This window comes from Scleropages formosus, chromosome 18 (genome assembly GCF_900964775.1).
Source record: "Scleropages formosus chromosome 18, fSclFor1.1, whole genome shotgun sequence".
In the NCBI taxonomy this organism is placed as follows: Eukaryota; Metazoa; Chordata; class Actinopteri; order Osteoglossiformes; family Osteoglossidae; genus Scleropages; species Scleropages formosus.
Genome location: NC_041823.1, coordinates 14347803 through 14418710, shown reverse-complemented (window position 1 = coordinate 14418710; position 70908 = coordinate 14347803). Strand labels below are relative to the sequence as shown.

Here is a 70908-nt window from a genome sequence, read left to right as displayed (position 1 = left end):
TTACCACATTTACGTGAAGGACAAGAAAGCGGTTACATTTGGATCTTAGATTTATTGAAATAAAGTTATTGTGCTATAATGATTATTTCAGCTGTTTGCCGAAGGATTACTGAAAACAAATTTCTTCATAATCAATAAGGGGTGGTCCAGCGGTGAAGCCCCGCCCACTTGTGAAAAGTGCTTTCGGTTTCGATAACCGGGGGTTTTACTGAGACCCGCTATAACACGACGGCTGGATGTGCTGCGTGGACGTAAACATCATCACACAGATTTACTGAATTATATACAGAGAGTGAATTCTGTAGTGCTATAGGTTACAGACACACACGTATGTAGACACACTCGGTGACTCGCAGATTATTCATCTGTGCTGAACTGAAGTGGAAAAAGACACATACCAGCTAGCTTCTAAACGAGGTGAGTCTTCATGTTACTTAGTAAACTAAGTATTCGAATTTGAGATGGAATGAATGTGAATTCAATTGAATCATGTGTTCTGGTTCTCATAGTCTGAATGAATGCATGCTGATAAATATAAGGTCAACATTTGCACATAACTTATATATAAGCGTAGCAATTGCGCGTGAAAGCGAAAGCAAAAGTGTTTGATGGATAGCCTAGGTATAATAAAAGACACACACACACACACACAGTGGGGAATTCCATCTCACTGCATCGTGCGGAGCCTGTGGTCGGAAAGGCGTCCCATGTTTGATCTCTGCTGTTGGTCACTTGTTACTTTCACTTTGTTCAAATTGTTGCCGCAGTCGTTGACTGTTGTGCTTATCATTCCCTTTAAATAAATCAGTGAATGCTGAATGTGCTCACATGGGTGCTGTCTGTGTTTCTCTTTTTCACTATTAACAAGGATAGGAGCAGTATCATTACACGTAAGCCTGCGGTGTTACAGAGCTTCCCTGTGGCCCTGACACTGTACATACTGTACATGTTTGTGTGTGACAGGATGCAGAAGATGGCCTTCTCTCCGTTGCTGTGTGTGTGTCTGGATGTGCTCGTGGTGCAGGCGGTGAGGTGGGCCCAGCTGTCCCCCGCGCTCCTGCCGCACCCCTTCCTCGCCCTGTGGGCCGCGGGGGTGCTCCGCGCCTCCCTGCTCCTCCTCATGCGCCTCTCTCCAGGCTGCCCGCAGTGGCTGAGAGGCCCTGAAGCGGCCAAGACCGTGCTGGTGCACGGCTTCCTCTGCCCGGCCTACATCACCCTGCTGTGGGGGTGCGGGCAGCCCACGCTGGAGCTGCTCTGGGGCTGGCATTCCTGGCAAGGGGTGGGTGTGACACTGGTCATATTTTGTCAAATTCTTCATCATGCAAGGTGCTGCTTATGAAGTTAACAAATTTATGTGACATATAATGCAGTTCTGTCGGTAATTTGCTCCAGATATTCCAAGCGTATGGGGTCACGGCCGTCTCTCTCTTACTCTGGCAACGATACATCCCATCTCTGTCTTCTGAGCCAACCAAGAAGACCCAGGAGAAGAATGGCGCTTCCCTGCGGAGGCTTATGGGATACACGAAGCCATTTTTCGTGCAGTTTGGAGCAGTTTTCTTCTTAGTGATAATCTCCTCCCTGGGTACATTTCACTTTGGAAACCTTCTGTTGACTATGTATACTATGGTATTGGTGTAGTTTTTCAAAGATATTGTTTGAGCTTGTAGTTATGTAATAGTATTAAGCAGCTGGAAATATAATTGACTCGTTATGAATATGTCTTTAAATCGGAGGCTGCTGCAAAAGTACGTTACATGACAAATACATTTTAGGTAAGAATTTTTTTTAGGTTCCTGCCACATGAGCATTGTCTTAAAATACAGTTTAGCTATATTACATATTAGATTTGTTAAAGTCATGGTCAAATGTTGTGCCCTCAGGCGAGATGGCAATTCCCCATTACACTGGCCGAATGACCGATTGGATCATGAACGAGGATGAGCCCGAGGCCTTCACTCACGCCATCACTGTCATGTCACTGATCACCATCATGAGGTGAGCTGCTCCTGCAGGGCTGATGATGGAGATGGAGAGGGCTGGAATAACTGCGCTGTGGTTTTCTGACTGCCCGTGTCCCCATCTTTCATAGCGCCGTGTCTGAGTTTGTGTGCGACCTCATCTACAACATCACCATGAGCCGCATCCACACCTTCATCCAGGGCCAGGTCTTCAAGGCTGTGCTGAAGCAGGAGATCGCTTTCTTCGATACAGTGCATACTGGTGAGAGAGAGGTGTTATCTTGCGAATGGCCAATGTGAAGCAGAGTTTAATGATGTTCCTAAAATGTGGCACACGCAGTAGTAAAAATTCCTTCTCTGGAAGGACAGCAGTGTCAAGAGCTTCGACAGCTGACTCACCTGGTCACCAGTCCTCAGTCAGCTACTAAATATTGTGAATGATGCTTTTCAGCCAGGTCCAAGTAAAATAGTTAATTTTAAAAGAACAATCGAGTTAATTCCAGAATTCTATGTATTTTACTTACAAGGAAACTGGCCTTTTTAGAAAAAGTAAATACAAAAAGAGAGGATTCAAAAACATATTTATTTAGCTGTGATTTTATTTGTGTTATAATGCTTATGCCATTTGAGTCTTGTTCCAAGGATCACCTTACTTTTGAAAAGCTGTTAAACATATTGAATTCACTTGGAAAACCTTATTTCAAGACCAATCAAGCTGTCGGACAAACCAAAACATGTTGTCTCCTAGGTGACATTGTATCGCGCATCACCACGGACACCAACACCATGAGCGAGTCTCTGAGCGAGAAGCTCAGCCTGCTGATGTGGTACTTCATGCGCGTCACCTTTCTCTTCATCTTCATGCTGCGGCTTTCCTGGAAGCTGTCTCTCTTCACTGCGCTTGGGCTGCCCATCATCCTCGTCATACCTGAGCTCACTGGGAAATTCTACCAGGTAAATCATTTCAGCCTTTCTTTCAACTTTTTTTTTTTTTTCCATCTTTCAGTAAGGCTTTTTTTTTTTTTTTTTTTTTTTTTTTTTTGGCCATCTGGGGACCACATGGAATCTGGACCTTTACTCAGGCTTTAGCTTACACCTTCAATATTGTCTTCATTAATTCAGCAGCACACCCCTAATTCAGGTTAAGCACATGAGAACTTCTGACCCCTCTGTAAGTTTACATTGTGTGGCCTCTAGGCACAGTGCCTGCAGAGGAAGCTTCACAATGCAATGTTTCTGTCCTAGTCGCTGTCAGTGAAGGTCCAGGAGTCACTGGCCCGGGCAAATGATGTTGCCATGGAGACCTTTTCCTCCATGAAAACAGTGCGGAGTTTTGCTAATGAAGAGGGAGAGACGGAGAGGTACAAAAAAAAGCTAGAGGACACATACTCGCTAAACAAAACCGAAGCTGCAGCCTACGCTGTTTCTACCTGGACCAACAGTGTGAGTATCGTATCTGCATTTCTGCGTGCTTATTAATACCACAGATGAGATAAAAATGGTAAACATCTGTATAGCGCTTAAGAAAAAAGAAACTTTTCCTTTTCCCTAGCTGTCCAGTCTGGCTCTGAAGGTCAGTATCTTGTACTATGGCGGCCGCCTGGTTACAGGGAAGGACGTCAGCAGTGGTGACCTTGTGTCCTTCGTCCTGTACGAGCTGCAGTTTGCATCTGCTGTTGAGGTACAGCACACCTTCCCTCAGTGGATCTATCCGCTGTCCTTGTACCTCTTTAAGGCATTATCTGAGAGTTCTGCAGAATGGAAAAGGAGAAGCAAACATAAGGAAAGAGTTAAAACTAATTGCCATCTTTACTTCTGCAGCATAACACCTGCCCTTTCTTTCCTAGGTCCTCATGTCATATTATCCCCATGTGAAGAAGGCTGTTGGAGCCTCTGAAAAGATTTTTGAGTATGTGGACAGACAGCCTCAGGTTCCCCCTGAGGGCTCACTGGCGCCCAAAGTGCTTCGGGGGAATGTGCACATGAAGAACATCACATTTGCGTACCCAAAGAGACCCGACACACCTGTGCTCAAGGTGTGTGTGTGTGTGAAGGGCGAAGCTGTTAATGTATGATCATCCAGAGCTTGTTTAGCTTCACACTTCTCATACATAGAGAGTAATGACTGTGTCCCATAATCTATGTGCTGCAGGGCTTCTCTCTGGAGCTGAAGCCTGGTGAGGTGACTGCTCTGGTTGGACCTTCTGGTGCAGGGAAGAGCACCTGTGTGAGCCTGCTGGAGAGATTCTACCAGCCACAGGACGGGGAGATCCTGCTCGATGGACAGCCTCTGTACAGCTATCAGAACCAGTACCTGCATGACAAGGTAACCGCCTTTTATCTTGTTCATTTCAAAACTGATGTGTGTTCAACAAAATATTACCAACAAAGTACCAGTCCAAAGGGAGGCACAGATTTACACTGAATTTATGATCTACATTATGACTTTCCAGTGCTGCAGTTTTTCCCCTACCTTGCAATCAAGACTTCTGACATTGTTCCTGCTGCCCACTATCACTGATTTTGACCTGCCTTTTTTTTTCCTAACTAAATGTTTGAAAAACAGCTTGCTATTATACAGTATACACTCATAGATATACACATTTCATGAATTAATATTTACAGATGTGAGCTCTATACACTTTTATATGCTTTACATGTACTGCCTAGTATTTTATTTTGTGTACATATTCGCATTTTAATCCAAGTTATAGAAGAAGTCGGAGCATTGTATGTATAAATTTGACACGGGCATTTGATATTTGCATATATTAGTGAGGTGTGTGTATGTATATGTATTGTCGTTGTGTTTCAGTCCTCCGTGTCTCTTCATACAGATCGCTGTGGTGAGCCAGGAACCAGTGCTGTTTGCCCGCTCTGTGAGGGAGAACATTAAATATGGCAGAGAGGGCGCTACCGACGAGGAGATGATTAGGGCTGCTGAGCTGGCCAATGCACACAAGTTTATTTCTGACCTGTCAAAAGGATATGATACAGGTTATTATTGTTGTTTTTATTATTATTGTTAGCTATTGCTTTGATACCTTTCAGCAAGATATGACTTCTTATCCTCTCATTTGTGACAGACGCTGGGGAGAAAGGGGGCCAGGTCTCTGGGGGTCAGAAGCAGCGCATCGCCATCGCCAGAGCTCTTATCCGACAGCCCAAGATCCTGGTGCTGGATGATGCCACCAGCTCCCTAGACACGGAGAGTGAGCACCTGGTAAGTGTCTGCGTTTTTGTCCGTATGATTCCTTGCGTCACTAACAAGAGTTTGCTTTTGCTGGATTATTGTCAGTTTCTCGCTGTACGTCTCTGTTTTTAATTGTTTTTCATCACTACGTCGGCTTGTCATGCCATTCTGCTGACGGCATTGCACATGTAACCTTAACACCTTAAAAATATAATTTTGGGGCATAAAATTCTGGGAACAGAATAATTGGTTCTGATCTTATCAGGGACAGCTCCATTGTCAAATATTAGCAGGTAACACCATAATGTTAAAGGAGATTCCTTAGTTATGTTTTTTTTTCTCTTTTAAAAAAACTAACCGCAGTTAAACTAACCACTCTATATGTATTAATACGATAACTGATCATTTGGCTTTACTAGCTCTTACTCTGGAATACTTTTATTTCCTTATAAAATACATCAATGGGGGGTGAGTCCCGCTTTCCAGTGGGTCTGGGGTTCGAGCCCTGCTTGAGATGCCTTGTGATGGACTGACGTCCCGTCCCAGACCCATCGGAGAGCAGGCCCTGGCCACACCTCCCGTGTAAGAGCACCCTAGTCTAAATCATATGAAACGCCTGTTTACCCAGGTACACGAGGCACTACGGAAGAACTTCAACCAGTGTGCTGTACTGCTGATCGCTCACAAACTGAGCACGGTGGAGAAGGCCAATCACATCATCTTCCTGAAGGATGGGGAGGTGATAGAAGAAGGCACCCATGAAGAGCTACTTGGGAAAGGTGGTGCCTACGCCCAACTGGTAGAGAAACAAAACACTGCTTTCCAGCGCAGTGCAGAGGAGGGTTCGGATGCAAATGGTGTTTGACACAAAGTCTGAGGACCTCGTTCTGTCTGCTTTATCCAGATCCACCATTCCACTCCTTTACTGCATATTACAATATTTTACTTAGCAAGTTTATCTGTCAACCAAAATTAAGGACAAGAATCCCATCATATATCATTATCCTGTTTTAATTTGTTAGACCTTTTTCATTGTAAAGTATGCTTGTACTGGACTGCATACTTGGTTACAATATTGATGTAAATATTTAAGAACATGTATTTATGTTACATGAGAATGTGCTGAGTTGTACTTTTCTATCTGTTGTATGTTTTCTTCAAACAAGGACAACATAAAGACCTGGTTTTTTTATGAGACTTACAGTGGAGAACCTTGGAGTGCAGTATCCAGACATATGTTATTGTATTATTATCAGAATTGCATATGACATATGCAATTCTGATAATACAGAAGTGAAATATGTATGTGTTTGGTTGGTCATGAGACATGGTTATTGAACAGGCTGTAAAGATTGCTCAGAAATCCTTAAAATGTTAAAATGACCAAGAAATCCAATAAATGTTGTGGTAAATCTTATACGTTATTGCTAAAATGTAATTATTGATATATTTTTACAAAAAATGACAATGTATTTTGCTTTTAAATATTTGCTGGTAACAAAATATGTCCTACACAATGCTACATTATATGTGAAATGTAAATGTTTCAGTTCACTTTACTGGGAGCAAAAATGTTATATTTCTTAAACAGATGTTTGGCTCATAGTGCCTGCTCTATTTATGGGGGGTGGTGGTGCAGTGGGTCTGGGGTTCAAGTTCTGCTTGGGGTGCCTTGTGACGGACTGGCATCCCGTCCTGGGTGTGTCCCCTCCCCCTCCAGCCTTACGCCCTGTGTTGCTGCTCAGGCCCTGAGTTTGGATGAGTGTGTGTCCTCTGGTTGACTGTTTTCTTCTCACAGGCCATAGACATATGTGTGCGTATGCATGCTTGTGTACCCTCTGTAACCTAATGCCCTGTGCTTCTGGGATAGACTCCAGAACACTCTGACCCTGACAAGGACAGTTAATGAGAGTGAACACATGGGTTCCTATTTTAGGAAATGCAGACTTTGTATACACACACACACACACATGGTCTGAACTGCTTGTCCTATTCAGGGTCAGGGGGAGCCAGAGCCTAACCTGGCAACAGAGGGTATAAGGCTGGAGGGGGAGGGGACACACCCAGGACAGGACGCCAGTCTGTTGCAAGGCACCCCAAGCGGGACTCAAACCCCAGACCCAACGGAGAGCAGGACCTGGTCCAACCCACTGTGCTATTGTGCCCCCTGTGCAGACTTTGCAGTAAGAGTCAAAAAGACAGATACAGGGAGGTTGGAGTGCAACACATTAGTGAACCATTATGGTTTCCAATTTGGAATTCTCCCAGGCCAAAGCTTAGTTAAGTCCCTTTACTCTGATCACGGTATCCAACATAACACGTGGTTTCAAGGAATCGTGTCAAAGTGACAACGGGTCCGGACACAGTGCAAATTAACGAAATGTTTACTGCCATCTTGTGGCCACACGAAGTGTGTACACCCCAAAAACGTGCACACTTTTAAACACCCACATTGCTTGCTACCCGAAAAGAAATTAGATTATTAGTTTAAGAAGATTTTTCTATAAATTATATGCTGTTTTCCTGAATTCAGCTATTAAAAGGCTCGGTGACTCGGGGAGCCAACTCAGTTGCCGAGTTGGCAACTGCTGCTCTGCTGACGTCATGGTTTTCGAAGCACCACATGATCGGGTGGTTATGTGCCGTCAGATGTGAAAAGACACATGCATACATAGATATTACACGCATGTTATCCAGGTCAGAGCCCCCTTTGCGCTACATTTCAGCTGTAGAGCAGAAAAGTATGTTTGTTAGCTGACTTTATTTCGTGCTTTTCACTCGTGAGAAGTCACTGCAGTGCAGAAAGACCCCCCCCCCCCCCCCCCCCCCCCCGAAAGCGCTAAGCAACTGTCAGTGTTGCTTGCAAATTAACTGGCCACTCACTCATTTGAGGAGGATATAACAGATGTCGGGAGGTGGTGAAAGAAAACACAGACCTGAATTCACAATCTAAGCAAACAGAAACACTTTTTGAAGAGCAGTGAGTGAGTCGGTTTGGCGTTTCCGGCATCACGTGGGTCACGTGACGAATCGCCACCCAATAGGCGGCCAGTAACAGCGCTCAGAAGCGCGCTCTCTGCGCGAGCCCTAATTTGGCGAGTGGTACGTGAGAAGAAAGTGTTTCTTTAGTGACAGTGTGTTTCTGCATAAATTAACGGGTGTCTTTTTTTGCTGGATATTGTCTGCCTCGTATGCCGTTACGTTGTGGAAACGTTGTAGGATCAGGATGACATGACATGACATGTCACATGATGATGTGTACAATACTTTGACAAATGCAATACTGTGTATGTATGTCGAATTTTCTAGAAGTTACAGTGCATATCTAGAGTAGATATGCACTGTAAGTAGTACTTGGCTGCATCGGAGAACTACTCTGTAAGTGCCGTTTTTACCCCCCCCCCCGGGAGCTGAATTCTCCGGAAGTCTTTGTGACCTTTAAGTATAGTATACTATGGTACATGTGACGTAGTTCATTGAATTCGTCGAATACACGTGGCAAGTAAATCTTGAAAGTTGGGGAAAAACGCTTGAACTTGAATGCCAGTAAATTTTAGGTTTTATTTTAACATTCTTAGCAAATACTGCAGGCTTGTAGTTTGTATCAATTCAATTCAATTTAATTCAGTTCAATTCAGTTTATTTTATTTATATATAGCGCTCTTCCCGCGCAGTGACGCAGAGCCCAGAACACAGCAGGTATAAGGCAAAGAAACAAAGACAGCTGACTACAGACTAGCGTTATACATTACAAGGAAGAAAAAAACTCCCAACTGAAAGTCGAGGGAGAAAAAAACCTCTGGAGGTTCAAGTGCCAGTGGCTGCCCACCCCTCATGGGCATTCTAGGTAGGACTTCTAATTAAATCATATATTACAGGTGACAATGGCATTGTTGCTGTATGGTTTACCATGTGTGGTTGACAGTTTACATTTACATTTACATTTATTTATTTAGCAGATGCTTTTCTCCAAAAGCAATGAACTCTTTGTAGTGTTATCAGCCCACACACCTTATTCACCAAGGTGACTTACACTGCTAGATACACTACTTACAATGGATCACTTATCCATACATCAATGGAACACACACACTCTGTGTAACTCACACAATTGCTTAAATAATAATACAAATTAATAAATAAAAAATAATTAAAAATAAACAGTTTAAATATTGATTCATTGATTAATGGGGGAAATTTCACTTGAAGTTCCAGTACTTTTTCCAGCTACCAAAAAACTGCTGACCAATCATACAGTATTTTCTTTTAAGGCAGCTGGTAATGGAACTTAAAGAGAAATTGGATACCAAGTACAAGTAGTGTATATATATGTTACTATAAATGGAACAAAGCAGCAGAAAATAATGAGCCACATTTGAGTTCCTTGCTTCATTGCAGGGGCTAGGTGATGTGATAGTCGGAAATAATAATAAAAATTATCATCTCAGAAGTAGAAAATACATTATTATTTAAATCAACACAAAGAGCCCCTTATGCAGCATTCACAATTCAGCCAAGTTTCACTTCCCCACTCTGTTAACGGGTATTGACATAACAGTCTGGGTGGGGGATATTTCATATACAAATTTTTTAAGGAAATTCCTAAAGAGGGGGAACAAAGAACACATTTTTTCCTTTATGAGCTGCTTTCTTTGAATAAGTGACTTTGATAAGGTTGATCTATATATAAGTCCCACAAGTCTAACTCAAGTTTAACTTGGCATCTTAGTGTAACAAACATGTAATCTATCAAATTTTCACTGCCTTTGACCCAACAAAGTCTACTTAAACCAACTCTTCTATCCACCTGTACCAGCAGTATTCTTGTATAGGGTTAAAATCTCCAGAGAATATTGTCTTCACATCAAGTTCAAATGGGTCCAGCTGAAACCTCAGCGAAGCTGGTGTACACACACCTGTGACCTCAAGCCTGCATAAAGGTAATTTCCAACAACACAGCGCTGGTTCCCAGTTGACAGTTTAGTGCAGTCATTCATTTACATTACATAAATTTATATTTATTAATGTAGCTGATGTTTTTGTCCAAGGCGACTTTTTTATTCATTTTCTTCCCCATTTTCTTTTCTAATGTTTCTGCGTTCGGCCGGTAGATGGCAGCAAAATGCAATTATAGAAGAGAAATTCACAGACCATATTTCCTTACACACGTTTAACAGTTTACAGTGTTCATTGATGTCAGAAATTAAGCTTTATAGTGTTTTTTATTACTGGTATTTCTAACACTTTTATATAAACTACCCAGTGAATAAATAGATGTGTACTATTATGCTTTTTTAATTGCAAACGCTGACAAATGTGAGGGAATTGGCCCCATCCTCGTAGTTAGTTTTGTTGCTAGTTTAGTTGTCCACAAATGAGACCTGCAGTTAGAAATTAAAGTGAAGCACTTTTTAATACATTTAATATGTTCTCCCCACACTGTGTTTTATTTCACTCCTGTGCTGCCTGAAGGAACATGGGAGTGTCTTTTGTGTATAAAACAGAACACATCACGCTGAGCACAAGGTTGAGGAGATGATGAACAGTATGTTTTAATTTTCATTTTAAAGAAAACTTTAATGTTGCTTCAAGTTAATAAAATATTATAAAATGGACGGGTGTCTCATCCATGAGAAAGGATGACTGTAAGGAAAAGAAAGTAGGAAGTTTGTGAGGTCCCCACAAACTGCAATGATTTGGAAAATCTTGACTTGAAAGCATGTGATGATTACTGTTGATTTCTTTTCTACTAGTAACTATATTGACTGAAAGGGCTAAAACAGGAAATGCATTGTTTTAATATTTTCCAGTGACAAAGTTTGTAATATGGTGTTTCACAATTCCAGTAATAAATTAATTTATACGTTTGAATGTAGAAAATGTTTAGAATTGCCTTACGACTACACAATACTTTAAATAATTAATTAATCTTACACTATATGAAAAAAAAAATCTGAAAAAAAATCCCAGAATGCATTAATACCTGTGTGCAGAAATCTCTTTTTCTTACAAGTATATTCATACACTTACTTCACTTGCTACCTGAGGTAAGTGAGATTTACCATGGTAAATATATAGGAATGCAGTAAGATTAGATCACATCTGAGGAAATCTTATGATATGAGAAGTACTCGGAACCATCAGAAACCCCCTAGTCCCTGTTCTGCACTGTCATGAGGAAGAAGAATACAAATAATTGATGGAGAAGATAGTTGAAGAATGTGACTTCAGTTATCTATGTGTCTGTATCATTCTAGAGGGTGTCTTGTCCAGGTAGGAGAGGGGGTGATGGAAGCCTTTTCGGCTTTTTTCTTCTCTCCCATATCTCAGAAATGAACACACAAAAGGAAGTAAATAAACAGATGTTCAAAGGAAGCTAAAAGGTAAAAGGCTTCCCACTCCTCACGAAAGGAAACTAGCAGCTACTGAGTATTGGCAGAAATTAATCATAAAGGCAGAATCAGTTCTACTGTTAAAAAAAAAGAAATTGTTTACAATTATAATGCTGTTTTAAGGAAATTTCTAGATGAGATTGCACCTCTTAAAACTGAAGTAACAGCTCATAAATACGCCTTTACGGAAACAACATGATTAATTAAATTAGAATGCCATGGACAAGTATCAGTTGAAATCAACTAAATTACTATACATATTCATCATTGTGCTTTGGCCAAAGGGATCATTCTTAACGGAGAAGCTCTATTTGCTACTCGGTTGACTTCTTGCACTAAAATAATTAACAACAACAATACTGACCTACATGTCCTGTTCCAAATAATACTAATAATTACAAGAGCCCAACTAATAACAATAACAATTCCCCTACTGCTGCTGCCTATATACCTAGTAGTGGTGACTTCCTAGGTTAGCTCTGTTTGAGAAAAGATAATATATGACTTCAAGTTCAGCAGGACAATCACAGTCCCCCTTGTACCTTTGACCAAGTCATTTTACGGTCAAGTGAGATAGTTAATATTTTGGTAGTTTTAATATGTATAATTATTGTTGCCTATGATTATAGGCAGTTTAATGTAGTGTATCTACCACTGTAAGTCATCTTGGATGAAGGTGTGAGCTGAATAATGGTTAATAATCTTTGTACGTTACTTTGGAGAAAAGTGTCTTCTATTGAATTAATGTAAATTTCATTCACTGCTCAACTGGGAGGTGCATGAAACTGAAATTCAGCAGTCGCTAATGTAAAGGAAAGGTATTAAATGAAATATCTCACAAATTTTGTTTCTTGAAATTCAAATGGGCATATGCTGAGGGCTGACTTCATATATATGGTTTCAATTGCTGTTCCTGCTATAGTACGCCTGAGCAAGGTACTTACCCTGCGGTATAAATCACTCTGTGTTGCTTTGAGCAAAGGCTTTGGCAAAATAAAGTTTCTAACATAAAACCTTAAAGCATGATACCAATAAAGACCAATATGTAATATGTATTTGTCTGCAATATACAGTATTCTGTAAAACTTTGTTCTGTTAAAATATTGATTTCTTTGGTCAAACCTGACTCAGAATAAAAAAAAAAGGCAAAGTTTTTTCACAAAAGAAACTGCTCTTACTGATACAAAGATTTCTATGGCATAACAGATCTGATAAAATGTTCTGAATGTTCTGTTACATAACATATTTAAAATGATATTAAAGGAAGTATAAGCAGCAGTGTTGTCATTTTCCTGTTATTATTAGTTTATTAATCACATTGTGCTTCTTACAACCTGGCTGTCACCTAGTAAATAAGTTTTCTGAAGCCCTGAACCACTATAACAGATACACTGGAACAAATGAAAATTAGACTCCTGCGTGTGAGACCTGTAAGAGATTTACAGATGAGCGATGGAAATGATAAAGTATAAGAGGAAGAATACCACTTCCCCATTACAGATCACGGGCACAAAAGAATAGTGATTCACTGGGAACTTCTCCTTAGCGGTATGTTCTTCTGAGTTTGTGGCAGTCTCTAATGATCTCTTCCTCTAAGAAATAATGAAGAACACCCCAACATTTCCTTGGGGCCTCCAGTTCATTCAGGGTCATCCACTGGCACATGTATTAAGGACAAAGTTCTCTGTTATTCCTATCAATCAAAACTTTCTTAAAAATAAATATACTTATCATCAAAAGAAACCTGTTTCACTGTGAAGTGCCACATGCTGCTCTTGGTGTGTGTGCAGCCGTCTGTACTTTTTCCAAAATCGAAGAGGGGACTGACACAGAGTCAAGATTCCTGTATTAGGTACCAAGTTCTACTCATCATAATGCTTTAGTTTCTAACATTAGATAGCGGACTTGTTACATTTCTCTTCCTTCTGTGGCATCTTTTCAACCCTGCATTTCATTTCCTCCAGGTGCTCCACTTTCCTTGCACACTCAAGGTAAATTGTTGGTCCTAAAATTGCCCATAATGAATGAATGGATGAGTAAGTGGGCATCCCGTTAAGGGTGTACCCGCTCAAGTATGGCACACACTGATTCTGGGATAGGCTCCTAACATGTAAACTCCACACAGACTGAGCCAGATTTGAATCTATGCCCAATCAGTCCAGGTGCTGTGAGGCAGCAATGCTACTCACTAAGCCACCATGCCATCGTAATCTATGTGCAATTATTTTACATTCAGCAAAAATGCTAAATTTCAATGGATACAAACTGTCAAGTCAGTTCAACTCATAGGGACTACTGGCGTAAGCCTTGTAGTAAGGAAGGGAAGTGAGTTACCATGGCTTTCTTCCGCATGGCTCATTGGCCTGTGAAACCGGGAGAACAGGCTAAGAGGTACCAGCATCACACGCCGCCCGACCACGTTTTTTGAGCATTCAATTTATTTAACAGTGTGAGAATGAAACAAGGGTATCTGTCCAGCAATGCTGGGATGTATTTTCTAACTTTTTAGCAATTCCACCACAAATAACACAACTCTGTTCTGATAGGTCAATTGTTAAAGAGCGGTTTCACTTACCAGTTGTTTCCTAAAGTGCAGAGTCTGTTCGCTTCGCTTCTTAGTGAAACTGTGAAATGCTGAACCTGGAAGGTCTGTAGTTAAGGATGAGTCATCCTTTGATCATCGCTCTTCTTTTGGGAGCTGTATTGGGTGTCTGTTCACAAGTTCAGGGTAAGCAATGTTTCTTCATTCGTAATCTATAAATAATTGTATATGCAGGTTTATGTAACTAAGCTGCAACTCTTTTCCTGTTCGCAGACAGATGCCATTTAAATAAAATTTCGATCATTTCAATGTATGACTTAGAACATAGCAAACGTACCTGAGGTACTGTTAATTACATCTTCTCAGTGCAAATAGTAAAACCCCCTTAGAAACGTTAACAAATAAATAGTTATTTATCAGGTAAAACCAAGGAATAACAATTTTTTTCCTGATTTTTTCCAGTGTATGTGGATATGCATGTTGTTGCCTGTCATACTAATGACATGGATCCCGAGGACGAGAAACAGCTGGATGGAAATGAAATGTATTACCTTGATTTTAAAAAGAAAGACGTTGTGATCACAAAACCGCCAAGTTTAGGACAGTTTAGCGTTCCACTCTGGGTGCAGTATGCACTGCTGATGCATAAGGTTTGCCTGTACAACCTGTATGTGGCTGTCGAAGCTGAAAACTACCCACCTGAGCAGATCGGTAGGATTCCCCTTATGCATTTTCTACAGCAGTCCTAAATTACCCTTAAAAACATTTTTATGTTAAAAACTAAATTAACTGTATACAAACAACTAACAAAACAGATAATGTTGTAGACACCCTTTTTGTTACTCATTCTAATCTCTAAAAAAAAAAAAAAATATTTTGTGATATTTCGTGACATATTTACATAGGACTTTGTTTACTTACACAGATTATGCTACACTTTCATACTAAAAGAATGGGAAATAAATAAAAAAATGAAATGTTAAAATGATCCACAAAATATCACAAAGTATTTTCCCTGTCATTTTACATTTTTTGAGACAGTGTTCTGAGGTCTTCAGCCAAAATGTAATATAAGATAAAGTGCATCCCAGTAAACAACACATTTGTATAACGTATTTAATGAACAAAGTTATCTAGCACAAACTGGCACTGTGAGAAAAGTAATTTCCCTCATATATGTGATAACTGGTTGAACCAAATATCAGTTACTGAGTTTTGTCATCCAACTGGAGGCCATAGGCTCTAAAAATCTGGGTGCAAGGAAGGGAAGAGCTATCAGATGACCACCACTTGGTGGTGAATTGGATTTGACATATTGGGCCACCAACCATACAGACAGTAGAGACTAAATTGTTCTGTGAGGGTTTTTTGGGAACAACTTCACTTCTGAGAGAATTTCTTTGTTTTCATGAATGAGGATGGGAACATTCAGTCAGAATGGGCAGTGTTTAAGAGCTCTGTTGTAGACACATCTGCTGAAAGCTGTGGTTTGAAGGCAGGTCGTGCCTCCCATGGTATCAACTCCAGAATTGCTGGTGGTCATGAGCTATGAAGCAAGCTGCTATGTCTTAAAGTTGTTTCGGCAAGCAATTCTTATGAGGAAAAAGCATAATCTTGCTCATGCTGTTCTAAACTAGACGGGAGAAGTGCTGACCACTCCTGGGGTGACTGCTGAGCTTTGGAGGGAACACTGAGGAACTCCTCAGTCCCGCAAACAGACCCTCATGCCAGGAAGCAGTGTTTGATGTCTCTGGTGGATTAAAACCTGTTTCTGTTCCTAACGTTAGGATAGCAGTATAACAACAACCCCGTAGTGGTAATGCTGCGACGGTGAATGTCATTCGGCTATACATGTCAGCATTACTGGACAGTGTGCGGGTAGATTAAACCAAAAAAAATTAAAAATCAGCTAACATGCAGAAAGTGAATTTTTTAAAATGGTTCAGTCACCAAGCCACCAAACCTGGACCTGAATCCAATAGAAAATCTGTGACTTGAATCTGGTTGTCAACAGGCTACTCCAAGCCAACATGAAAAACCTTGAGTTATACTTCTAGGAGGAATAAGAGAAATTGACACAACACTTCAGTGCAAAAGTTCATGGAAACATTAAAAATGAATAAAGGCTGTTATGATGGTAAAAGAGACATTAACTTATGGGGTTAGAGTACTTATAACACTGTAACATAATGGCAATCTTGACTCAACAGAGTAACATCAGAGTTATGTTTGACTATAGAGTTAAGGTTTACACAAATCATTAAGGGTAACGATTATTCAGAGGTGAAAATCCTAATAGTATCCATTTGTAACCAGTGTACGTATAGCACCCAGACTCTCTGTGCTTAACAACTTACATAGATGCAAATTTTGTAAGGGACTGTTTAATGATTACAGATCCTCCTGAAGTCATAGTTTATCCCAGGAATAAGGTTTTACTTGGCAGAAGAAACAAGTTGATCTGCTTTGTGAACAACTTCTTCCCACCACCTGTGAAAGTGAAGTGGACTAAGAATGATGTGGAGGTGACAGAGGGGGTCACTCTGAGTCGCTACTACCCCAACAAGGATTTCACCTTCAGACAGTACTCTACTGTACCCATCACCCCACAGGAGGGGGATGTTTACTCCTGCACTGTGGAGCACAACGGGCTTCCTGAACCTGAAACCAGGTTCTGGGGTAAGATTTCTGCAATATTCATAGTAAAGCAAATCATTTGAAGAAGCAAAACAAAACTTCATGGCAAACATACATTTCCACCATTGAGATAGACCTTTTCTCACTGATACAAAGAGTATGAGAGGGAACTGTGGAAGGAGAGAACAGTACTAGATCTCTTTCTGCAGTCTTTTATCATATAAAGCCTTTTTTATATTTTGGAGGTAAATTGTGTACAACACAGATTTAATCAAAGAAAATTTGTTAAACATTTGGAAGAGTGAATTATTTATTTATTTTAATATGGATTAAAACAACAAAAATTTCAAGTGTTACCAAGCTTTCCTAAACAACTTATAATTTCTTCATTCATCCCTTCCATCTTGGTTTAAAACTCTTTATTATATAAGTAAATAATTTAAACTGTTGCACACATTTAACCTAAAATATATACAATAAAACCTTTTCACAAAGTAACATGATTGAAACTATTTGTCATTGTCCTGACAGAGCTGGAAATCCACGAGGTGTCAGACACTAGAGAAACAGCTTTGTGTGGAGTTGGACTGACGCTTGCTCTACTGGGTGTTGGAATTGGAACTTTCTTTGTTATAAAAGGAAAAAACTTAAATTAGGAAAGGTATGTACGCAGTATTATACAGAGAATTCAGGTGATGTGATTATTATTAAAAATGCAGTATCATTTGTGGAGCTTCACAGGACCTGGGCCAATTGGATGCAGGATCAAACCCAGCTCAGTCTGTGTGTGGTTTGCATGCTTTCCATATGTCTGAAAGACATACAGTTGAGGCTGGACACTCTAAATTACCCATAATGCACGTGTATCTCCCTTGTGACGGACTGGTGTCTCATACAGGATGTACCCCCTTAGCCCTTTGCTTATGGATTCTGGGATAAACAACATTTTTGGAGTAGGAAAACAAGAGCCTTAGCAAGGGACAGCTGGTAGTGTAGTGTAGTGGTTTGTGCTATTTCCCTTGGCTCTAAAGGTTACAGGTTCAATCCTCACATCTCGCTATAGTGGAGCGAGGTACTTACCCTAAATCATTCCAGTAAAAATTACCCAACTGTTATAAATGAGTAAATAACTCCAACCTTAAGATTATAAAATAGACAAAAGTGTCAGCTAAATCAATAAAGGTAGTTACAGCTTGTGTACCACCACAAAAGGGTGCCTTTTTATTTAGGCCTCTTACTGGCAAATACAACTTGTGTAGTGAGACATTGCAACATTACATGGATTTTTATCCAAAATGTTAAGGTCCAGGTGGAACTATACCGGATCAGGTCACCTTGAAAAAGGCCTCGGTTTAAACCTTACATCAGAGAAATAAAAGCCGTAATTATTCAGTTTTCAGTGCATTCCGCAGTGCATCAGATGTCACCAGAAGCAAGAAAGAGGGCCACTGGTTTGCTGCAGGGAAGTATGTCATATGCCAACACTGCCAGACATTATGGATTAAGCTGCTTCACTGTGTCCCTGACTGCAGGTTTCAGCCGACCAGCAGGACAGATGCCGATCCGAAATCTGGTCACCCTCAAGTGACCCCACCAAAGCAGGACCAGCACATCACACTGGACCATGCTTAAGATTGTTTCAGATCTGCTATCCATACCGTTGCTGAAACTGCTGGCTGGCACAGTGCTTGCATCAGTGTCAGGATAGTGAGGGAGAAGCTCCATTCTGCTGCCCTTAGTCTATCCTAACTCATGCCAGGGCTCCATCTGTTCCTCACACAGTCAGCAATATCATTTTTTTCCAAAATTCACAGTTAAAGTTACTTTGTTTATAGTGACACACACATAGATTGTAGATTATACGAATATAGATTATTATTCATGAAATGGTAATCATTCACATGACATTCCTGTTATGCTTACTACATCAGCTAGGAGAGTTCTCATGCAACGTATCATATGATGGCACAATGTAAAAGTCAAAGCGAATGCCAGAACATGAAGAATGCAGCAGTTATACAACAGCGCACCTGTCTGTGCATGTGGCATTTTCACTTGCAAGGATGGTTGCATTTAACCCGCCTCAACTTTTTTTCCCTCACTGTGCACTTTCTGATCTATGGGAAAAGATGGTGTGAATATTTCTACAAACTGGACCTGTTACCCTGTGTGCTTTTGGCCTCATAATTTTGGCATGCATGGCTGTGATTTTTTTTCCACTCTGTAACCTACACACACTGTATCTGTATCTATTGCCTTGAAAACAGATGACACTGAAGCTCATACCACAACATCCTTAGAGGACTCAGGAGCAGAGTGTCATTCTTTGTGGTCAGAAATGCAATGAAGTCTATAATTTTGCTAACTGGAGCCACCTCTTGCCCTTACTGCTTTTTGAGCTCCTATGTTATCATCTGCTAAATCCCTCATTTTCCAGTGCGGTGGACATTGTGCAGGGAGGGCAAGCACTCTTCAGCTCACTGTTACTGGCAGTAAGGTGTGAATCATCAGCAGTAACTGGCATTCTTTTTACATATTCTCTTAAAGGAATCTATAGCTGCAGTCATTACAACTGGTTACAAAATCAGTTCTGGGGATTACAAAGTTGGTGATAAAACATGTAACATGGTGAGTTTAATAAACTGTACAAGAAGCCAGAACTGTAAGCATGCAGTCCAGGAGTAGATACTTGCCAGGAATTCGAGAGCCTCCTGCTAAGCCTTTTCTGACACTTTAGTTGGATTTGAATCCAAGTCTGTTTGCACAGCCAAGGATGTTGTGAGGTGTTACTTTCATGAATTATATTAACTTTACTTTATTTAGCAGACGCTTTTCCCTGAAGCAACTCCCAGTGAACGTTATGTAGTGTCATCAGCCCACAGACCTTATTTACCAAGGTGACTTACACTGCTAGATACACTACTTACGATGGGTCACTCATCCATACATCAGTGGAACACACACACTCTCTCTATTACTCACACACCATGGGTGAAGTGGAACAGCATGCTTTTAGACTGTGGCAGGAATCCAGAATACCCAGAAGAGACCCATGCAGACAAGAGGAAAACATCAAAACTTCACTCAGACTGAGTGGGGATTGAACCCATGCCATCTTGGACCACCCAGGCACCGTGAGACAGCATTGCTACTTGCTGTGACACCCAATTCCCATGGATAATTCAGAACACAAGTGCAGAGGTTTGTCAGCAGAACTGAGCAGCTGTGCAATGGGGAGCTGAAGTTCTTCATGAGAACATGGGGACGGGAAGATACTCGTGAGGTTAGGGGCTGTTATAGCAGGCAGGGGTCTGAGGAGCAAGAACAATGGACAAGGGCAAGAGACAGCATGCAGTCTCAATAAAATTCTGAACTGTTTGTGGGGTAGGGGGTGCGGTGGCGCAGTGGGTTGGACCACGGTCCTGCTGTCCGGTGGGTCTGGGGTTCGAGTCCTGCTTGGGGTACCTTGCGACGGACTGGCGTCCCGTCCTGGGTGTGTCCCCTCCCCCTCCGGCCTTACGCCCTGTGTTACCGGGTAGGCTCCGGTTCCCCGTGACCCCGTATGGGACAAGCGGTTCTGAGAATGTGTGTGTGTGTGTGTGTGTGTTTGTGGGGTGGCTTTGATCTTTTAAAGACCTGTCTGATGTAACATAAGTGTGCTGTATTCTGCCAGGTGAATTGGAGCAGGACCTCTGGTGATCACAGGAAGTACTGCACACATTGACCATGACAACTAGTGAGGTTCCACCATAACTTGTGTGTTAAACACACACACACACACACACACACACACACACATTTTCTGAAATCGCCTGTCCCATGTGGGGTCACAGGGAACAATAGCCTAACCCGGCAACACAGGGCGTAAGGCTGGAGGGGGAGGGGACACACCCAGGAGGGGGCACCATTTAAACACTGTAATATTATCATTGGTAATATCATTAAATATTTAGCTGATCAAGCCCTCCGTGGAGAGTGCATCTAATAAGTATCTCTATCAATAAAAAGGACAATTATTAATAAAGTGTTGAAGGTAGACATTTTTCAGAAAATATTTGCAAGGGGGGTGGTGCTGCGGTGGGCTTGACCAGGTCCTGCTCTCTGGGGGGTCTGGGGTTCGAGTTCCGCTTTGCGACGGACTGACGTCCCGTCCTGGGTGTATCCCCTCCCACAAGCGGTGTCAGATGTGTGTGTATTTGCAAGGGATTCACTAAATTAAAGCTGAAATTTACATTTATAGAAAGGAATGATCCAACGTGGCATCCCCACACACGCAATGGCATCACGTGTCGAATCAGAATGCCTGCAGAGAGGAAACCCACGCTGATTCCACACAGACTGAAACAGGACTAGAACCCACGCACTGAGGCTGCCGTTTCTCTTGTTACTTTGTAACTGTGTTCACAATGTTTGGTGACCACAGTGTGGTTGCACTTAATTTCCCCGGCCCGGGTTGTAACTTCTGAATTTCCGCACGTTTTCTAGTGTTAAACAGACCGGCGGAGAAACTGTGCGTCGCACTTGGTTTCCCAAGGACTGTTTAAATTATTGCGCCACTATTATTTCATGTTGAAAGAGACAAAAACGAAATGCTAAAAATCACACATTGATAAACCCATATTTTCCCACCTGTATAAACCGACAAATCATTTGAACGAAGGCGGTTTAGCCCGGACGGTTCACCGTCCTCCCACGCCGTCCTGTCCGGCCTGCGCTGCGCTGCGCTCTTACACAGTGTATCCAGAAAGTGTATCCTCTGCTGGGCCTTTTTTGTGATGGACACACAAAAAAGTGTTAGTTTTCTACTTTAGGTCTCGAGAACTTGTAGATCCTAGGAACTTAGAGGTGTCCACCACTAATACAGCATTGTTAAAAATGAAGAGGGAGGCAGTATTGGGGGGTTCCTCCTGAAATCCACTGTCATCTTCACTGTTTTCAGAGTGTTTAGCTCCAGATTGTTCTGGCTGCACCAGAGGACCAGCTGTACCACAGCTTGTTCGGAAAGTATTCTGACGTCTCCACCTTTTCACACAATTTGTTGTGTTGTACACTAATTTCAAAGTAAATTTAATTGATTGTTTTTTTTTTTGCCATCACTTGACAGACAAGACCCCATAATGATAAAGGGAAAACACACCCCCATTTACATTAGTAGTCAGTTCCTTTGTAGGACCACCTATAGCTGCAATTACCACTGGAGGTCGTCTTGAACATGCTTCTATCAGCTTTACACACCTGGATTTGGGCAGTTTCTCCAATTCTTCCTTGGAAATCTACTGAAGAACTGTTCTAGGGAGTATTGATAAACTGCAGTCTTCAAGTCTCTCCACAGATTTTCTAAAGGGTTGAGCTTGGGCTGTAGCTGGGCTAGTCAAACTCAAAGACTTGGTCCAAAGCCATGCAGCATTGTCTTGGCTGTGTATTTTGGATCACTGTCATGAAGAAAGGTGAATTTTCAGTCTACATTTACATTTGTTCATTTAGATGACACTTTTCTCCAAAGCAGCTTACAATATGAAGCTTCTTACAATTATTTACCCATTCATACACCTGGATAATTCTAGTGAAGCAATTTAGGGTAAGTACATTGCTTAAGAATATTAAAGCTCAATGTGAGATTCAAACGTGCAACCTTCAGGTCTAAAGGAAATAGCACTAACCACTACACTACCAGCTGTCCCCGATCTAAGTCTCTAGCCCAAGTTTTTGTGTGTTCTAGAACAAGTAAAAAGCATCTCAACAGCATGATGCTGCCTTCACCATGCTTGACTATAGGAATGGTATTAACCATGTCATAAGTTATACCTGGATTTTCCTAGACATGACATTTCGGCACTGAGGCCAATTTTTGTCTCATCATGCCAGGTAATCTGTTTTTCTCATGCTCTCAGAGTCCTATAAGTGGCATTTGGCAATCTCCAAACTTCTGTCTTACCACTCTACCAGAATCAAGAGAGACCTGATTGATGCAGTGCTACAGAGATGGTTGTCCTTCTGGCAGGTTCTCCTATCTGTACACAGAAAGCCTGAAGCTTTGTTAGAGTGGCCATTGGGTAATTTGTCACCTTAATGACCAGTGCCCTTGCTGGCCAAATACCCAGTTTGGCTGGAAGCTCACCTAGCTGCATTTCTTTAGACTGTTAGGGTTTCCTCAGGGTCCTCCAGTTTCTTCCCACAGTCCAAGGACATTTTTCTCAAAAGCGTAATTTTTCATAATTTCTCTGGGTTTTTCTGCAGTACTTTGTGTTTCATTGTAGCTGCTTTCATATGGTAAAGAAGTAAAGAGAAGTGTTTAAAATGTTCTTATGCCTTTTTGTGTTTATCCTTACAGAGCCTGAAATTCGGGAAGTGTCAGACATTGGAAAGACAGTTTATTGTGGAGCAGGACTAACTCTTGGTTTGTTGGGTGTGGGAGTTGGAACCTTCTTTCTTGTAAAGGGCATCAGTTGCAATTGAAAAAGGTATGAGGCATAATGAGGAGCATGGTGGTGCAGTGAGTAGCACTGGTGCCTCACCTATCCTGGACTGTGAGCTTGGATGTGGGTTTGAATTGCACTGTTTTACCATGGGTTTCCTCTCACATAGTGATGACATCTTACTTTTTGTAATTTTTTCACTTTCTCTTTGTTATGTTTCCACTTACTTTTGATTATTATAATTTACTTCTAGTTATCTTTTGTTTATTATTCACCATATGGCATTCATCTTAATATGGTTTTTCTTGTGTGCCTTAGATACAGCCTGCTGTAGAGAGTTCTAAAATACAGAAGCACCTCTGTAATTTGATGATTTTTCCACAGAACTAGTGAAAAGGGGGCTAAATGGCCTTGACTACTGTTAGGTTTAAGAACATACTGATAAGGGTGTTTCACACTGTAATAAAAGATGGGACAGAGATGTGCTGGGCAAACACACAGGACACATGGACACATTAACATCAGCATGGCCATATGTTCTTTGCATATGCATGCTCATCTGTAATGGTGAAAAGTGTAATAACTGGTCTGTTACCCAAATTATGCATTCTATGGAAAAACAAAGTTAAAATTAAGCAAAGTAAGTAATTTTAAAGCAAGACAATTTTAAAGTTAATATTTTCAGTTTAATATAATTGCTTTCATGTTTCACAGATTCTTATATCAGACAAACTGCTTTGCCTTCAAACGCAGCATGCTGCAGCAGACAGCTTCGAAGATTCAGAGCTGATGTCTTCTGAATGGCATGTGCTTCACATGATAAGTGGAGCGATCCTGTTCATTCTACAGGATAGTTTATATATAAAAATGTAAAATAATTACCAATTTATGAAATCAAACCATCAACATGGCATACCTTGCTCATGGCTACACGGAGAGGAAGGACCACAGAAGCACCATAATTGTTCCTAATTACCGATTTAAGTTTTCCTCTATGGGGTGTGGTGGCGCAGTGGGTTGAACCACAGTCCTGCTCTCCAGTGGGTTGGGGGTTCAAGTCCCGCTTGGGGTGCCTTGTGACGGACTAGCGTCCCGTCCTGGGTGTGTCCCCTCCCCCTCCAGCCTTATGCTCTGTGTTACCGGGTAGGCTCCGTGACCCTGTAGGGGACAAGCGGTTCTGAAAATGTGTGTGTGTTTTCCTCTATGGAAGGAGTAACCATGTACATTGTGACTTCTCTTTCTTGTCTGTATGTGACACCTATTCTTTCAATTTTGCTTTAATTTTGAGCAGTTCTGTATGCCTGTTTTTAATCACCCCAGCATCATAAGCCCTATCCTGATACCCAAATAAATCTGTCTGATAGACCTTCCACCTTTTTCTGAATCTTTCTTCCCCCTGAAAACCATGCTACATCACAAATATTTCACTTCATTTTTGTTATAGGTTAAGTTTGATGAAAAGAGGAAACAAAATATCACCATCATTATTTAAATGTACTCCATTCTTATTCGTTGAAGTTACACATCCTATGCTCAAATACGGACATTCTTGCAAAAATTCTTTGTATATGTCATGATGTTCCCTCGGCGCGGTTGCATCGGACCCAAGTGCGGAGCACAGGAAGCTTGGTCATGGGGAGGTTCGGTAGACATTGTCGAAAAACAGGCAAAGGGTAAATGATGTGCAAACAGAATCCAAAGGGGCAAATCCAAGAACCGTAATCCAAGAAACAGGTGAGTGATCAGGCAAACCAGTGAGTCGGAAACGAGGAGCAAGGAGCGCGAGTGATCAATAAAGCTGAACAAGGTTCCGCACCATGCTGTGTTTTGCATTCCCTTCTTACCTGCGTTTAACGAGTTGTGGCATGTGTTCCTTGTTGTGCCGCTGTGGGGGGCGTGACAGTATATACTAGTGTACACACTAATATTAATTAATTTATATTTAACTTATACCGCATCTATTTGTATTGTCTGTGCACCTTGTCAGGAGTCTTGGTTCTGCGTGTTTGGGTAGCATTTGTATGTCTTTGTATCGGCTGCTGTATGAAACTGAATTTCCACTTTGGGATCAGTAAAATATTTATATTATCTCTTAATTAATAGAGTTAAATCTACATGATTCGTGCTTATGGAATTATCAATAAATACACCTTCTGATAATTCAGTAATAACAAATCCATGCTAATTTCTTTATAATTCTCAAAAATTAAGCAGTACACCTTACTGCCTCTCCATAAAGTACTATTCAGTCATAATGAACGGAGACATGGAATCCCACATGGACTTTTTTCATCCACATATTTACATGGAACTTTTTGTATAGCCCATAAAAATAATATACATTTCTTTGCCAGATATGTAAGAATAATCAGACTATGTTCAATGACTTAAAAAATTATCTTGGGATACCGTTTGAGAAGAAAATAGAGGGTGGTTAAAATTTTTGCTAAAGATTTTTGAATGGTTAAGTGATCACCATTCCAGTAAGCTTGTATCCTATGACATTCCCAGAATAAATGTATAAAAGCACCCGGAAAGACCTTACGTATAGCACAGGTCTGGTGCCCCTGGGAACCCAACCCAACAGAGTGAGACAAGAGCCTGTGAATGAGCCTGAAGTTTTGTTCCTGGATCTACACGGAGGTGCTGGCACAGAAGACATTTACACATGTCATTCATCATCATTAAAAGACAAGGCATGTCATGAGTCCTACTGTATGTCTTCCTCAGTGTATCTGTTGTGCATGTGAACACAGTATCTCATTGAATGAAAAACACATATATAATCATTGGCCGTAAAATCATTATTTTTATATTATGTTTAGGCCACCAATATAGCTATATGATAGTAAAGCTCTCCTTGGTTTATAATAACTATAAACTGTAAATGTGTAGGGGCGCAGTGGGTTGGACCGGGTCCTGCTCTCTGGTGGGTCTGGGGTTCGAGTCCTGCTTGGGGTGCCTTGCGACGGACTGGCGTCCCGTCCTGGGTGTGTCCCCTCCCCCTCTGGCCTTACGCCCTGTGTTGCCGGGTTGGCTCCGGTTCCCTGCGACCCCGTCTGGGACAAGTGGTTCTGCAGGTGTGTGTGTGTATGTGTGTAAATCTGCATAACTGCAATAACAGAACCTTGCACTATTCACCAGAACTGCAAAAGTGCTCTGTTTTTCAGTGTCACATTCATTCACTTAGACCAGGGGTCAGCAACCCGCGGCTCCGGAGCCGCAAGTGGCTCTTTCATCCTTCTGCTGCGGCTCCCTGTAGATTTGGAAAATAAATAATAAATATTTAATTTAAATTTATTTTATTTTAGTTAGTTAGTTTTTTTAAAAAAATGTAATTCTAAATTCTAAGATTATGATGCTCTTGTAACATTAAAATAAACTCTGTTTAATTTTTTTGTCGCTCAAAATATGCGTCATAACTGCCGACTTGCGAAATCCACCGGCGCGAAATTGAAAATTCCATTCAATTCAGATCAAGCTTTTCAACCCCAGGTAGGCAAACATGGATAAATGCAAGAAAATAAAAGTTTCTGAAGAAAACAGAACATTTAATGAGATGTGGACAGATTCATTTGCTTTTACTGCTGACGAGAGTGGCTTCCCAGTATGCCTAATAATATGTGGTGAAAAATTCGCGAACAACAAAAAAGTCAAAATGTTGCTAGACATTTCCACAATAAACACACAGCCTTTGCTGAAAAATATCCGGATGGAGATGAGAGAAAAAAAGCCGTTTCGGAACTGTTGCGGAAGGTTGATCGGCATTTTTGGTTTGCTGCAGCCGGCAAGTTAAAATTTTGATGTCATGAATACGAAGAAGAGGACTCAATTAGACATTGAACATTTTATTTGAAAGTAACCTTCAACCCAGCGACTTTTTTGGTTAGTTCAAACTGTTCAAAATATTTTTGTTTGCCTGCAGAAATAAAATTTCGTTTTCTCGGTAGCAGTTCATTGATTTCATAAATGCAACACACTACAGTTTTTTCTATACTTTCCATAAAGGTAAAAAACGATATCATATATGCAGTGTTATCTTCATTTTAGATGTCAAAAGGGTTTTGTGGCTCCCTGTGTTTTTTTTCTGTGGGAAACGGGTCCAAATGGCTCTTTGAGTGTTTAAGGTTGTCGACCCCTGACTTAGACACTTTCTTCTAAAGCAACTTCCAACAGATACTACATACATAGCACACACCTTATTCACCAAGGTGACTCCCTGACTGCTAGATACACTACTTGGGTCACTCATCCATACATCGGTGGAACACACTCTCTCTGTCACTCACACACTATGGGTGAACCTGAACAGCATGTCTTTGGACTGTGGAAGGAAACACACTCAGACACGGGGAGAACATACAAGCTCCATACAGGCTGAGTGGGGATCGATCCCACGTCCTCTCGCACCATCCAGCTGCTGTGAGACAACAGCGCTACTCGCGGTGCCGCTGTGCTGCCGTTGTGCAAGAAACCTGACCTAGTAACGAATGATGTTTTCTTAGTATCCGCGAGAATTGGACAGATTTATAATTTTGTTTGTCATATACGCGTCCGATTTCCTTCCGTGTGCTCACTTGGAAGTTGGAGCAGAATAATCATCTGTTAGTGCTGTGAAAACTCAGTCATGCGTGGCGCCCTTATTTTCTTTGCTCTCATTTTATGGCAGTCTTTGCCTGGATTTGGTAAGTGACTTGTTTAAATTAATGGGCACTTTTGTCCTAATGTAAACTTCATAGGTCAATATTAATAATACATATTAATATTGAATATAATAATAGGCTAAATGGAATGTTTTTACAGTGTTTCGCTACATCATCATGTACATAACATTTGTTCAAGATATGGTGGAAAGAAACTAACTAACTGCACTTAAGTTAAGAGTTACACATCTGCATCTAATTATAATAAAAGTATTACGGGGGCGCGGCGGCTTTGGCCAGTGCCTGCTGCTGTGTGGTGGATCTGGGCTTGGAGCCCTGCTTGGGGTGCCTTGTGATGGAGTGGCTTCCCGTCCTTCGCTCCAGTCCGCCGCCCCCCCCAATAAAGACAGACAATCCCAGTTCTAAAGTGACTGTTTAATAAACTCAGAACACACTACACTTACTGATCTGCAAATTATTACGATGTATTATTATACCAAGATCTGGTTAGAAAGCAGGTACCGATGCCATGGGGTGCGACAGCCCGCCGACCTGAGCAGCGGATTCGCCGCTTTTAACAACCCAAACCGTACAGCCTATCTCTCTTTCTCTCTCTCTTTTCTGCTTCTCACTCACACAAAGTGCTTTTTTGTCTTTTGCTTGTCCCCTTGCATTTTCGTCTATATTTAGCTTTGCTTTTTTCAAATATTTCTGCTTTTACGAGAGAAGTGGACGTAAATTACACTAAATCTGTCAGTCATCTGTACGCTTGGAATCGCCCCGTCGCTCACTGATTTTATCGCGTAGTTTGTTTACAGATAAAAGTAGTTCATTCACGGGCTGTGGCAGAGCTGCGTTTTATATTATTATCACCGGTATATATTTTGGTTGAACATAAATTAATGAACACTCGAAATTGCTGCGCGAGGCACATACATTTTTTTTTTTCTTTAGCCATTACATTGGGAAACTTTGCTAGGAAATCTCGGTAAAGTCCAGCACTCTTTTAATTACTGTTGACATCAGCTAAGTGCGTTAAAAGATTTCCCTCTGTTTTTAGTTAAAGAATGAGAAAATTATGGAATTAACTGAATACTAAATGTGTATTGTTGTGTATGTTTTGACAGATGGACATTTCGAATACTACCTAAGGGAGTGTCATTACAGCTCGGAAGAACTGAAAGACATCGAATTTATTTACAGATTCATTTTTAATAAATTGGAATATGCGAGGTACAACAGCACTCTGAATAAGTATACTGGATATACGAAACATGGGGTGTACAATGCGAAGATATGGAACGAAAACGGAGAAACGGACAAACAGCATACCAACGTGGATTCGTACTGCAGGCACAATGCTGAGCTGTACTTCAGAAACATACTGTCGTACACAGGTGAGCACTTGTGTACTGTGTGAAAAGTGCCTCGGCCAGGACAAGTGGAGTGAGTGAGTGCCATGATTTCCTCACTGAAGGCAGACATCGGACCCAAGTGTGCGGAAACACAGGATGGTTTATTAAGGGGAATATAAAACTCGTCGTCAAGAAACAGGCAGGGGTCGCCGAGGCGCAAACGTAGGCAAAGGGAAATCCGAAAGACGTAATCCGTAAAGACAGGCAGAGTAGGTCGAGGGAATCCAGGAAGGTGTAGAACAAGGGAGATGGGTTCGAGGACAAAGAGGAGGGGACCAGGGATGACCAGGGATGCAAGTAGTAAGGCTGAACTAAGATTCTGCATCTTGCTGTGCTCCAAGCTCCCTTTTTATGTGAGCATCTCGTGATCCGACGCAGGACAGGTGTTCCCTGTTGCGCGGAGGTGGAGGGTGTGAGTGTTTTACCATCAGAACCTCTCAGTTTCTTTTTAATTTTGTCACAGGGGACAAACTGTAATAGAATTTCATTGTGTAATACTGTGTCTGTATAGAGACGAGGGACTGTACATCAGTAGAAACTAGGATTTATCGGAATACCTTTGTAAGACGTCATTATGGATTTCTGATCTTTTTTCTTTTTCTGTTTCAGTTGAACCTTCGGTAAGGGTTTATTCTGAGAAATCTGGCAGTCAGAGACACTCCACTATGCTGGTATGCAGTGCGTATAACTTCTACCCAGAGGGAATCAAACTGACTTGGCTGAGAGATGGGAAGGAGGTGAAGACTGATGTGACTTCCACTGAAGAGCTCTATGATGGAGACTGGTACTATCAGATACACTCTTACCTGGAGCTCACACCCAAATCTGGAGAGACCATCGCCTGCAAGGTGGAACACAGCAGCTTTTCTGAGCCCAAGGTCTTCAAATGGGGTAATAAACTATACTGAACAAAACAGTTATATTGCATGGAAAAAACTTTGGCACAGAGGAGGAAGTGGAGTAGCTGGTGCTGTAGTGGTTGGAGCTGCAGCCTTTGGACCCAAAGGTTACAGGTTCACATTCTACCTCTTGCTATTGCACCTTTGAGCAAGGTACTTCCCCTAAGTTGCACCAGTAAAGTTATCCAGCTACATAGATAGTAAATTAATTGTAACTTGCTTTGGACAAAGTATTGAGTGAATGTAAGGGAGGTGTCTGGTAAAGTCAGAATTGTCTAATTTATATACAACTGCAATAATATATCTGAACAAAATAAGACTGCAAGATAGTTTGCTTTTGTCATATAATTTTTTTTTTTACATTTTTACACTCCTATTACAGGTACACATTGTTTATTATTATGGTTTGCATCATAGAGTAGAAGAGGATTTTTTCCTCTGAAAAATCCTTCAAATTGCTATACCGTCAGTGTGTTAATGATGAATTATGAGGAGGTATTGAACAATAACCTTCTTGGCTGCCGTCAAAGCTGTTAGCCCATTATTCAAATCTTTACTTTGGAATTTGGAGTTGCCATGATGGAGATGCAGAGTAGGGTCCCTGAGAAAGTGTATGTCAGTCAACGTTGAGATACAATCAACAACCTCCACCCAGAAAGCATATACTTCTAGACAGTTCTACATAGTGTACGTGAAGGTACTTGGTGCTCCTTGTGGACAGTTAGTGCAATCAGGAGATGGAACCAACCCCATTATGGGTGCTATACAAAGTGACAGGTAAGCTCTCTGGCAGAATTTCAAGTGAATAAACTCATGATTATGGTTATTCAAGGCTCCAGAAGCATTTTATCCCACTCTGCTTTCCAGTCCACGTCTCTGTTCCTCTGTGCCATAGCTTTGTCCCATTTTTCTGATCAGTAACATTAACGAACAGCTGTGTATACTATAAATTTATCCATCCATCCATCCATCCATCTTCCTCCACTTTATCCGGGGCCGGGTCGCGGGGGCAGCAGTCCGAGCAGAGTCCTCCAGACTTCCCTCTCCCCGCACACCTCCTCCAGTTCCTCTGGGGGAACCCCAAGGCGTTCCCAGGCCAGCCGGGAGACATAGTCTCTCCAACGTGTCCTGGGTCTGCCCCGAGGCCTCCTCCCAGCGGGACAAGCCCGGAACACCTCCCCAGGGAGGCGTCCAGGAGGCATCCGGAACAGATGCCCGAGCCACCTCAACTGGCTCCTCTCGATGCGGAGGAGCAGCGGCTCTACTCCGAGCTCCTCCCGGGTGACTGAGCTCCTCACCCTATCCCTAAGGGTGCGCCCAGCCACTCTGCGGAGGAAACTCATTTCTGCCGCTTGTATCCGCGATCTCATTCTTTCGGTCATGATCCAGAGTTCATGACCATAGGTGAGGGTAGGAACGTAGATCGACCGGTAAATTGAGAGCTTCGCCTTACGACTCAGCTCCCTCTTCACCACAACAGACCGGTACAATGACCGCATTACTGCGGACGCCGCACCGATCCGTCTGTCGACCTGCCGCTCCATTTTTCCCTCACTCGTGAACAAAACCCCGAGATACTTAAACTCCTCCACTTGAGGGAGCAACTCCCCCCTAACCCGGAGGGAGCAATCCACCTTTTTCCGACTGAGAACCATGGCCTCGGATTTGGAGGTGCCGATTCTCATCCCCGCCACTTCGCACTCGGCTGCAAACCTCCCCAGTGCACGCTGCAAGTCTTGACTTGATGAAGCCAACAGGACCACATCGTCCGCAAAAAGCAGAGACGAGATCTCGCGGCCACCAAAACAGACACCCTCCGTTCCCTGACTGCGCCTAGAAATTCTGTCCATAAAGATAATGAACAGAATCGGTGACAAAGGGCAGCCCTGGTGGAGTCCAACATGCACCGGGAACAGTTCTGACTTACTGCCGGCAATGCGAACCAAGCTCCTACTCCGGTCATACAGGGAACGAACAGCCCGTAGCAACGAGCCCCGAACCCCATAATCCCGAAGTACCCCCCATAGGATGCCACGAGGGACACGGTCGAATGCCTTCTCCAGGTCCACAAAACACATATGGACTGGTTGGGCAAACTCCCACAAACCCTCCAGCACCCTAGTGAGGGTATAGAGCTGGTCCAGTGTTCCACGGCCAGGGCGAAAACCGCATTGCTCCTCCTGAATCCGAGGTTCGACTACCGGTCGGATTCTCCTTTCCAGTACCCTGGCATAGACTTTCCTAGGGAGGCTAAGGAGTGTGATCCCCCTGTAGTTGGAACACAATCTCCGGTCCCCCTTCTTAAAAAGAGGGACCACCACCCCGGTCTGCCAGTCCAGAGGCACCGTTCCCGAACTCCACGCGATGCTGCAGAGGTGTGTCAGCCAAGACAGCCCCACAACATCCAGAGACTTGAGAAACTCGGGGCGGATCTCATCCACCCCCGGAGCCTTGCCACCGAGGAGTTTTTTGACTACCTCAGCAACTTCAGCCAGGGTAATGGACGAGTCCCCCTCCAAGTCCCCAGCCTCAGCTTCCTCTACGGAAGGCGTGTCGGAGGGATTGAGGAGATCCTCAAAGTACTCCTTCCACCGCCCGAGAACATCCTCAGCTGAGGTCAGCAGCGCGCCACTTCCACTGTAAACAGTGTTCGTGGAACACCGCTTCCCCCCTCTGAGTCGCCGGACGGTTTGCCAGAATCTCTTTGAGGCCGACCGAAAGTCTTCCTCCATGGCCTCACCGAACTCCTCCCAAGCCCGAGTTTTTGCCGCGGCGACTGCCAGAGCCGCGCTCCGTTTGGCCCGTCGGTACCTGTCAGCTGCTTTAGGAGTCCCATGAGCCAGCCAGGCCCGATAGAACTCCTTCTTCAGCTTGACGGCATCCCTTACTTCCGGTGTCCACCACCGTGTTCGGGGATTGCCGCCGCGACAGGCGCCGGAGACCTTATGGCCGCAGCTCCGAACCGCCGCCCCGACAATGGAGGCGCGGAACATAGTCCATTCAGACTCAATGTCCCCCACCTCCCTCGGGACCTGGTTGAAGCTCTGTCGGAGGTGGGAGTTGAAGACCTCTCTGACAGGGGCCTCCGCCAAACGTTCCCAACAGACCCTCACTATGCGTTTGGGCCTGCCAGGTCTGTCCAGCTTTTTCCCCCGCCATCGAATCCAACTCACCACCAGGTGGTGATCAGTTGACAGCTCAGCCCCTCTCTTCACCCGAGTGTCCAAGACATATGGCCGAAGGTCAGAAGAAACGACTACAAAGTCGATCATCGACCTCCGACCTAGGGTGTCCTGGTGCCAAGTGCACTGATGGACACCCTTATGCATGAACATGGTGTTCGTTATGGATAAACCGCGACTAGCACAGAAATCCAATAACAACTCACCGCTCGGGTTCAGATCAGGGAGGCCGTTCCTCCCAATCACGCCCCTCCAGGTATCACTGTCGCTGCCCACGTGGGCGTTAAAGTCCCCCAGTAGAACGACAGAGTCCCCAGTGGGAGCGCTTTCCAGCACGCCCCCCAGGGACTCTAAAAAGGCCGGGTACTCTACACTGCCGCTAGGCGCATAAGCACAAACGACAGTGAGAGACCGTTCCCTGACCCGAAGGCGTAGGGAGACGACCCTCTCATTCACCGGGGTAGACTCCAACACATGGCGGCTGAACTGGGGGGCTATTAATAAGCCCACACCAGCCCGCCGCCTCTCACCTTGGGCAACGCCAGAATAGTGGAGAGTCCACCCCTGATCGAGGAGAGTGGTTCCAGAACCCAAGCTGTGAGTGGAAGTGAGCCCGACTATATCTAGACGGTATCTCTCGACTTCCCGCACCAGCTCAGGCTCCTTCCCCGCCAGTGAGGTGACATTCCAAGTCCCAAAAACCAGAGTTGGCGCCCGAGGTTTGGGTCGGCCGGGCACTCGGCCCCGACCACCGCCCAAATCACAATGCACCGGCCCCTTACGGTTTCTCCGGCAGGTGGTGAGCCCACCGAAGAGCGGCTCCACGTCATGGCTTCGGGCTGAGCCCGGCCAGGCCCCGTGGGCATAGACCTGGCCACCAGGCGCTCGCATGCGAGCCCCCCCCCAGGCCTGGCTCCAGGGTGGGGCCCCGGTGACCCCATACCGGGCGGGGTAAACGAAAGCCTTGATTTTTCCGTCATAAGGGGTTTTTGAACCGCGCTTTGTCTCGTCTGTCATCCAGGACCTGTCTGCCATGGGAGACCCTACCAGGGGCATATAGCCCCAGACAACATGGCTCCTGGACTCATTCAGGCACTCAAACCCCTCCACCACGGTAAGGTGGCGGTTCACGGAGGAGACTATAAATTTAGCATAGATAAAAGAGACAAGTCTTCTGAGACAGTCTTCATTTTTTTTAAACAGAGACTTTAAATAAAATTTTAAGACTTTTAAATAAACCTTTAAGTTTCAGCAGGAAATCACTCAATCTTTTGTCATCTGTTTTGCAGCAATTTGCAGAAATTTACTGCCAATTGTGGGTTGGTTTGCTTTCACTCTTCTGTACATTTCATTCTGTTTCTGTCCGCAATTTTGAAGTTGCATTAATTCCAGTATTTATCAGTATCTAAGTAAGCAGCTTAGTACGTCTAGTAAAATTAAACAATCACTAGTGCACAAAATGCACAGCATGTTTTATTCTCATATTTTTTGTAACTATTTGATGTAGAAATTATTATCGTTGAAGGCTCCGTATGGCTGTCGGTTGAAAGTAATAGTAAATTGGAAGTTTTCTCTTGAATTTTAAAATTTGAAAGTAAAACATCCAAAACACCCAGGTAAGACACACCAAGACATTTGTTTGGTGACATTGACATTTGCAAGATATTATGTTGGACCAAGATAAATTTAAGTACACAATTCACTCGGCCTATAGCTGATCCTTGTTATAAAAATAAATAAAAACATATAAGTATACCTGCCAGAGCAATTTCCGTGATGTTTTTTACGTATGTTTTATGTTCCAAATTAAAATTGACTGTCATGTCATTGTAACAAACCTTAAAATAGAAGACTGCACATTCAGAATTTAGACTAATTGTAAAACATTGTCTTGGCCATTAAATGTCCTATGGCCTTTTAAAAGAAGTCACATTTTGTGGTGTACAAATGAATTAAGGTAAATACATAAAAAGCATTATGGAAATTGCTCTGGTAAACATAACATGAAGTTTAAATAGTTCTAATTAAACCAACGGAATAACCATTAATTTTCAGATCCTTCAATGTCTGATGGGGACAGGAACAAAGTGATCATTGGGACTTCTGGACTGCTTTTGGGCCTGATCCTCTCACTTGCTGGGGTGATTTTCTACAAGAAGAAATCCACAGGTGAGAATTAAAATTATTACTACTGTGGTTTGTCATGGGACGGCATGGCGGCAACGCAGGTAGCTATACTGCCTCACAGAGCCAGGGCTGTTTGGGCATGAGTTTGAATCTGACTTAGTCAGTGTGGAGTTTGCATGTTCTCCCTGTGTCAGCATGGGTTGCTTATAGGTGCTCTAGTTTCCTCACACATTTCAATAACATGCAGTTCAGGTGGAGTAGTGACAGTAAATTCCCTGTAATGTGTGAATGGCTGAATGCTGTGTGTAGCTACCCTGTGATGGACTGGAATCTCATCCAGAGTGCACCCCGTCACAGTGATTCTGGGACTGGCACCGGGCGCCCTTGATTAGGACGAGTGGTTTGCAAAAATGCAGAATGAATATGAATATTCCTTTTTATAATTTATGGTTATAAATGGTAGACTGAATATGGATAACTATATAGTGTAACAGATTGTAGCTTTCTGCAAGCAGCCACTAACTCATTCAGCATGTTGTTTATTTGGATGCATAATGTGCAATACTAAGATATAACCTTTCATATGCATTTTACAGTTTGTTAAAATTTTTATGTTACTTGTACACTTTTGATTTTTTTTTTTTTTGTTTTGTTTTACAGGGAGAATCCTGGTACCAGCAAGTTAAGTTTAGGTATGTTACCCTTGCTGTTCTACTATGCTTTTTTTAGACTGCAATTTTTATACGATACTGTGCCTATAAAAAGTGTTCATACACAGCCTCCAGACTCAGTTATTTTATTTTGGTATTTGTAATTAGTTAAAAGCTTTTTTTCATTTGTATAAATGTTTTCACTTTGACATTGAGTAGTAGTTTTCTGTTTGAAAAAAGCCTAATTAAATATTGCGACTCAATGTTGTAAAATAATAAAACATGAATAAGTCTAAGGGGGTGAATAATTTTAAAGGCAGTATACACTAACCTCATTTTTTATTTGCACCTGCTGGAACTACAATATATTGAATTAATAGAAAAGATATAACATAGTTTCTGAAGATTTCTGACAAAGCTCTTCTGCTATATTTCAGTTATTGCTCCACTGTCAAAAGGAGAGTAACTTTGTGGACCTCAGTTATGGGGAAACTTCATATTTCACAGTTACTGCTGTTATTGTTCTTTAATTGTTCTAATGTTTTTGATTTTAAGCAGAGATTGAGATATTGGACTTTATAATATATACAAACTGTTCTAGCTTGGGGGGGGTGCGGTGGCGCAGTGGGTTGGACCGCAGTCCTGCTCTCCGGTGGGTCTGGGGTTCGAGTCCCGCGTGGGGTGCCTTGCGACGGACTGGCGTCCCGTCCTGGGTGTGTCCCCTCCCCCTCCGGCCTTACGCCCTGTGTTGCCGGGTAGGCTCCGGTTCCCCGTGACCCCGTAAGGGACAAGCGGTTCTGAAAATGTGTGTGTGTGTGTGTGTGTTCTAGCTTGAAGGCAATGCTCTTACATTTCATACATAGATTTATGTTATAACTCAGACATTGTTTTGGTAAGTAGGTCAGATTACTTGGTGCTTTATAACAATTTAATCACACCGTGTTCCTCGTTTTGGAGAGATACACTGAGTAACATTAGTTCTAGTACTTGGCAATTATAAATGCATATATGATTTCTTTGAAATCTGTCTATACTGTATTATGTTTTTTAAAGACTTAATTTCATGATGGTTGCTTTGGTTGTTATTGTAAAACCTCTTGCTACTCCTTTGTTACTCCTTTTTAAGTAGGCATTTACATTTTCAGGTTAATGTTTATTATATGAAATAATTATTAAATAACCATGCCAGTTCACAGAGTGAACTGGTAAATGTTGCTAATTTAGTACTTTACAACCTTTACAGTAAATACAGATCCAGAAACTTGTTAGTCATAGTAATCCTTAAGAAATACTTTGGAATATTTTAGGTAAATTATTCTGTTATTAGGGGTTGTGGTGGAGCAGTGGCGCAGTGGGTTGCACTGGGTCCTGCTCTCCGCTGGGTCCGGGGTTTGAGTCCCGCTGGGGGTGCCTTGCGATGGACTGGCGTCCTGTCCTGGGTGTGCCCCTTGCCCCCCAGCCTTATGCCCTCTGTTGCTGGGTTAGGTTGTGACCCCCTATAGGACAAGCAGTTCTGATGGTGTGTGTATTCCTTCATTACACAGTTTAGTTCTTTCCAGTGAAATTGCCCCCAATCAGTGACCTAAAGAATGTGGTCAGACTTCAAACTTCTTGTTTATGGCAGGGCTCTGGGTGATCTGTGAGCAAAACACCATGAATTACTGTGACCTTCCATTCCTGAGTTTAACAATGTTCATGTTTTACTATGAATTTTACAGTTTTACAATTTTAATAACATTTGTAATGTGAATCAGGAAAAAACAAGTGACTATATATTTATGTTGCCTGTTGCACCAAAGAAATTACTGAGAAAATTAATTATGAAAGTAATAGTTGATAACAATAAGCAATCATATAATGCTGTTGTCATATGCAAAGCACTTTGTATTATAAAGCACACGAGTAGCTCCAGAATGTTCAATGAAGTTCAACTTAGTAAGTAATGGAGTTTTTAATATACAATTAATGTACAGGAGATAATAGCCAAGATAATCTGCTTTTTCAGTACAGCCTTAATGGGAATTTCAAAAACAACAAAATATGGAATTTTACATGAATAAGATATCATATCACCAGTAATAAATAATAAGATGTAATAAGATACCAGTGTTCCTTGCATTTGTACTAGTTATTTTATAACCAAGAAGCTCATTCAGAAGTCACTAATAAGCTTCCTATAAGGTTTTCTCCAAAATCAAAAACTTTGTCTCCAGTTTCTGTTGAAGTATTTTTCTTTATGTCACTTGTTCAACCTGATTATCTATTGAGAGGATCACAGAAATCTGTTCCAATTTGGACAGTGAACTTATTGTTTATTTTTGACAGTTTATCTTTGACATAGATTGAGGAAGAAGCAGAAAGGATACTTTTTTGTGTCTTATTCCTAAAATGTGCTGTTATTGTTTTCCTCTTAAACCTGTTTAAAAATGTTATCCATCTCATGCAAACATTGAAACAAACCACCCTGTTGAACACGGCACTTATACCAATACTTTTATGATTCATAAAGCACCTGCAGAGGTCAATTTTCACTTAACCATTATTTAGCAGATACATTTGTCTGAGGCAATTTACAATTGTTTACCCGTTCATACAGCTAGGTAATTTACTGCAATAATTTCAGTATAAACACCTTGCTCAAGGGTACTAAAGCTAGAGGTGGGCTTTGAATCAACAACCTTTGGGTTCAAAGGCAGCAGCTCTAATCAGTACACTAGTCACCATCCTCTATAATCAAAATCACTTTTGTTATGGTCTTCGTGTAACTATTTTTCTTTCTCGCTCTTGTTTAGCCTGATTAACTATTGAGTGCATCACAGGAATCTGAGCCTTTTGGACACTGTTTACATTGAAAAGCATCTGTATCTTAATAAATAAGTATTTATCTGTTCCAGTCCCGAGTGCCCGTCCTGTCAACCCCTGCTTCTTGTTCTCCAGTCCTGATCCAGCGTTCCAGTCCGGTATTTCATCACGCCTCCGTGTTCAAGTCTTACTCAGATTCACGTTTCACTTTTCACCTTTGTTGCGAACACACTGTGTGTCTCTTTGTCCCACGTTCATTGTTTCACCTCCACCCAGTGCTTTACAGTTTGCACAGTGCACTTCTAATATCACTCTGCATGTGGGGTCATTTTACTTCTCACCCGTGTTCGGACGTCACAGCAACACACGTCATTTATAAACATTGGTTAACTGGTAGGCTCCGGTTCCCCACGACCCCATGGGACAAGCGATTCAGAGATGTGTGTGTGTGTGTGTTTCATATAAAAATGAAAAATGTATCAAAACTAGTTAAGACTACTTAATTAGATACATAATGTCAAAGATGCTCAGTTAGATATTAGGTTACCACCCACTGATGATTAGTCAGGAGAAACTGTTTTGGACTAAACAAAATGTCAAATGACAGGAAATTTTTTCAGCAAGTCCAGGGCAGTGAGAACTTATCTTTCCAACTCAAAACCATTCTGTAACATCCCCCTGATTCGTCATTCAGGACAGAGCTTGGACCCATATTTATTGAATTCAAATACAGGTTTTATTTGTAAGAATATTGGAGAAGACTTTAGAAACACACACACAATGTCTACAGCTGCTTGTCCCGAGCAGGGTCACGGTAAACCGCAGCCTAACCCAGCAACACAGGGCGCAAGGCTAGAGGGGGAGGGGACAGGACACACCCAGGATGGGACACCTGTCCATCACAAGGCACCCCTAGCAGGACTCAAACTCCAGACCCACCAGAGAACAGCCCCCAGCCAAACATGCTGCACCACTGCACCTCTGCATCCCCATTACTTTAGAAACTCTGAACTTTTAAAACAATTTAAAATTTCTTCACATCATTGAAAAGTAGATGTGTCGTAGCTGGTTGGTCTCTGTCAGTCCTTTCTCTCTCTGCACTGACAGAGGGGCAAAATAGATAGTAGGTCTTTAGATCTTTACATCTAATTGCAATAAGTAGGTGCTTGTGTCAGGAAGACCTGGAAACCAGGTGTTTAGAGTAACTAGGTGCAAGTGTAGGTTCTGTTCCCTCACCCCTCACATGTCCCTCATACCCTTTCAGAGGTCTCAGTCCCCTTTCAGCAAAAACATAACATGTAACACTTTGTCAGTAAAATTGATGGGGTTACTGTTTTTTCAGTTGATTTACTGACTAGGTGTTGTAATAAGGTTTAAATTAGCGTATGTGCTGAAATTCACTTTATTTTATAATCAAACTTACCAGATAAAGTTGTCAAGTTAATTGTTTTAGAAGAATGGAGTAATTGATAAACAACCAACCAACATTTATCAGCTTTGTGCATACTTAGTTTTTTCTACTGTTTGGTGTGATTAATTTTTTAGTTTTGTTTTTTTTTTTTTTTTGTTCATGCCACCTCAGATCTGTGTACTCCATAAATTACATTATTTGCTACATTAACTGCTTTCCAAAATATACTCTCTACCAATTCTTACTGCAGCTACTTGTGTAATGTATGCTGGATAAATGGTGGTATTACTCTAACTGTACTTAGAGAAACACTTGTCTGCATCTGTGGCTGGTAGTGAAATGCACTTGCTTTCTCTAAGTTGTATGTTGCTTTAGAAAAGTGTGTTAAATGAATACATGTAAATGGCTAGTAATAGAATTTCTTCTTCTGACACTGAAGAACATGAGATCTTTACTGCTGAAACAATTACATGTATTATGTTCTTCTTGGAAATTTTTCACATTTTCACTCCTGAAATTTACATTTGCTTTTGGACATGGCATAGAACATTTGACTTCCCCCCACATCACTGTTAGCGTTACATATTAGGCAGCATCAGAGTTGTGACATTGGGTGGAGGTACGGTGCGTGTGTGTGTGTGTGTGTGTGTGTATACCCTCCAGCAGACTGGTGTCCCCTGACTGTGGTGTTTCTTGCCAAGCCTAGTGCCCTGTATTTCCAGGATAGGCTATGGACCACTGCAACCCTGATGATGGGATTCTGACAAAGTATGAGATTCATATTTTAATGACAATTAAATGCTATTCTGTTATTTTTCCCTTTTAACAATGAGTTAAGACATCAGCTACCTGTCAGTTATGAATTTATCAGCTGATATTATATGGAATAGGAGGGTGTGGTGGCACAGTGGGTTGGACCACGGTCCTGCTCCCCGGTGGGTCTGGGGTTCGAGTCCCGGTTGGGGTGCCTTGCGATGGACTGGTGTCCTGTCCTGGGTGTGTCCCCTCCCCCTCCAGCCTTACGCCCTGTGTTACCGGGTAGGCTCCGGTTCCCCGTGACCCCGTATGGGACAAGCGGTTCTGAAAATGGGTGGGGGTGGGGAGCTGTTGCTCAGTTTCAGGCCCAAGGGAAAACAATAAAAACATGCCAGGCCAATCAAAACACTACATATCATATGTTGTCAGGCAAAGTGGTTTCAATGACAGATTCCAAGAAATTGTCATGCCCATGACATTGGACGGGACGTGCGCATCAGGGAAACGTGGCATAAAAGGGCTGCTTGGATACACCGGCTCGTGGAACCTCACTTGAGCCACTGTAGACCTAGTGGCTACTCGCTGTGCTCCGCAGCTCCCTGTTCCTTCCTTGTCCCCGACGGATTTTCTCTGGCTCTCTGACCTTCGGCTTTGTTTCACGGACTTTGACTCTGGTTTTCCCGTTACTACGGCTGCTCCTTGGTGGCCACATTATAGACCAACTGCAGTTATAAGAAAATAACTACATTCAGAATTTCATGTATAGTATTTCATGAATTTAATTAGTAGTTAACTCATTAGCTTGATAATTCAGTCTGACTAGATGAGTTGTCAGGTGCATGGTGAACAAACAGGAGTGTGAAGGTTTAGCAAACTTTTCATTAATATCAGGTATAACCAGATGATGTCAAACTCCCTGGAACCAAATCAGTTCCTGATGCGGAAGAAAAAGTGAAAAAAGCAGACAGTGGCTTTTCGGTTGTGGTGGACCTGATCTGTAGTGAATAATAAATGGAAAGAAAAACAAAAGTAAATCAAAGTGACCTGGTGAAGAGGAAATAGTAGTGGGACTGAATGGTGGTGTAGCAGGTAGCACTGCTGCCTCACAACACCTGAGGTGTTCGGACTTAGGTGTGACTCTAGCTCAAGTCGGTATAGCGTTCCCATATTCTCCCCGTGTCTGTCTGGGTTTTCTCCGGGTGCTTTGGTTCCCTCCCACAGTCCAAAGTCATACAGTTTCGGTGGACTGATGATGTCAAATTGCCTGTAGTGTGTGACTGAGTAGGTGTGTCCATGTGGCTACCCTGTGATTATTGGCATCCTATCCAGGGTGTTTCTTTCCAGACTTGCTGTCACGCTCCAAGTCATGTGTCCAACAACCACACCTGTGGGAGATAAAGGATGACAAGTATAAAAGCAGCAGCCTGGAAACACCTGATTGCAGAATTTCACCGTTAGGAAGACGCAACTCGCTCCACAACCTGTCTCCCTTGTTTGCTCCTCGTTCTCTCCCCTCCTTGTCCCAGTGTCCTTGTGTCAGATGATCCTTGGCTCTTCGACCTATGGCTTCGCTCCACTGACCACCGTTTTATGTTACTCTCCAAGCAACGTTTGCAGATCACCCGACCCTTGCTCGTCCCTGACCACACCTTGGTCTTTTCCCTGATGAGACACAGCGCTTGCGATTGAGACAGTCTACTGTCAAATAGAAAAATTACTATACTGCTGTTTTCAAGTCTATCAAAACAGTTCTAATTGCTGAAAGTTAATCTCCTCCTTTCATTCTGTGATAGTAAAACAACCTTTCCATCGCATCAGTTGTGTGACTTTATCATTCCTTCACTGCAAGAAATAATTGTACAAATCTTTTAAAAATAAGCACTGAATAATGGCAATATCACACAGCCTGATACTTATTACATGTATGTATCTACAGCATATCATATTGATGCAATGTATAAACCAGAATGCACATTTCAGAAAATGCAGCCTTTACTTTTATGCATAAATTAATCAGCTACAGTAAATAAAGCTTATAGAGGTTCCTGCCATTGAGAATTAATGTATTCAGATTTCAGTGTAAGGCCAGTAATTTTTCAAAAGCTGTCAGTTTTCTGTGTGGAGTTTGCATGTTCTCCCCGTGTCTGCGTGGGTTTCCTCCGGGTGCTCTGGTTTCCTCCCACAGTCCAAAGACATGCTGTTCAGGTTTCCCATAGTGTGTGAGTGACAGAGGGAGAGTGTGTGTTCTACGGATGTATGGATGAGTGACCCAGTGTAAGTAGTGTATCTAGTAGTGTAAGTCACCTTGGTGAATAAGGTGTGTGGGCTAGTACACCACATAGTATGCGTTGTAAGTCGCTTTGGAGAAAAGCGTCTGCTAAGCGAATAAATGTAAAATGTAAATGTATTTGTGTTTCTTTTTTTTTTTTACACCAGCTCTTACGTTGGTGGAGGTTTTCACGTTAGTTACAGTAAATCAACTAAACCATCCTCAGTCAAGTCTTGGCCATCGGGTGGGTCTGCTGCGTGGCGGTCCTGTGCTACACGCCCACTGTGACTGTGCTCCTCAGTATTATTAATTGTACAGTCACTGCCAGCACAATATACCTTGCAGCTTTTTCAAACTTTTTCAAACACTTTTTCTAAAAATAAGTGGGAATTATGTAAAGTATTTGGTCTCAACAATTCTTTATTTTGCTGCTAATATTACAAAGCCTTTGTTTTGGACTCAGATTATATCCTTTAAAATGAGAAAATAAAAAGAAATGGCCTTGACAAAATTATTGACACCCCCGGACTGAATATTTGCTACCAGAGCCTGTGGCTAAAATAGCTACAGTTGGGCCCTTCCTATAGGCAAAGACAAGCTTCCTGCAGCTCTGTATTTACATTTTGCCCAACTGTTCTTCTGCGAACTGCTCCAGCTCTCCCACATCTGAAAGGTTAATTCCACCAACTGCTGTTGACAGATCTCTGCTATAGGTTTTCAGTGGAATTTAGATCTGGATGCATTCCCTTATTCTCAACAGTCCAGCATTCTGAGCCTTTAACAGATGTACTGTAGTGTTAAACCTGAAATTAAAAATTGTATAAATAATTTGGTTAATTTCTGTTTTTTAGAGGAAAAAGTCATTTGGGAAAAGTGTAAGAGTGTGGTTCCTTTGTATGTAATAACTAATTTATTGATCGGCTATTTTTCTATTTTTTATGATACTAACCTTTTGTGTATCAAAACTGAAATTTCGGGTCGAAGCATTATGAACATTTAAAATATTTCTTTTTATTATTGTTTCAGATAGTTTCTATTGGGCAAACACGGTACTTTTAATATACCGGCTACGTGAGATATATTGTACAGCGATACGCCGAGAAGAGAGGGAAAAATAGCCCGACAGCCCGACTGGCTGTGGGCGGAGGGAGACGCAGTGAGTAGAGAAGCCGTGTCACCCAGTAACTGCAGCGGAGGAAACGCAGCTTCTCCCTCATTGGTCCGTTTATTGGAGCCGCTTCACTCAGCGCGATTCCTAAAGCGCCGGCGCCGCTGCTGCTCAGTACGTGTGAGTCGGGAGAGACTCTGTCAGAAGCTGAAGGGTCGGTCTGTGGTCCCCAGTTCGCGATGAGCTTCTTTGTGTTTGTCGCTCTGCTCTTCGGGGCTCTTTGCGTCTGTTCGCGCGTTCAGGGTAAGAAGTTTAAAAGTGGTTCCATTTGACGCTGTGTTAAGTGAGTATAGCCGCCAACGACGCGTGTCCGTGGAGTAATTGCGGTTTATTTGCAATGCAAATTAGCAGGAGTTTATATAATATTTGATTTGGAATATTTTCAGAGTGTCGTCAACTTTAACATAATAAAAGCAAATATTTGAGCCACTGCTGTGTATTGTCTGTGCAGAGAGAGAGCAGACAAGAAACGTGAACATGTGATGTTAATCAGGAATTACGAATATTTTCTGATGTTCCCTCAGGTCATGTAGATACATATGTTATTGCCTGTCAGACCGGTGACACTGACCCTGAGGATGACAAAGAGTTCGACGGAGATGAGATTGTGTACGTAGATCTCAAAAAGAAAGAGTGGGTGGGCACAATGCCTGACTTTCTTCAGCAGTTAGATGGTCAGAACTTGGTTCAGCAGGCACTGGTAGAGCAACGGATTTGTAAGAGCAACCTGGATGTGGCTGTTAAAGCTGAAAAGAACCCACCTGAAAAGATCGGTAAGATGCCCCTCCTCGTACCTTTTACACAACTAACACACCTAACCCCGCAGCTGTGTAACCAAGTGTTCTTGTAGGGTTCGCCTAGACACTTAAGGCTCCAGAAAATAAACGATACCTGTTCAGGCTGGTTTCTAACACCTTCAAAGTCTTTACTGGATGCAACACGCGTGAAATAAGAAGACTGGTTGATGCACCTCAGTACACATGTACAAAGTCCTGCCTATAGCAAGCCCCGAGGGGAGAAAACGCTCATCATGCACACATACGCATCACTAGTCAACAGTCTCCTAGTGTCACCACACCCAAAATTAAATCTTTTACATACGTCCCCCCGCTTCCAGAATCAACATCCACGTTTATTCAATAACAGTAACCCCTGTAAACAGCCGTAAACAATCAGCAACCACAAAAGTTCAAGGAAAACAGGAAGTATACAGCACAAGGCACTTAAATTGCAACAGCTTTGCAATAGAACATTTTCCTTAACATGTTTTTTTTTTTTTTTTTTTTGAGGAACCCAGAAACAGAGTCACCAGTTATTTAGTAAATCAAGAAGTCTTTTAAAGAGCCAGGAGGTTTCAAAATCCTCTCAGTCCGACTCACGCCTGGGTCTAACCCAGCAGTCCTCTCAGATGAACAGTTTGTCTCAGGTGAATTGCTAATTTTTTTCTGGGGAGAAATGCACTCTGCTCCCCCAGATATTGCTAACTCAGGAGACTGGGATTTTGGCAATGACTCAGGAATGTCACACAATGTGTGGTTTTGCAACGGTAGAAACAGGCAGTGTATAAGGCCTCAGTCTATTATGATGCACTATCTGCACTCTCATCAGAGTCAAATGGGTTGGTAATACAGTAAGTAAGTCCAGGTTCTCCACCCAAAGCCATAACTTGCACAATCTTATGAGGTCCCTTCCAATGGGGTGCCAGCTTCATGTGGCTCTCCACTGGGTTGCTGAGCCACACCATGGTACCCACAGCATAGGGCTGGTGCCACAGTCCTTCATCATGGTACAGTTTCTGACGCTCGTGAGCTTCCTCACTGTGCATCCGTGTACTACAAAAGGCAGAGTTCAATTTTGTCAACACTGAACAATCAAACTCAGTAAGAGACTGACATCCGTAAGTCCAGAGCATGAGTGGGAATCAATACCTCAGCAGGGACCCGTGCTTCTCGTCCATGGGTCAAAAGGTATGGTGTGAAATGAGTGCTGGAGTGGGGCGAGGTGTTGTAAGCAAAAGCCACATTCTTCACATAATCGTCCCATTCCCCACCATAGGTCGAGAGAGTCTTAGCCAGTTGATCTACTAGAGTACTATTAAAGCGTTCTACCATCCAATCCAATTTCGAATGGTAGGGAGTGGTACGTGTCTTCTTAATGTCCAGGAGCCAGCAAAAGCTCTAAACTACCTCTGCTTCAAACTGACAGCCCTGGTCAGAGCGCAAAGTCTCTGGAACTCTGGATCCAGCTCTAGAATCCATCTGCCTCTCCTGCCTGTTGGGTTGTCATCAATAGACATACGCCGAAGCGCTAAGAGTGGTCAATGGTCTGTAATGATGGTAAATGAAGCAAATCCAACATAATACCGGAATTCTCTTACCGCCCACGCTATGGCCCACAGCTCATGATCAAAGGTGGACCAACGCCTCTGTGCACGGTTCAATGCCTGGCTGGCATACGCAACCACATGCTCAAGTCTATCTTTATCGTGGGCGAGCACCGCACCGACAGCCCATTTAGAGGAATCAGTGTAGATTTTAAAAGGGGCACTGAAATCGGGCAGTGCCACAATTGGGGCAGATGACAACACCGTTTTCAAATAGTCAAATGCAATTTCACCTTCAGTCATCCACACAAAAGGAATGTCCTTTCCAACAAGCTGATTAAGTGGAACAGCATGCTTTGAAAAGTCTTTCACAAAACGTCGATGATAAGAACATAGCCCCACGAATGCCCTGATCTCAGAAAGAGACCATGGAACTGGCCAGTCCCTCACTTTCTGAGTGTTCCTTGGATCAGGTTGGAGACCCTGCTGAGAGACAACATGTCCAAGAAAAACCACATGATCTCTGGCAATTTGGCATTTTTTTTGGATTCAATTTCAAACCTGAGGACTGAATTCTCGAGAACACTTCACAGCAGTTCCTGGTCAGTGCTCACCTCATCCTTAATGTCCTTTGATATGGAATTACGGTCATTAGTGGTGTCAGTTTGAGGGCCCCTGGGCAGCACAGCTGGTGTCTGGGCTGCAACATCAGCTACAGTCCGTTTCCCGGCCCACTGCGCCGGTCCCGTCCGCTAGGAGACAAAGCACACACCATGTTTCTTTGGTTCCTCCTCATAGCTGTTCCGCCTGTGAGGGCTAGGGCTAGGGCTGGGGCTGTGTTTAGGAGGAGATCGAGCAGCGCACGTGTTCTTATGATCCCGAATTTCCACAAATGACTCACGATCATCTCTGTGCTGAAACATCTTTCTCTCTGGTGAACGAGAGAAAGTGAATGGCATCCATGACCTCCACAGCCACAGCAGCATTGGTGCAAACCATTCGACTGAGCGCATCCTCCACCCCACTCATCCATAGCATTAGAACTCACTCTGGCTTTCAGTCTTTGGTTTTCATCCCCCAAGCATCTCAGCTCCATTTTCATGTCCCTCATTTCCTCTGTCAGTCTGCCTATAGCTCTGTACAGTCCTCCGTTATCAGCCACAGAGTGAACAGCAGCACCTTCCCCCCCAGCACTGTTATTGTGAGCAGCATTGACAGGCATGTAATCAGTTTTCATTGCATCTCTCGCATTCTCACATCAACCTGTAATCATTACAGCCTCCTCCAAATCCGTTGCACCTTCTTCATGACATTTTGCTCTGAGCACTGGATCCAGACCGGCCAGGAAACGACAAAATTTTTCTTCTCTTTGAGCACTATCACCATATTCAAGAAAAGCCTCGTTCACCAACCCGCAGCGCTCCGCAGCATACACCACGAAACTCTCTTTCTCAAGCGTGAACTTGAATTCGCACGTGCCAACTAGCTAAATCAATAACCTTTATCACTAGGCTAACTAGTTAAACACGCTGTAGCACTGTTAAATGTGTACACAAACAAATCAAAACAAAACCGCTGCCACCAATGTAACTGAGCCTTCTTGTAGGGTTTGCCTAGACACTTACTCTGAGTTCCTCCCAGATGTCTGAACTCCTCACCCTATCACGGAGAGCGAGTCCCAACACCCTGCGGAGAAAACTCATTTCAGCCGCTTGTATCCGCGATCTTATTCTTTCGGTCATTACCCAAAGTTCATGACCATAGATGAGAGTAGGGATGTAGATCGACCAGTAAATGGAGAGCTTCGTCTTACGGCTCAGCTCCCCCTTCACCACCACAGTCTGGTAGAGTGACCGCATTATTGCTGCCGCTGCTCCCAGTCTGCGGCCGATCTCGCGCTCCCTTCTTCCCTCCCTCGTGAACAAGACCCCAAGATACTGGAACTCCTCCACCTGAGGCAAATTCTCTCCCCTTACCTGGAGAGAATCCCTTCCTGGATTGGGGCCTTGGTGTGGCGGAAGGGCTTGCATGATCTAGGGATCTCCAGAGTTATATCGTCGGGAGCAGTATGCTCGTGGTAGGGTCTCCCAAGGCAAACAGGTCTGGAGTGAAGATCCAGACTAACACGATCTGAAAAACCCCTATGGAAAGTATAAACAAAAGAACGTTTACCCTGCCCGGAATAGGGTCACTGGGACCTACCCCTGGAGCCAGGCCTGAGGGTCATGTTCCCAGGCGAGCGCCTGGTGACTGGGCAGCCCATGTAACCTGGCCGGGCTCAGCACAAAAAGGCATCGTGGGAGGGCCATGTGGGCCCACCATCTGCAATGTCCAACATGGGGGTCTGGTGCAATGTGTACCAGGGGGCGGGGTGGCGCATGGCGTTGCGGCCCCTCGCGACAGAAACTGGCTTGTAGAATGGAATTTTACTTTTTAAATCGTTTTAATTTAATTAAATTTTAATTAAATATTAATGTTGTAATTTGGGGGGGGGGGGGGTGGTGGCGCAGTGGGTTGGACCGGGTCCTCCTCTCCGGTGGGTCTGGGGTTCGAGTGGCTCTTGGGGTACCTTGCGATGGACTGGCGTCCCACCCTGGGTGTGTCCCCTCCCCCTCCGGCCTTACGCCCTGAGTTGCTGGTTTAGGCTCCGGCTCCCTGTGACCCTGTATGGGACAAGCGGTTCAGACAATGTGTGTGTTTTAATCAGTTTCTCGGATAATAAGATCTTTCCTATTCCCTCTCTTGAGCTGCCTTAAGTTATCAGATGGAAACTGTCAGCACCAAGACTGTCTCAGACTATTCATCCGAAGTCAATAGCCGCTGTTCAAATGAAAACTGCTGATGGACATCTAAAAATTGTGGCAAAAGTTGCATTGCGTGTAGGAAAAGATTGGTGGAGAAAAGTACGGACTGGGCCTGGATCAAAATCAGATACAGTTTGACATGATTTGAAAGTAGACAAGATGGCAATTAGAAATAAAAAGCAAAAAGAATAAGGTTAAAGCTTCTTCAGTGGCCCAGCTAAGGCCCAGCACAGAATCTAGGAGAAAATCTGTTACTAGACTTGAAGACTACAGTTGACATATGACCAGCCAGTATCAAATAGCTTGAGCTACTTTGCTATGAAGAAATGACAAAAACAGCAGCATAAGCAAAACCTGGAAAACAATTAATTGGTACTAATGCAACAGAGCAGTTGACAGTGCAGTAGTCAGGACTGTTACCTTTGGATCCAGAGCTTGTTGGTCTGAGTCTTATCCACTGCTGTAGTGCCTTTGAGCAAAGTACTTACCCTGAATTGCTCATGTAAAAATTACCCAGCTATATAAATGGGTACATAGTTGTTGGTAGCTTAACATTGTAAGTTATCTTGGATAAAAGCATAATCTAAATGAGTAAATGTAATGCTGAATTTGGTTACTTTTACTATCAAAATGAATCGTCAAAATATACTATAAATGCATTTTAAATTGAAAAATGGATTACATAATAGTTATCTTGTGAACCTGCCCTACTGGTTTTTATGTCTGATATTCCATCAATGTCACAAAGCAGCTAAAGGATGATGATATGTGCATTGATTGTGAAAATCTTTCCTATTCCCTTTCTTGAGCTGCCTTTCTTTATGGCCTGTACTGTTATTTTGAAAAACAAGCATATGACAGTGTTAGCTTATGGTTATTGCTCATACTCATGTATTTGTTTTGAACTGGAGCTGTGTTACAGGTAGAACTCATGGGCTGCTTTAAATGTAGAGAAACTTGTTGACAGTGCATGTGTATCAATGATTTTAAACACTGGCTTGTTTGGACATAGACTTGAATCCACCTCCATCTGAGTGGAGTTTACATGTTCTCGCCATGTTTACCTGGGTTTCATCCATCGTCCAAAGTCGGGTTGGACTGGGTCCTGCTCTCCAGTAGGTCTGGGGTTCGAGTCCTCCTTAGGGTGCCTTGCAACGGACTGGCATCCCTTCCTGGCTGTCCCCCCTCCCCCTCCAGCCTTATACCCTGTGTTGCCGGGCTAGGCTCCGGCTCCCCGTGACACCGTATGGGACAAGTGGTTCAGACAGTGCATGTGTCTCTGTGTGTGACTACAATGGAATTGACTACTGTCCTTCTGCCCCGTGCTTCTGGGATTGGCTCTGGGCTGCCAAGGTCATCAGTTGGACAGGCAGTTAAGGATAGTGAGTAATGAATGATTCAAGATTTAGTTTGTTCGTACTCTATTGGTTTTGTTTCAGGTGCTTTTGCCCCAGAGCATTCTTCATATACTATTGTGTATTGAATATGTGTTGTCTCACCATCATGAAGAAAGTTGAAATCCACTTTAAAACACAGCCTTAAAGTTTAGACGGTTCATTAGAAATACTGATAATTTGCTTTTGCAATCCCAGAAAATATGTGTGCAACTAAAGTACATATGAGGAAAACAGGGACTAGGATATACACTTGCATACATTCCTAAGTCAGACCTTCACTTTTAAAAACTGTTTTTCTGTAATAACTGTTAAACATTGCAGATCGTCCTCAAGTCACAGTCTATCCCAGAGATGAAGTTTCATTGGGAGGAAGAAACAAGTTGATCTGCTTTGTGAACAACTTCTTCCCACCACCTGTGAAAGTGAAGTGGACTAAGAATGATGTGGAGGTGACAGAGGGGGTCACTCTGAGTCGCTACTACCCCAACAAGGATTTCACCTTCAGACAGTACTCTACTGTACCCATCATCCCACAGGAGGGGGATGTTTACTCCTGCACCGTGGAGCACAAGGGATTTCCTGAACCTGAAACCAGGTTCTGGGGTAAGATTGTCAGTCAGTCACCTTCCTTCTTATACTGGTAAAGGTTGCAGTGAGTAGCAGAGTTAATCAAGTATTTTATAACTGAATAAAAATAAACATACTGCCAAACTTATTGCCATATATATATTTTCTCTTTCAGAAAAATTACCATTTGTTTTGTTATTTATGTTAATCTTTTTATTAGGCTTTTCAATTTCATTCAGAAGAAATATGAATAAATAGCTGAGTTTTGAATGCTTAAAATCAGATTTCTGACAGCATAGTGATAACTATTCAGTATTGTTTGAATAATTTGTTTTTTATGTATTCATAATGGGGGAGTGTGGTGGGACAGTTGGTTGACCCACGGTCCTGCTCTCCAGTGGGTCTGGGGTTCAAGTCCTGCTTGGGGTGCCTTGTGACAGACTGGTGTCCTGTCCTGGATGTGTCCCCTCCCCTTCCAGCCCCTGCAACCTTGTATGGGACAAGTGATTCAGACAGTGTGTGTGTGTGTGTGTTCATAATTAATCATATTAAATTCACAGAGAACAAATGAATTAACTTGATTGCACCAGTAGACCTGTATTTGCTCAGACCCAAGCCATCTCAGGCTAATTTGTTCTCCCTGGGTCTCCTCACTGCACTTGCATAATGTAGAACATTCATTTGGATAAACTCACATTTCCACTGTATGGCAGAGAGCAATTTATGGAAGCGTCTCTGTAGAGAACCCCACATGTCTAACTGCTAATAATATATTGCACTTATGCAGACAAACTAATGATTCATTAAAGCAAAGATAAATACACATTTATGTTAACTACTTAATTGACACTTATCTCTGAAGTGATTTGTGTTTCTTTTTAACTACTTACTAATTAATTTACTTATTTAATTTACCCACACATAGGTTCTAGATTCCTTTGCAAAGCTTTCTTGGTTGTCGTCAACACTTTAACATATCATGTTTTGCACACCAATACCAAAATGTGTTTGTATTCCAGTTTTTTAATTAAATTTGAAGCTTTTGCAAACTCATCATTATTATATCATACATTTAACTGAACCAAATATTTAAAATAACAGAGGTTTGGCTCATTTATCTGTAGACAGATCCATAGGGATTAAAATGATGACTCGGCTGTCACTTTTACTTTACATAGCCACACACAAACTCGCACACTACAAACAATGTTATTTTTACATTTACATCAGTATATCAAGATGGTGTTGGACTTATTTATGTAGTTGTCAGATTAAGATCTGATGGTCTTTTGATTTTTGGCCCTGACAAGCAGGAGGCCAGAGGTGAGGGATGACAGCATTCTTGCTGGGATGTTGAGGTTGATCACATCTTGCAGGTATCCTTCGACTGTCTTGTAGGTAGTTGTCAGGAAAGGATGGTGAATAGAGTGCTTATGCAACAGTGTCCGGAGTGTTTCCTTTATTCGCTGTTTTGATACCTGCTATGAATTTCACTACTATGGTGCTATAGTGTCTGCATCAAGATTTGGAAGTTTGATACCTGTGAATGTGCTTCACACCAACTTGCACAGGAATCAGCAATTTTGGGTTTATTCACAATAATTTAAAAAGCAACAAACTAAAAAGCCTTTATTCCTTTTCAGTTCAAACACCAGGTTTTTCTTTGTGCCAGAAAAATGTTTTATGGGCTAATTAAGCTTGAGACAAAATCAGTATCACCTAGAATTTCTGGATACTTACAAGAAACTAACATTATGTAGAAATCAACGTTTATTTTCCATGTATACGACCCGTTATAGTTCAGGCTTTATGCATTCTTTGGTTTAAAGTTTGGCTGTTTTTCTGTTGCTGTATATTTAATCATAGCTTCTTGCATGTGGTAAAGAACTAATGAGAAATGTTTCAGTTTTTCTCGTTCTCTTTTTGTGTTTATCCTTACAGATGTGGAAATTCAGGACACATCAGACATCGGAAAGACAGTTTTTTGTGGAGTAGGACTAACCCTTGGTTTCTTGGGAGTGGGAGTTGGAACCTTCTTTCTCATAAAGGGGAACAACTGCAATTAAAAAAGGTATGTAGCTTAGTGAGGGTCATGGTGCTACAGCGGGTAGCACTGGTATCTAATTGCTTATGGACTGTGAGTTTGGACATGGGTTTGAATGTAGCTCTCCCTGCATTAATGTGGGTTTCCTCTCGCAGTGTAAAGACATGATTCAGCATGAACTATTAACTGTTTTAATTAACTATTAACTCTCTTAACTTGGGCAGCACGGTGGCACAGCGAGTAGCGCTGCTGTCTCACAGCACCTGGGTGGTGCAAGAGAACGGGGGTTTGATCCCTGCTCAGTCTGTGTGGAGTTCTCATATTCTCCTTGTATCTGCATTGGTTTCCTCTGGGTGCTCTGGTTTCCTCCTACAGTCCAAAGACAAGCTGTTTAGGTTCCCCCATAGTGTGTGAGAGACAGAGAGAGAGTGTGTTCCACTGATGTATGGATGAGTGACCCAGTGTAAGTAGTGTATCTAGCAGTGTAAGTCACCACGGTGAATAAGGTGTGTGGGCTAGGGGCCTTTTAAACTGTGCACAAGCATTAACTGTACTCCTGAGTGCAATCCCAATTTAAAATGTATGGGGACAACAACAAATAACACTTTTTTTTTTCGTCATGATGGTGATATTCATGATTTTATACTATGTAATATAGATTCTCAGTTGTGTGGGTTTTCTCTGCACCTGTAGTTTTATGAAACTTCAATCTCCTGTAAGTAACATTACACTCACCTTTCACATAATAAGGGTCGTGTACAATAAGAAAATCACTATAATGGCTTTTGAAAATGCAGAGAGAAGCATAAGTATTGGGACAGTGAAATAAAATAAAATTTGTGCTGTATACTCAAGAAAGCTGTATCTTAGATCAAAAGAATTTGAATTTACAGTGCATAATGTCAGCCTTTTTTTCTGGGTATTGTTTTTATACAAGTTAAAATGATATTGGAACAGTGTCATTTTTTGTGTTTAGCCTCCCAATTTCAGATGAGTATAAATGTTGGGACAAATGGGTGACTGATGTTTCAAATTGTGCACATAGAAGAGCTGTGGTTGTGTGGTATTGATTGTAGTCACTGAAATTTGTGTTTTGCATCTGCTTTTGAAGTAAAAAATATCAGCCTAGATTAAAACTGGAGAACTGTTTACGATGCAAAAGCAAGAAATACAAACTGCATGCACATACAACAAAATAACCAATTTCACTTCACTGTCCCAATGTTAAGGGGGGGGGCGCAGTCTTGCAGTGGCGCAGTGGGTTGGACCGGGTCCTGCTCTCGGGTGGGTCTGGGGTTCGAGTCCCACTTGGGGTGCCTTGCGACAGACTGGCGTCCTGTCCAGGGTGTGTCTTCCCAAACCCCCTCCAACCCTGCACCCTGTGTTGCTGGGCTAGGCTCCAGTTCACCATGACCCCGCTTGGTACAAGTGGTTTCAGTCAGTGTGTGTGTGTGTGTGTCTGTCCATGTTCCAGTATTTATGCTTCTCACCATATGTACCCTATTTTACATTCAATGGGCTTTTAAATTTAATTTTCCCCGTTGTGCAGTCATTCTACTGTAATAAATTTGGTTTACATGGGCCAAACAAAGACACAATAGGACAGTACACCTGTATGCAATAAACCCCATTGTTTTCATTGTTACAGTGTTATCATTGTTGTCAATAGTATTATTATTGTTATTAATACTAACAAGGCTATAAGAGCCTTGTCTCCAGTGCTGTTCAGGATTGCCACACAAACACTACGGGTAATTTACACTTATCAGTTTATTTCAGCTGCATCTCTTTGGATTGTGGAAAGCAACTCAGACATACGTACTTGAGGAGTGCATTCAAACTCCCCACAGACTGAGCTGTATTAGGGCTACCCAAACCCTAACCATAACCTGTGCCTGCTGCTCCACCATGCTGCCTGTAATGATTAACTCTGTTTCTTAAAATCATTGTGCTGTGTTTGGGAGTAGGGCTGAGGATAGTCAATGTCACGCTTGTTTTATTTATGAGATGACTGGTGAAGGATGATGGCCAGGGACTGGGCAAAGGAAAGGTCTGCAATGTGGATTCTCTCTGATAGGGACATGCTCTCTGGTCCCATTCTTAGACTTGAGTGCCGTCCTACAGTGTAGTGTCTTCATGCTTTGCAGAGTAACATAGATAGTGATTTTGAGAACTTTATATCATAAACATCTATGAGCCAAATTATCAGAATGTCTCAGTGCAGAGTCTCACACCCTGTCCCTGAACACTGCAACCTTGCCTTGGAAAAGCAGTTGTTTAATAGTTATAATGAATTATTGAATGTAAGTTTAACATTAAAAGACATGCTAGAAATAATACTTTTTAACAAATATGTTTGTGTTGTTATGGTCATGCAAAAAACATTTTTATTTTTTTAATTAAAATTGACACATCCAGAAAGATTTTTTTCCCCATAAGAAAAAATAATAATTGGATCCCCTTCACGATGGGAATTTGTTATAATGTGATGATTTCACAAAACTACTGTAATTAACCCCATTTAGCCATGGATAAGTGTACACTGAAAAAGCTGCTTAGGAGAAAGTTATCCTGATCTATTGAGTGTGTTAACAATAAATGATTAAAACATAATATATTTCAAAACATTCTGCATATAAAAAGCCAAATTCATTATCAAGGCTAAATGCAGTTCCTCCCTTTCAAAACAGAAACATAGTTCATGATGTGTGAGGATTTTTTTTTTTTGTGTACTGTATTTCACTAAATTAAATTGTGCTGTTATAACTTCTTCATGTTCAGTTTGAAATCCTGAACAATTTTCATTCTTTTGTTTTTATCCAGTTTTCCATGAAGATTGCAGAGCAAGAACTGAAATGGGGAGGCTGTAACAATTCCTTTCGGCCGTCATTTATTTTCATTTTAACGATATGTACATTGTAAGAATTTACTTTTCATGACAGCTATGAGGATAGCATCAGTAACAAGTAATCTGAAAACCAAACCTGAAAGATTGTGTTAAAAATATAAAGCTCTGAACAAATGCATGTGTGAACTTGAACATATTCATAATAATGTGATGATTTAGCTTTAATTTTTTTTAGTTTTTTTTTTAGTTTTTTTCCTCCACTCTAAGTGGTTGTGAAGCTGTTTCTTAATTTTGTTTGAGCTGTACTGGTAGCCATCCCATGTTCAGTAATACATTTATCATCATCACATCTTCATGGCAAGTTTTAGTTTGCCACTTATATGCATAACATGTATAAATCAAGCAACTCAATTTTTTGCTAATTTTTCTGAACATCCACAGAGAAAGAACATTCACAGGTGTACAGTTGCTTCCCAACTTAAGTTTGTCACTTTTTGAGTGACAAACTTAAGAAAGTTTGACTGACAGGCTTTTTGCTGATACAAACTTTTTAATGAAGTAGTTATGTAGGTGTAGCAGTTCAAATCACTTGCCAAAAGCATCACCCAATGCACTCTCTGTATCTACCAGTTCTGAGCCCGTCAGTGAAGTGCTGCCTCTCGAAAGAGAGAAAGTCAGTGGTGCTATTCTATTCCCATCTGAAAAAGCTCACTTTTGCCTCCTACCCTGCAGATCTGTCAAGGTTGCTGACATTTGTTCGTTTAACAGATGTTTTTTTTCCAAAGCAGTGAGAGTTTAAACTCAGCGTAAACAAAAGGCAGACAGAGATAAAAGTGCAGTTCTCTAAGTACAGTCACTTAGTCCAGTACTACCATTTTTACCGGCATACATTACACCATTAGTTGCATATAGAACTGATCTGGCCTGCTCCATGTCAGGTGTCACGAACCATCTTTTAAGTGTTGAAGTCGGGAACAATTGTATTCTCAAATGCTGAACATACAAAACATTAACAGTGCAAGTAGATACCCTGCACAGCTGTCTAGCGAAAAGAGAGCGCAAAGGAAATCATCTAACAATCTGATTTACTTCTTCCATATTTTATGTACCAGGAGCTATGAGCACCAGGCAGTATGACAGTTATTCTAGCAAAAAACACAGAATTTGTAAGTCTTCTGTTTACCTTCTTTGAAACAGACAGAAAACATTTTTTGTAGATATTTAATTTTGGACACATTACACTGTGGTAATTCTCATTGTACTTTTGGTTTTGCCTTAAAACCTAATAAATGGCTTGCATTTGCACTTTGGCTTGTTTAGGTGGGGGAGTGGTCTTATACTTCTCTCCCAAATGTCTGTTTAAAGCATTGGTTCTGCAGCAAATCTGAATCTAGCATTAATCCTGCTATCATTAAAGTCATTGTCAATTTCTCATGCATCTAAACTGATTAACAGTCTTTTAATGATAACTCAGTTGTCTGAGATTATTGCCACAATGTAATTTTCATGACACATTGTCTGCAGTACAGGGTCTGTGAAACTCATAATAACCGAGGGATGAAATACATGACAAAAGACAAAAAAAAAAAGAGAAAAGTATAGGTATATTTTGCATGTAGTAACTATGCACTGCATCATATGTCAAAAAATCTCTCTTGGTTTCTATCTTGGATTTTCAATTGCAGTCAGGTAAAATGTATATATTTAAACTCAATACACACATAGTTGACCTATAACTGGTTAACGGATGAAAACTGGATGACAAGTTTCATTCTGATTTATGTAAAAGGAAAAAAAAATAAGTGAAAATTCTTCCACTGTTCCACATTTATGTTTACAAACATGAGAATATTCTTGATTGATCACATCTTGTAAAGTTCATAAGTAATCTGTGCTCAGCATTGCTCAAGCAATGACAAGGTTATGGGTGGTGGTGAACACTCGGCAGATGTTAACACAGTCTATCAGCTAGGGAAAAAAAGTAAAGTGTCCTTACGGTGTCAGAAGCTCTCCAGTCACCTAGAGCCGTCTAGAATTCTCCTGTCCTCGTTTTACTCAACCTCTCTGCAGCATTTAACACAGTTAATGCCGGGATCCTGCTTTCGTGTTTTGGACAGCTTGAAATCAAAGGAACTGCACTGAAATGATTTGAGCCTTACTGTTACAGCCCTGTCTAAGGCTGGACTGCAATACAAGGTTATTGAGACTGACTATCACCAGAAAGAAGCACATCAATTCTTTCAGAATACTAAAGAGGCTGCTTTATTGACCGCTGGCAAATCATAAGCCATCTTTCCAGGGGTGAGACACGCCAACAAAAGTGAACCCTACCCTTAGCGACTATCTACCCTACCAAAATAAAAAAACAAAAATACACCAGTCTAACTTGACTCCTAACTAAAAAAGAAAAACAGGAGAAAAACTGATACAAAAGAAAATGGTGCTCACCCCCAGCCGGCAGTTGGTTGTTTATACTTATTTACAATTAACGATTTACATATAGGTAAATACAATTAAATATTTACATATATTTCACACAAAATACGTAGTTGAGGCCTTTACGGCTATTTATAAAGCTGTTACATTTCCTATGTACATACATACAGGTTTTCATGCCAAGAAAGATGCTGAACTACAGCATCTCAACAGCAACAGCAAGACCACAGAACTTTCTGGTGTACTCAGTGTCTTTCTGGTCCAGTGGCCATGTGGATGATCAGAGACAAGTAGTAGGACCCAAGTGCAGGTTTTATTTATGGATGTGGGTTGAGGTTCGTGGCAAGACTGAGTTTGTAGTTGAAGAGCTAAGCTGAAGTTCAAAGCTGAGGTGCAGTCATCATCCTTGGGGCAAATCCGGCGTCAAAGTTAGAAATCCAGGTAGAGGTCAAACCGTAGAACGAGGCGGTTTCCAGGGACTGTGTCAGGAGTACAGGGAAGAAGAAAGGAGTGGGTTATGGGAGCTGGAGACGGGAACAAGGCGCAGGAGACAGGAGTAAGGTACAGGCACAAACACTGGCAAGAATTTGGACTGGGTTCATTTTTGGCCAGAAACAGCTTATGTTGCAAAGAAGAACACATTTTCATTGTTATTGTCAAAATCAGTCAAAGGGTTGGACAAAAAGTATTTACAAGCCAGACTTGGTTTGTAGGCCTCCAGTTGAGGTGGTTTGGTTACAGCATTTCTAGGTTTTTTTGGAAACCATGTCCTTGCTAAACATTGTTCCTGCAGCTGATGAAGTCCAGTTCTGAGCCACCTTGCAGAAATCAGTGCAGCTATTCTTAGTCACAAAATAAGCTACAAAAGGCAAGCTGGAGGTTGGAGCAGTTGTGAATCCTTGATTAGTCCTAAATGATGAAACTCAAGTGGCTGGTAGTCGCTGACTCCTTTATCAGGTTCCTATACTAATTGTTTTGGTCTTGTCCTGATCCTCTGTCTTGTCTGCTCCTGTCACTTGAGATCTGTTCCTTGTCCTGTGCTTCAGTTCATGTCCTTGTCAACCAGCCCTTGCTATGTTTCTTTGATATGGACTTGTTCTACTCTCTACATCCCATATTCTATCACATTGTGTCCTAGGTCACAGAGTGCACTTGTACATCACTCTGCTGTTGAGATCACCACTCCTCTCATCTGAGTTTGGACATCACAGCAAACTGTCTGAGTCGTTATCTTGTCCAGGCACTAGTCTTGCCAACTTCGTTCCAAAACTTTATTTTGAAACTGCAAAAAATAAATTAATCACAGTGAAAATGGTTTCGTCAAAAGAAAGTCCAAAAAGCTTTTGGAATACTAATGTAGAAACATGCTAGTTTGACAAGAGGATGAAAATGCATGGAAACAGCAAAAAGAAAACCATAGAACTACAAATGCATTACTTTTAACTGCAGTAAGAACATGTAAAGGCACTGAAATTAATGTGCAGGTTGTAATCCAGTCCAAAGTTTTAAATTTGTGGTTGTTTTGCCTCTATATATACTGTATGTATATATACCCCGACAGCTTTTAAAGGCCTGTCCCTGCCTTAATTGAATAATCAACAAAGAGTTAAGGACACAAGGATTACATCATGCAATTTCATGCTGTGAATCTTCTCTTCTGCTGGATTCAGATCTGGTGACTGGGAAGCCCACTGAAGAACTCTGAACTCATTGTCATGTTCAAGAAACCAGTTTAAGATGACTTTTGCTTTGTGACATGGTGCATGGTTTCCGCTGCATACCTTTCTGATTGAAACTGGGAAAATTTCCAGCTACCCCGGTCAGGTTAAGCGGTTATTGAAATTGCAGTAGTCGGGGTCATGAGCATTTGTGGTTTTGTGGGAGAGATGAAGGACGTGAATGATGAGATGGAGTGAATGTCGGTAGGCAGGAGATCAGGAATGTCGAAAGGAAAGGACTCGCAGTACACACAGGAGTAGTGATCGCTCGAGTGAGGTTCCGCAAGCAGGCATGGAATCGCAGTCCTGTTTTATCCTGTGCTGCCTTGATGAGATGCAGGTGCGGGTGAGAGGCACGTGACAACAATGTGTACTTTGTCGGTGATTTAACATGTGTATACATTTTTGTACATTTTTTATTCAGTTTTTCTTCTTTTATTTTGGTTGTAGATTAAATGCCGTGTGTGTGTGTGAGACCTGCGCCCACATGTGTATTTCTGTAGGTGGTAAAAAGGCAGACTGTGAACATCAATCAGCAAGTCTGTTTCCCAGACTGACTGGTTTTTAGAGGCCGGTAACATCCAGTCTGAAGTATGAAAACCTCACCTGCCCATCAGGAAAAGTCCTGAACCTCCCCCAGCATTCCATATCATAAACATCTGTTACTCAAACTATAAAAAATTTTCCCAACCAGCGTAACCTGTACCGTCACGCCGTCTACTTGCATGTTTGACTGGGACCACTATATTGTCATAACTGACATATTGTTTTGGACAAGCAGGGGGTGTGGTGGCGTGGTGGTGCGGTGGTGCAGTGCCGCAGTGGGTTGGACCGGGTCCTGCTCTCCGGTGGGTCTGGGGTTCAAGTCCCGCTTGGGGTGCCTTGCGACGGACTGGCGTCCTGTCCTGGGTGTGTCCCCTCCCCCTCCAGCCTTATACCCTGTGGTGCCGGGTTAGGCTCATGCTCCCCGCGACCCCAAATAGGATAAGCGGTTCAGAAAGTGTGTGTGTTTTGGACAAGCATTTATTGATAATGAGTGATTAAAAATATAACACTGAAAAACAAGGTAGAAATATTTCTCTTGCACATATGATATTACAAAATACGTTTGTGTTGTTTTCATGCGAAAAATATCATTTATTTTTGGTGACACGTTTTTCGTCCAGTAGCCGATGATGTTTTTGCCTTAAGAATGCTAATTAGATCCTCTCGCAATGGCAAATCGACTAACAGCGAGTAATATTATGTGCAATACAATAAAACAACAAGAATACACACACACACAGATTGACTGAAACCTGTTGTCGCGGCGAACCGGAGCCTAACCCGGCAACACAGGGCTGGAGGGGGAGGGACACACGTCTTTCACTTTTTTTTGTACCATCAGCTGAAGACTTCAAATACTACGCTCATGACAATCCTGCCTTAGAAACAAATGACGCCTTGTAGCTGTCAGCGGTGATTGGTCCGCTTTGTAACTTCGATTGTCTCAGACGCGGTCCGACTTCTTTCTTACTTCGAGGAGAATCGAATCACTGCTCATCTCATGTGCGCTGGAAACTCAAGACATGTCACTTTTTTATTCTTTTGCGCTGATTGCATTGCCATTTCTGTCTGGATGTGGTAAGTAATTGCTATGTACTATGCAAAAATGGCAAACATAACTGTACGTACGGGTTACATTATGAGTTTAGTATTATAATAATAATAATAATAATAATAATAAGTATTCCAAAAATTATTCTCATACATTCCAAGTGGAAATTGTAGTTAGAAAACGTGGAGAGCTTGCTGCCTAGTTAGCGAATAGATCAAGCCAATTCAATTGCACTGGAGAAGAAAAACAACCGCCCCCTGAATGTTTCTAGACCTGTAGGAGTTCATGACACTACAGCCAGTGCTGTATCTGTCAGAGTTCGGCTCAATGTGTAGTCAGTATCCTCTTAGGGTTAGGGTCGAAGTAGAGTCGTTTGGGTTATTCAACGTAAGGTATAAATAAGAGTAAAAAATGCTTGTTCCAAGGGGAACGCGGTGGCGCAGAGGGTTTGACCAGGTCCTGTTCTCCAACGGGTCTGGGGTTTAAGTCTCGCTTGGGGTGTCTTGTGATGGACTGGTGTCCCGCCCCCCTCCAGCCTTGCGCCCTGTGTTACCGGGTTAGGCTCCGGTTTGCCGCGACCCCGCTTGGGACAAGTTGTTTCAGACAGCGTGTATGTTTGTTCTATTGATGTGTCATATAATAATAATCAGTTAAGACATTTGTCAACACTGCTCTGGGTGCAATATTGTTAATAAAAGGAAACAGATAATTTATCAAAAACAGAATGAAGTTAGTGAAATGTAAAAAATGAAAAACTAAATGAAGTCCGGATAAGCAGAGCGGTAAGGGGGTGCGCTATCACACATGTGGGTTGCTCAGTTAGATGTACATTCCAGCCCTGATCCGTGTGTCAGTCTTATACCAGTCCAAAGAAGTGTTTCAGGTGAGTAGGTGACACTTACCCTTAGTGTGTGTGGCTACCCTGTGACAGTATAGCCTCCTCTGGTGTGTACCCGGATTAATCTGCCAAATCAGTGTCAGACCAGTTAATCATTGTAAGTGCTTTGGAGGAAAGTGTCTGTGAAATGAATAAATGTCAATGTGCCCCAGTGCCGGCAGGTGCACGCAATCCAGGTAAATGCACAGAAATGCTTCGTAAGTCAAAGCATGGGTAATAAACTTCTGGTAATGTGCAATAACATAGAAGTTACACACACACACACACATCATCTGAAACCGCTCATCCCTTGCGGGGTCACGGGGAGCCGGAGCTTAACCCAGCAACACAGGGCATAAGGCTGGAAGGGGAGAGGACACACCCAGGATGGGACGCCAATCCATCGCAGGGGACCCCAAATGGGACTCGGACCCCAGACCCACCAGAAAGCAGGACCCGGTCCAACCCACTGCACCACCGTGTCCCCTCATAGAAGTTACATTGTTTTTAAAATTAGTTTTAATTTTGTTTTTATTTCTTATTAATGTTGGTGTCACATCTACACCCACATCTCAATTGACAGCACCTGATTCCGGTCCAGCACCTGACTAACTTTCTCACACACACACACACACACACACACACTTTCTGAACCGCTTGTCCCAGATGGGGTCACGGGGAACCGGAGCCAACCCGCCAACACAGGGTGTAAGGCTGGAGGGGGAGGGGATATACCCAGGACGGGACGCCAGTCCCTCGCAAGGCACCCCAAGCGGGACTTGAACCCCAGACCCACCGGAGAGCAGGACCCAGTCCAACCCACTGCGCCATCGCACCCCCTCCTGACTAACTCCTGACCCTTTAATTTAAAGTTTAAAAGACACTCCACAGTTCCCAAACCTTTGCGGAATCTCATCAGAGACAACCGTCCTTCCTTGTGACGCTTCATTCACAAGCATCACTAACTCTCATATCACATCCTCCGGTTTATGAGTCTTCGCTTCGTTTCTCAACCACATCCACGGATCCTCGTTCCAACCCTGTTCGCCATTCGTCTGACCCTTCGCTAAGTCCCCTGACCTCGCCCATGGATCTTCGCGCTGACCCTGACCGCCGATCGACCGACCCTTCGCCTGTCCCCGACACCGAGAACTTGCCTCATCCCTTGACTCCGGAAGAATGACGCTGCACTTGGGTCCAGCCATCCCGGCTCCCTATGTTTCGCGTGACAGTCGGGAATTTGTGAACTTTGTATGATGTTCTAAGATTTAAAAAAAAAAAAAAAAAAAAAAAAAATCAGAGCTGCAGTTGAGCCCAGACATCTTGCCCTATCTCTGGACATGCTTCTGTATTATGTCTTGTTATTTAAAATGTGTTCAAAATGCCCAGGTGAGTGCATACGCTGGTCTGGCTCACCAGATGTAGGGGGCTGGGAAGAGAGAGAATCTGTCTGCTGTATCACACTCTTCCCATCTCAAAAGCCCTGCTGTCAGCTCCCTGTATGTGGTATTATCCAGTTTATTCATTTAGCAAATGCTTTTCTCCATACCAAGAATGTACAACTAAAAGTTATCGAAAGTGCAGAAGCTGAGGGTTATATGTTCACTGGGTTTTAGTTCTCGGCAAGAGAGTAAAGTTCTGCAAAAAATTCTGTTCTCCATTGTATTTAATGCATTTAAAATTCTTTAATAGAAGCAAGTTCTAAAGAATAGTTGCAGCATTCCGTTACAGATATGCGTAGTGTTACAGCAAACACTGAAATTCAGGTGCATGTCCGCGCTTCTTCTATGTGAACTAAGCTGCGCTCTCTATGATATTTATAACGTCTTGTGAAAAGTGTGTAAACATGCAGGAGAGAAAGGAGTGGAGTTGAGTGTTCGCGTGTGCGACTATTTCGAGTTCGGACAATAGTACTCGGTACATCAATATTAATTTTGAATTCTCTGGCTTGTTTATTTTCATCTGTATTTTCCACTGCCTAAGTTTCTGCGCTTCAAGTTTGCTTTTCATTTTTTTTTTTTAATTCTTGCTGCTCCCATTTTTATTTCATATATTTCTACTTCTGCGAGTAATGATGAATGCAAACGAAACGTCTGCTTCTCAAACAAACTTTGGAATCACCCTGCCCTACCCTAAGTGGTTTTGCCGTACAGTTTATGCCCTGAGTTGCTGGGTTAGGCTCCGGCTCCCTGCGACCCCGAATGGGACAAGCGGTTCAGAAAGTGTGTGTGTGTGTGTGTGTGCGTGTGTGTGTGTAAGTGTAAGCATAGCTAGGTTTACACTTGCAAACTACCTGTATTAAAGCTAATTAAAATGTATTTGTATATCTTTTTTTTTTAAACAGATGGCTACTTCCACCATACCCAAAGGGAATGTCATTTCACCTCCGGGGACTTGAAAGACCTTGAGTTTATTGACAGGTACGTTTTTAACAAAGATGAGTATATAAGATACAACAGCACTCTGAAAAAGTTCATTGGGTTCACGGAACATGGAGTGAGAAACGCAGAGAGGTGGAATCAAGATGGATTTTCAGACCAAGCCTATGGCAACCTGGATGGGTATTGCAGGCCCAATTCTGAGTTAGAGTTACAGAACATACTTGGGCATTCAGGTGAGTAGTTCCACACCATATAAAAATAAAACACACATTAACTTATACTAAATGTTCCTCAGTTAAAGTTATTTATATACATTGTATATATATTTTTCATTGTTTTGATTACCAGAATGAAGAGTTCTAGTGAAAGGTGTTAGACTGTCCTAAAATTGCATTCTTTGACTATGGATGTACTGTGTATGTGCATGCTATATATGTGTGATATATAGAAATGTAAATATATAATGTAGCAGTAGAGATAGGAAAACCAGTACCTCGGAATATGAAGTAGGATACATCAAGGTCTCTTAGTGGGCTCTCTTTATGGATTTCTTTATTCAGTTGAACTGGGGAGGAGCAGATAGTGTACTGGTTAGAGCCACCTTTTTTTGACTTGAAAGATCCAGGTTTGAATCCCACCTCATATCTGTAATACCTTTGAGCAACATATTCATCCTAAATTACCCAGTTTTATAAATTGGTAAATTATAGGCAGCTTAAGATAGTAAATTGCTTTGGAGAAAAGCATCAGAAGAATAAATAAATGTAAATTCTTTTCTGTTTTGTTTTAGTTGAACCTTTGGTAAAAGTTAAATCTGTGAAATCAGGCAGTCAGAGACACTCCACTATGCTGGTGTGCAGTGCGTATAACTTCTACCCGGAGGGAATCAAACTGACTTGGCTGAGAGATGGGAAGGAGGTGAAGACTGATGTGACTTCCACTGAAGAGCTCTATGATGGAGACTGGTACTATCAGATACACTCTTACCTGGAGCTCACACCCACATCTGGAGAGACCACCGCCTGCAAGGTGGAGCACAGCAGCTTTTCTGAGCCCAAGGTCTTCAAATGGGGTAATAAACTGTACTGAACAAAACAGTTATATTGTATGTTGAAGATTTGACCGCACAGAAAGAAGTGTCATGTCTAGTACAGTTAGAATTGTCTAATATTTGATATGACAAAGTCTGGATTGTACACAAGTTTGAAATGTTAAGTTAGTGTTCATCAGCAAGCAGTTAGTAATCAGCATGTGAGATTGAACAATCACTGTTCCACAAAATGAGCACCATGTTTCTGAAGATCATAGTGAAATGGGATAGATCCTCATGAAATTTAAAACCTGAAAGTAAAACATCAAAAATGCTTCATTAACTTGAGACTCTGGAATTAATTATAAATACATATGCAGAGTGTGTGTGTGTGTGTGTGTGTATGTATAGTTGTATACACATTCGCTAATGACATTCACAATGGCTGATCCTAGTTTAAAATTATAAATATTGTTGCCAGATCAAATTCATTTTTTTGTTTGTTCATTTATTAGTTTTTAATGTGTTTATATATAAACACGTCTTTAAAAATGTGTATATATAAACACATAAAAATATGTATAGTACTATGCAAAGGTTTTAGGCAGGTGTGAAAAATTGCTGTAAAGTAAGGATGCTTTCAAAAATAGAAATGTTCATAGTTTATTTTTGTCAATTAACAAAATGCAAAGTGAATGCACTGAACAAAAAGCAAGGTCTCTCCCAGGCAGGTATTTCAAGGCAGACAGGGGTTTCCAGATGTGCTGTCAATGCTCTTTTGAAGAAGCACAAAGAAACAGGCAATGTTGAGGACCGTAGACACAGTGGTCGGCCAAGGAAATGTACCGTAGCAGATGAAAGACACATCATGCTTACTTCCCTTCACAATCGGAAGATGTTCAGCAGTGCAATCAGCTCAGAATTGGCAGAAATCAGTGGGACCCAGGTACACCCATCTACTGTCTGGAGAAGTCTGGTCAGAAGTTGTCTTCATGGAAGAATTGCGGCCAAAAAGACACTTCCGACATGGAAATGAGGCCGAGTGCCTCAACTATGCACGAAAACGCTGGAACTAGGGTGCAGAAAAATGGCAGCAGGTGCTCTGGACTGATGAGTCGAAATTTGAAATATTTGGCTGCAGCAGAAGGCAGTTTGTTCGCAGGAGGGCTGGAGAGCGGGACCATAATGAGTGTCTGAGGTCAACAGTGAAGCATGGTGGAGGTTCATTGCAAGTTTGGGGCTGCATTTCTTGCAAATAGAGTTGGGGATTTTGTCAGAATTAATGTACCCCTCAATGCTGAAAAGTACAGGCAGTTACTTATCCATCATGCAATACCATCGGGGAGACATCTGATTGGTCCCAAATTTATTCTGCAGCAGGACAATGACTCTGAACGTACAGCCAAAGTCATTAAGAACTATCTTCGGCATAAAGAAGAACAAGGAGTCCCAGAAGTGATGGTATGGCCCCCACAGAGCCCTGATCTCAGCATTGAGTCTGCCTGGTATTATATGAAAAGACAGAAGCATTTGAGGATGCCTAAATCCACAGAACTGTGGTTAGTTCTCCAAGATGTTTGGAACAAACTTCCTGCCGAGTTCCTACAAAAGCTGTGTGCAAGCGTACCTAGAAGAACTGATGCTGTTTTGAAGGCAAAGGGTGGTCACTCCAAATATTGATTTCATCTAGATTTTTCTTCTGTCCATTCACTTTACATTTTATTTGAAAAAAATAAACTAACATTTGTATTTTTGAAAGCATTCTTACTTTACAGCAGTTTTTTCTCACCTGCCTAAAACCTTTGCACAGTACTGTATGTCTATGAGCATTTTGAAGTGCTGTACATGATTTAATAACCAAGCCCATGTTTAAAATTGGGCTGTTTTGAATGTAGAAGCATCTTAACATTCCTTAAAAACTTTGTCAGTTTATAGACATTAGTGAAGTAAAATAGTCCTAATTAAAATAACAGAATTACTCTTGATTCAATTTTCAGATCCCTCAACGTTAGATGGAGAGAGAAACAAGGTGATCATTGGGGCTTCCGGACTGGTTTTGGGACTGATCCTCTCACTTGCTGGTGTGATTTACTACAAGAAGAAATCAACAGGTGAGATTTAAAAACATGGAATACCGGCTTTTATTTCTGGGTATTTTCATACAAACAATAACTTTTTTTGCTTTTAGCCACACCCCAGTTTCAGATGAGCACAAATTTTTGGACATTTTATAATAAAGGAAAATTAAATTTGTGTAACATTAGTATTTGGTTACATACCCCTTATATGCAATAACTTATTCAGCATTTTAATTATCATGCAGTTATTAGTTACATTCTAAACACTGATATAATCCTGAGTGGACATTTTGTAGTTTTAATTTTTCTAATTATTGTGCATATTTGATATTTTTGTTCTACAGGGAGAATCCTGGTACCAACAAGTTAATGTAGGTATGGTGTAATTGTTCTAAGGGTTTTTTTAACTAGTGAAACATTTATCCTACATATTAAATGTGTATTTAATTCTACTACAGTATCTTCAGAAGCAGAAAATAGACATAATTACAAAATGTAATATTGGAAGACTTCACTCCAAAGTAAATCTTTCTGTTCTTCCATTTCATAGTTGTTTCACTGTCACATGGAGAGGAACTTTGTGGAACTCAGTTTGGGAAAAGACTTACCTTTCATTTCATTTTTTTTTTTAAATTTTAAGCATGTATGGAAACAATGAATTAGGGAGTGTGCTGGCACAGCAGGTTTGGCCAGGGCCTACTCTCCAGTGGATCTGGGTTTTGAGTCTTGCTTGGGGTGCCTTGTAATGGACTGGCGTCCCCTCTTGGGTGTGTCCCCTCCCCCTCCAGCCTTGCCCCCTGTGTTGCTGGGTTAGGCTCTGGCTCATCCTGACCCTGCTTGAGACAAGCGGTCTCAGACAGTGTGTGTGTGTGTAAACACACATTTTCAGAACCGCTTGTCCCATACGGGGTCACGGGGAACCGGAGCCTACCCGGCAACACAGGGCGTAAGGCCAGAGGGGGAGGGGACACACCCAGGACGGGACGCCAGTCCGTCGCAAGGCACCCCAAGCGGGACTCAAACCCCAGATCCACTGGAGAGCAAGACTGTGGTCCAACCCACTGCGCCACCGCACCCCTGTGTGTAAACAATGAAGTTTAAATGTGTAAAAATAATTGGAATAATAAGAATATTCTTATCTAGATTTATATTATAACTAAAGGATTGTTTTTAGTAAGTGGATACAATTATTCTGCTGAATCACAGATGTCCACATGATTGAGCTGAAGTCTGTTCTTTTAATTACGGTATGCTTATTTTATGGCATTGTCAAACCTATTGCTACTATTTTGTCATTACTTTTAAGTAGCCATTTAAATTTCCTGGTTATTATATAAAATACTACACCATTATACTGGTGAACTGTATCAGTGTAGTAATCTACAGCTTTAGAAATACATCCACAGAGACTTTCTAGACATGGTAAGATAAAATATTTCAGAATTCCTTTGTCACACATTTTAACTTTCACTGGACAAATTACCCACAATGAACCTAAAGAATGTGTTGAGACTTACGACGGTGCTCTGGGTGATCTGTGGGCAAAATACCATGAATATTACTGTGCTATTCCTGTAGTGATGACCCTAACCCTAGAGTTAGTGATGTGCTCCTGTAGTAATGTGATAGTTCCATTGTACCATCAGTTCAAAGAATTAACAAATTTAGTGAATCAGGATCCAGCCTGTGACCAAACATATGTTACCTGTTGATCCAAAAGAGAACATCAAAGCAACTGGAACTATAATAACAGATGACGGTCATACTTAATATATGAAAATATATCTAGTATTGTAAAGCACGACTAGCATCAAAATGCTCGAAGTTCTGATGTTTTCACTATACAGTTAATATATTAGGGATAACGACATATCTCTGGTTTGAGTATGACCTTGGTGGAAAGTTAAAAAACAAAAAAATATGGAATTTACATGAGCAGAATATGATATTTGTATAAATGACCAGTGTTGCTTGAATTAATACCAGTAATTTCATAATTGAGAAGCTCCTTTAGAGGTCACTAATGATCTTATTTGGCCAAAATCAGTGTCTAGTCTCTGTTCTTATTCACTCTGATTAAGCATTGAGTGGATCACTGGAATCTGTCCCTGTTCTGGCATTCTGTTTTAGTTTAAAGGCTTCTGTAGCTCAATAAATTTTTAAACACAATTTGTTGCTTGTTTTTGGATTGTTTTCTATTCATTGTAAAATACACATATGAATGACTTTGGACCACAGCAACGAGCAAAGATTGATTGATAATTAATATATTGGTGTGTAATGAAATCAGGCATCAACTGAACAGCAGGCTTTAGTGTGTCATAGAATTACAAAAGCTGGAGTAG

The 70908-nt window shown here is 42.0% G+C and overlaps 5 protein-coding genes across 5 annotated transcripts; all 5 read left to right on the top strand.

Moving 5' to 3' along the window:
• The first annotated feature begins 964 nt into the window (after positions 1–964).
• On the top strand, positions 965–6169 carry LOC114909099 (antigen peptide transporter 1-like). Its single transcript, XM_029245909.1, has 12 exons — positions 965–1279; positions 1393–1585; positions 1884–1998; positions 2093–2223; positions 2710–2915; positions 3207–3404; positions 3514–3642; positions 3809–3997; positions 4114–4287; positions 4799–4958; positions 5048–5184; positions 5783–6169. The coding sequence occupies exons 1-12, from the start codon at positions 965–967 to the stop codon at positions 6017–6019; spliced, it is 2184 nt and encodes a 727-aa protein (XP_029101742.1). The 3' UTR covers positions 6020–6169.
• An 8038-nt stretch (positions 6170–14207) lies between these two features.
• Positions 14208–23181, top strand: LOC114909107 (H-2 class II histocompatibility antigen, A-U alpha chain-like). The gene is made up of 4 exons (XM_029245923.1): positions 14208–14274; positions 14551–14799; positions 16486–16767; positions 23057–23181. Exons 1-4 carry the CDS (start codon positions 14208–14210, stop codon positions 23179–23181), a joined length of 723 nt encoding a protein of 240 aa, XP_029101756.1.
• A 4555-nt stretch (positions 23182–27736) lies between these two features.
• LOC114909109 (H-2 class II histocompatibility antigen, I-E beta chain-like) lies at positions 27737–39124 on the top strand. Its single transcript, XM_029245925.1, has 6 exons — positions 27737–27826; positions 28912–29181; positions 29809–30090; positions 35336–35449; positions 36068–36099; positions 38952–39124. The coding sequence occupies exons 1-5, from the start codon at positions 27769–27771 to the stop codon at positions 36091–36093; spliced, it is 750 nt and encodes a 249-aa protein (XP_029101758.1). The 5' UTR covers positions 27737–27768; the 3' UTR covers positions 36094–36099; positions 38952–39124.
• A 5207-nt stretch (positions 39125–44331) lies between these two features.
• On the top strand, positions 44332–56940 carry LOC114909105 (H-2 class II histocompatibility antigen, A-U alpha chain-like). The gene is made up of 5 exons (XM_029245921.1): positions 44332–44706; positions 44988–45236; positions 51309–51590; positions 53496–53625; positions 56422–56940. Exons 1-4 carry the CDS (start codon positions 44643–44645, stop codon positions 53618–53620), a joined length of 720 nt encoding a protein of 239 aa, XP_029101754.1. The 5' UTR covers positions 44332–44642; the 3' UTR covers positions 53621–53625; positions 56422–56940.
• A 5170-nt stretch (positions 56941–62110) lies between these two features.
• Positions 62111–68607, top strand: LOC114909103 (H-2 class II histocompatibility antigen, E-S beta chain-like). Its single transcript, XM_029245918.1, has 4 exons — positions 62111–62223; positions 65419–65688; positions 66246–66527; positions 68483–68607. The coding sequence occupies exons 1-4, from the start codon at positions 62169–62171 to the stop codon at positions 68605–68607; spliced, it is 732 nt and encodes a 243-aa protein (XP_029101751.1). The 5' UTR covers positions 62111–62168.
• Positions 68608–70908: the final 2301 nt, after the last annotated feature.

Bases quoted from the DNA above. Each gene is read 5' to 3' on its own strand.
- LOC114909105 (XM_029245921.1), top strand. From the start codon at position 44,643: ATGAGCTTCTTTGTGTTTGTCGCTCTGCTCTTCGGGGCTCTTTGCGTC. The intron at 44,707-44,987 runs GTAAGAAGTTTA...ATGTTCCCTCAG, and splicing joins CGTCTGTTCGCGCGTTCAGG to GTCATGTAGATACATATGTT. The intron at 45,237-51,308 runs GTAAGATGCCCC...TAAACATTGCAG, and splicing joins GAACCCACCTGAAAAGATCG to ATCGTCCTCAAGTCACAGTC.
- LOC114909099 (XM_029245909.1), top strand. From the start codon at position 965: ATGCAGAAGATGGCCTTCTCTCCGTTGCTGTGTGTGTGTCTGGATGTG. The intron at 1,999-2,092 runs GTGAGCTGCTCC...CATCTTTCATAG, and splicing joins TCACTGATCACCATCATGAG to CGCCGTGTCTGAGTTTGTGT. The intron at 3,405-3,513 runs GTGAGTATCGTA...CCTTTTCCCTAG, and splicing joins TTTCTACCTGGACCAACAGT to CTGTCCAGTCTGGCTCTGAA.
- LOC114909109 (XM_029245925.1), top strand. From the start codon at position 27,769: ATGCGTGGCGCCCTTATTTTCTTTGCTCTCATTTTATGGCAGTCTTTG. The intron at 29,182-29,808 runs GTGAGCACTTGT...TTTCTGTTTCAG, and splicing joins AAACATACTGTCGTACACAG to TTGAACCTTCGGTAAGGGTT. The intron at 30,091-35,335 runs GTAATAAACTAT...ATTAATTTTCAG, and splicing joins GCCCAAGGTCTTCAAATGGG to ATCCTTCAATGTCTGATGGG.
- LOC114909103 (XM_029245918.1), top strand. From the start codon at position 62,169: ATGTCACTTTTTTATTCTTTTGCGCTGATTGCATTGCCATTTCTGTCT. The intron at 62,224-65,418 runs GTAAGTAATTGC...TTTTTTAAACAG, and splicing joins GCCATTTCTGTCTGGATGTG to ATGGCTACTTCCACCATACC. The intron at 66,528-68,482 runs GTAATAAACTGT...TTCAATTTTCAG, and splicing joins GCCCAAGGTCTTCAAATGGG to ATCCCTCAACGTTAGATGGA.
- LOC114909107 (XM_029245923.1), top strand. From the start codon at position 14,208: ATGAGTCATCCTTTGATCATCGCTCTTCTTTTGGGAGCTGTATTGGGT. The intron at 14,275-14,550 runs GTAAGCAATGTT...GATTTTTTCCAG, and splicing joins TGTCTGTTCACAAGTTCAGG to TGTATGTGGATATGCATGTT. The intron at 16,768-23,056 runs GTAAGATTTCTG...TTATCCTTACAG, and splicing joins ACCTGAAACCAGGTTCTGGG to AGCCTGAAATTCGGGAAGTG.